Genomic DNA, 71,204 nt, shown 5'->3' on the forward strand with positions numbered 1-71,204 from the left:
GCTGATACCGAGTTAACTCGGGCGATACGTCTCGGTCTCGGACGAGTTTTAAAACCATGCATTTAAGTCATTTTGTAATAGTGGTATGTAACTGGAGCCCGTACTTGGCTATAATTGGGTCCCTGAGTCTGTTTATGGCCTTATGAGATCTTACCACGTGTATGGCTAGAATCGACTCAAATAAATTGCATGCGTTCCTCATACTTTATCTTAACGGCTCTCATCTCCTCCTCAATCTCTCTCTCTCTCTCTCTCACAGACAGAAATGGCTACTTCTCTCGTTTCTACGACTCTCTTCGTTAATTCCCAAAACCCCCTTAAAACCCTAGATTTTTTTCTCTGCAAAAGAATCTCTCTCTGCAATAACTTGAACCCTAAATTTATCTTCAACAAGGATTCTTCATCTCCGAGATCTCATCTTCTCTACAACAGATTCAGCCTTGTAAAGAGGTTCAACTCCGTCTCCTGCACAAGTCTCTCCACCGTCTCCGTAAACACAAAAAATTATGAGGTATTGTAGAAATTCTCTCTATACGGCCTTCTCTTTTTTATTATCTGTAAAAAAAAATTGTGTTTAATTTAGAAATTCATATTTGGGTATTGGTTTTCTGGACCGGCTATCCAGAATTGAAGTCTAGATGGTTGTGTCTCTTACATGGCAGTTTTAACTTTTAAGGGCTCTATGTTTTGCCACCTCAACCTCTCGCCTTGTGGAAGAATAATGGAGATAGGTTTTCTGGATCGACAATTCAGAACTCTTCACTGTATATGTGAAGTTTTGCTTTGCTTGTGGAGAGCTGATGTGGCATCGGGATTAAGGATTGTGCCTTAACCGGAACGGTTATGGGTTCTATTCGTATCCGTTTCATTGCTAAAAGCCTCAAACAGGTGGTCTGAATTCTAAAGCTGTCAATGGGGATCGAATCCAATCCAATAACTTTGGACCTGGGCCTAGGATCTTGGTTCCAATAAGGATCCGATTTTATAGTCTATTGGATCGGTTCTGGATCAGCCATGTTGCGATCCTTTAGGGCCTCTGATCCGACAATGTGAGAAATTATGAAGTTTATTTATATTTGTTATATCAAATATGGATTTGTTCCGATCCAATTGTTTTCGGATTGGATTCAGATCCTAATATTGATATCTCATAAGAAACACAATATAACATGGGACATTGGGACTGATCCAATTCTTATCGAATCCATTCCGGGTCAGCTCTGATCCTTTTCGGATTTGTCCCAAATCGATACCAATTCAATCCGGACCCGATCCATTGACAACCCATAAGGTGGTCCCAAAATCTGAGCCGATATAGCATTATTATATGGGTGGGATCTAAGTCCTATTGGCTCCAGTTTTGGTAAAGTACCAGTACCAGTATACCCAGATCCCAAGATGTGTGCTGGTTACGGGTCCAAATGGGTACACCGTGTGGGTACTAAACCATGGTAGTTCCAAAATCAGGATACCATGGACTCTTTTTTTTATATATATATTTTTTATGACGGGGTCCAGACCTTTAGGTCTGACTAGCAAGGGCAACACAACTGGTCTCTTAGAACACCATATCTCGCCCAAATCCCTGTCATACATGTATTACCCTACAAATCACATATAACAGTTAAGTTGGAAAAAATCTATGTGGGATTGGCGACGAGGGGGCTAGAACTCAAGACCTCTCCCTTTTTTGAGGGAGGTCCTGGTCACTATGCTGAACACTCGTTAGTTAGGATACCATAGACCTGATTTCAATTCTCACCTTCATTAAGTTATTGATCTCATTAAAAATAGGCTTACCCGATGGCAGCACACAAAAAAATTTATTGATAAAAAATGAAAAACCCATTCCTACAATATCCTTGAAAAGAGTTTTAATTGTAAAATGTGTGAGAAGAGGGGTTTGATGGACTAGTCCAGAGAAAGCTCGATCAAAGGAACGTTGAATTTTAACTTAACATCATGTATGAAATTTTAGCGTATGTTGATGCATAATGAAAATATCTGCAAAAAATAGATTATGTTAGTCGATGCAGACAACGTGTGTCTTGATACTCATGAAAAGCTCCCATACCAACCAAGATGTTTGTTGATTTTTCAGATTTGCATTGACAAGCTTCAAAATGTTTCCATTTGGACATCACAGAACTTGCCTTTAATAGCCAATGTCCTATTGTGATCCTATGTAGGACTTTTTTAGCCAACTTCCCCCTTTTAGCAACGAACATGCATTCACCTAAAAGTTGTTTGTTTCGATACTTTAGGATCCAATAAGGATGTGTACTAGCCAATTCAAAATAATTGTCTTTTGTTGTTCTATGTGACCATTGTTCTATCATCATCTGCTTTATGGGTTTGACAATATTTTATGTTGGTTATCAATCTAACGCAACCCCTCCTCTTCTATCTTGGCTTGGGACCGGCAATGCAGGTATAATTTGCTCAAGTTGCAATGCAACTGTTATCTGTCTTTTTCTAATAGGTTTGAAATTTAAGCATCCTGTTTTTGACAGGGTTTTGAAATTGATAGTATTTTGCCGATTTCATTCCTCAAGCTGTTTATCGTAGACTTGGGGATTTTGTTGTGAATTTAAAATGTGACGTTTTTATGCAGTTTTCTGATGGTGCTACTGAAGTAGAGTTGAGGCTACACCTAGGGGGCAGAGAAATTCAAAATTCTAGAGATATTTTGGTGGATGCAGATGATAGTTCCTTGACAATCAGAGTGCGGTCCTTGGGGTCCCTAATGACCCTAATAGAAACTAATAATCTGTATGACAAGATAAAGCCTGCTGAAACCATATGGTTCGTATCCCTCGACACTAGTAAAATATGCTCTGTTATCGAAATGGCATACATATTGATCAAAATTTTAAACCATAGATGTAGCTTAGCCATTAGAGATAATTACCACATGTTTAGCTTGATATTTTTTTTTCTCACCAGGTACATAGATGAGGATCAACTTGTAGTTAACTTGAAAAAACATGATCCAGACTTGAAGTGGCCTGACATAATGGAGTCCTGGGAATCCCTTACAGCAGGAGTTGTACAAATTTTAAAAGGAACGTCAATATACCTTATCGGTGACTCCACAGAAATTAATCAAAAAGTAGCCAAAGAAATTGCAGTCGGACTTGGGTACGTTACTATCTTCTCCATGATGATAAATAAAAAGTTGCTTGTCTGCTGTTCTATTTACTTGACAATTATGGGTGCCCTTTTTCCACTTTGTTACTGTTGCAAACAGATTATGTGTATCACATCGTTATAACTTGTCGAGTTATAAAATCCACCATGTCAGGTTTAGGTTCTTTTTCAATTGTTCACGAGTATTGAAAATTTATTTTCCAATATTATAAGTCGTTCTAAACTTGAGCATGAAAAAATTAAAGATCACAAACCACAAAATGCTTCTCTCTCTTTTAACTGTTCGAAGTTTTTCCGGGTTTTTTTTTTTTATCAGTAAGCTGGAGTTGAAAGGGCCCCTCCTTTTTATTAAAATTTGCCACAAGAATAATTACAAGACAAGTCATCATACATGATTCTCAATAACTCTCGAGGAATAGAAGAGGTATCCTCAATGATTGAAAAATGTTTCTCTAAAGCTCCTTTTTTTTTTCGGATATTGTTTGTTAGGTACACCCCACTAAGTACAAGTGACTTGCTGGAAGCACTTGCTAAACAAACCATTGAATCATGTGAGTATATTACACCAAGTTCTAGCTACCGATCATCAAAATTAGTGTTTTATCTGATGGGATAAATGAAAAGGTGTTCTAAACTGACTATCTTCAACATTGCACTTAACACTGCGCTGACGTGGAAGTGTGGAGGGAACCATAGATTTTTTTTCCTCGAGATTCCTGACAAAATCTATGGCTCTTTGCACACTGCCACATCAGCGCAGTGTTGAAGGAAGTTAGTTCAGCATTTTCCTTTAAGAAATTGTCATCCATTACTAGAACGAAATTCTAGCGGTTCTGACTGCTATATATATGTCCATTGCATCCAAAACTCAGTTTGTGTACCCATCTTGCAGTGCATTTAACAAGTGTAATCCCTTCCAGGGGTGATCGATGAGGGGTTGGATTCTGTAGCAGAAGCGGAAAGTGCTATGTTAGAAAGTCTTAGTAGGTATGGTCTATGGATTGATTTGTTCGTTAGTTCAATTCTGTTTCATTAGAGAAACATAGAACACTTTTTAGAGGATTTTGTTTTTTTTTTTTAATTTTATCCAGTCATGTTCGTGCTGTTGTTGCAACATTAGGCGGGAAGCAAGGAGCTGCTGGAAGGGCTAATAATTGGCGGCATCTTTATTCAGGTTTCACTATATGGTTGTCACAATCTGAGGCTACTGGTCAGTTTTCTTCTTTCTCATTTATTTTTTTCTTCTTTGTTTCAGTGGATTACTTAACTTCAATTAACAGGGCTTAGACCCATAGTTGGTTTGATACATTGCAAAGCAACTTTGAGGTCATGGGTTCAAGTCCAGCTTACCCATTCGAAAAAAAACTTCAAGTAATAGTTATGATCACATAGTGCTTAGTATCCACCTGATTAGTACCTTAGTTCCTTCATTTCTAGTTTAATGATTCTCAAATAACTTGTTGATGCAGATGAAGATTCGGCCAAGGAGGAGGCTCGGAAGCATGTCCAAGACGGGAATCAGGCTTATTCGAATGCAGAAGTGGTTGTCAAGCTTGGAGGTTGGGACCCCAATTTTGCTCAAACTATAGCTCAAGCTTGCCTTAGTGCCCTTAAAAGGTTGATCCTGTCGGATAAAAAGCTTCCAGGTACCCAACCATCTTTTTTTCTCAGGTACTCTAGCAATGCACATATCAGTTGTTTCAGTTCATTCATGTAGGTTGCAGTAAGCTGTCAAGAGGTAGGACATGTAATACGGAGTTCATCTTTGTTGCATGGATACTATTATGGGTGTCAGAGTTCACGGTAAGGAATGTCGGATTGGACAAAAAGAGTGGGAACCATGGAGTTGATATAATATTTCAAATAATTTAGAGAAATAGTACTTTTACATAACAATAATGATTAATGGATTATGCAAATACTATGATACATATCTTATACCTACAGACAAGAAAAAATATATTTAGTCTTATACTTGCTACAAAGAAAATTTCAATCTAAAAGGGTAGAGTTCATAATTTATAATAGATGCTAACCAACATTTAAAATTTTAAAAACAAACAAAACAAAACTACCTTCCATGGAGTTTTGGAACCCGACACATGTCCAATACCTGTGCTTCGCTCATTTGGAAGAGTCCATGCAACATTGGTTTGATCATAATATACAGTTTTTTTTTTTTTTTAACAATATTTTTCTTTTACAAGTACCCGTAAGGCCAACACTAGGCAACCGATGTATGGCACAAACAAGCACCATGTGGCATTCACATGGTCCCTGATTGGCTTAATGCGGACTACATTGCATGTTGATCTGTGAGTCCTATATCTATTTGACATGCAGAGTTTGCACCATTAACAACTACTTATCCAGACACTTGAAAGGCTCAGTTATAATCTAACTAGTATCTGTGTCACCTTTTTTTCCTGCTCTTAGCTTATGCTTTTGCTCTCTGTTTATGCTCTCTTTGAAGGAAAGAAGAGTCTTTACATCAGGTTAGGATGTCGGGGTGATTGGCCAAACATCAAACCTCCTGGTTGGGACCCATCAGCTGGAGCCAATGTGTCTCCCTGAGATATAGTGTCTCGATCTCAAGCCCAGATAATGGAGGTGGATGTCAGATTGTCAGGCCACGTTAAAACTACACCACCTTGTTTCCTAAAATGGAGAAGCTCTGCCTTGGGGATTACTTACAGGGTTTTGGCTTTAAAAAAAAAAAAATCCCTGCCCGTGCTTATTCCTCCTTTTGTGAACGAATTAGCAACTTGAGCTATGCTTTTTGTCTTGGAGTAAGAACAAAGAACTCACAATTTTGTACAATTCTACTGGAAAAATCTACTTATGAAGCTGTTACAACAAGCTAAGTCTATTTTAGCTATACATTCCCCTAATCAGAGTTAAATTGATTTGATGGAATCACACAAGCAACAACGACCACCTTGCTTTGCTTCAGTTTTCAATCAGTCTAATCTTGAAGCGCTTCTCAGGGAATATGCCTCACACACCTTTAAAAACACTCTTAGAGGTCCATGAATTGTGAAATCATCCAATACATTGGTGAATGGTCTGCATCATTTTTCTTGAGTGAATATGAAAATTTTGTGGTGGTTTAGCGTTGCACTACTGTTAAATTACCAAAAAAAAAAAATAGTAGCTTTAAATCACAGATGTAGCCAAAAAGTCCATTGGAAGAAAGTCTATAAATCAAAGGGCCATGATCATTCTGACAGGTTGAGAGATTGTACTCTTTTCAAAGTGTATGTAGAGAACAACTTGTAACAACATTTAATTATAGCCAGCGCAAGGGAAAGAGAATCATGGTTTGACTGCTTTTGTACCAACTAACGTCCTAAACTACACCTACAGAATACCCCGTAAAAGGGCGCAGATGACACAATTGATTTTAAAGGAGAGAGCCTTTAAAAACATTGAAAATTTATGGTTGATATTTTTTCTAAAAATACTTTAGAATTAATTATATATATATTAAAAAGTGGAAAGGTTTACCCTTCAATGAATCTATTGCATGGTGAGAAATGTCACGAGTGGGAGCATCAAATAATTGGGTTCGGCAATAAACTTAGGTCAGAACTGAACAATCAGTGTTCAGCTCTAATGCCTTACCTACATAGAATTTTCTGCAAAAGCATTTTTTTTTTTTTTTTTTTTAATGATGGAGAAATAGGTTTGATGTAATTCCACCGCATATCATACTTCTTTTTACCACAAATATTATTTATGAATCTAAGATGCTCCGTCACAAGTAACCCCCTTCCTTCCTTGGAAAAATAGGACTCCCGCTGATATTTGGATCATTAAAGAAGCTAAGATGGGTATCATCAAATCATTCTCCTGCACAAGTAAACTCCTTTCTTCCATGGAAAAATCGGACACGCATGATATGTGGGTCATTGAAGAAGCTAAGATGGGTATCATAAAATCATTCGAAATCGGTTGGTCACACTCTGAATACATTAGAAGCAAACAATAGGCACCCAATCATGCAGTAATTGTTGCTGATAAAAGAAATCAAGTAACCATCATCATCCTCAGCCTTAGCCCCACAGATTTGGGTCAACCAAATGGAACTATTAGTCCATTCCACTCTGTCCAAATTCACATCTTTTGTTTTGAATTTTTGTTCATGCATGTTTTTCACCATCCATTTTCTTTGGGGGGTCTTCTTCTCACTCTTTTAGAACACCTTCTATCTCCGTCAGCGTGCTTTCACCATAAAAGAGTTCAAGTTTGACCACCAAAGAATGTGCTCATGAATCAGAAACCCATACTTGAGCGACTAAAACTTCATGGAGGATTGACCAAGTTGATGAGCCAGTGCACTAATGTATGATCAACTCCATTCAACCAACAACTTCCGTGTATGCCAGACATACAATCAAAAGAAGAGTAAGCATTTCTGAAATAGTAGAAATAGATAAACTGATAGTTCTGAGCAGAAGATAATGTCACTTAATAACATATAAAAACTAATAGCAAATACCATCATCCTACAATCTGGCAGCTAAATGCAAGAGTACTGAACAATATTCACATCTTCATGTCGACGCATTACCTATAAGATAAGATCACACAAAAGCAGCAGCAAAAAAGACCGACAATAGTCATATAGTAGACAGACACACTACCATAAGCAAGGAGATTTGCTCTGCCAACATACAAACTAGTCCAAAGTTTCTTCCTCCTGTTTCAGCATTCCTGATTCACAGCTAGGTTTGGAAGGAATCTGCAAATACAAAGAAAGAAAGTCACAAGCTATGGGGCAAGTTTGGGGGCTCCTCTAATAAAAAGTTGTGAAATAAAGGAAAATTCAGTTTTGAGTCCTATAGACCCACTATCGAACTTTATAAAATAGCATAATTGCCACACAGTTTGGACCATAGATGATTCATTGGTACAGGCATTCGATGATTTATCAGTGTTCTGCTGGCATATCCCAAGATTAATCCATCTTTCAGAAGAAAAAACCACATGAATATTGTCACACACGAAACCATAAAGGGCATAAAGAATCTGACTGCAGGATGCGACCCTCACTACCTTATTTTCCACTCTAAGTCAAAACAGGGTAGCCGTACTGGAAGGTGCGGCTGGATCACCTCCTTTTCAGGGAGAGCTAATGCTTGTTGGGTATTTTGGTTTGACACTGCTTCACACCCAAAAAGAAGCGAGCTACGTCTGAGCTAAGCTTGGAGATGGAAGTCTTCTTTCGTTTCTCGATGGTGAAGTAAGACCAAGCTCATGAGCTTATTATCCTAGGTCGGAACAAGTTGATAGGATCCCCTTTTTTACGTCCCCAAGTCTGTGGGGTGACATGGGCATGCAAAAAGGAAGGAGAAAGATGGGGTTTCTCTCGCTTTTGGCGTAGTGGGCCCCCAGTGGGAGGCCAGCGTGACGGGCTATTAGCTCAGTGGTAGAGTGAGCCCCTGATAACCATGTCGTTGTGCCTTGGCTGTGAGGGCTTTCAGCCACATGGATAGTTCAATGTGCTCATCAGTGCCAGACCCGGAGATGGGGATCATCCAAGGCACATTAGCATGGCGTACTACTCCTGTTCGAACCGGAGTTTGACACCAAACTTCTCCTCGGGAGGATAGATGGGGGATCAGTTGATTATACAGTGATAAAATTTCTGCAATGATAGAACCCCACCTTCACACTTAAACCTATCAGGAAAAAAAGAAGAAAGAATTCACTTTAGATCTTACTGCAATTACAAATTGAAACCAATTTTTCACGAGTGGAAAACATCAGTCACTAAGGTTTCAGTAGGAGGTTTATGACCTGTGACCGGACACTTAGCCATACTGTAAAGTATCTTGAGTAGGCCGCAGCTCACTGTGCAAAAGCAGGGGGGAAGTCTTAAGGTTTGGACGGCACAAAGGAGTTAACCCACAGAAGTCATTGCTTTGTTTCGACCATATCAAAGGTGAGGCCTTGCCCAGATCACCATCAAAAGCAACAGAGATATTACTGATATCTGAAATCCTTCACACCGCCATCCGATGTCCAATTAGGCGATAAGTGCCAGCTAAGGAGAACGCCAACAGAAGGTTTCTTTGTTTTTTCCTAAACAAGGAAAAGGGCCATAACTTCCGACCCTTGAGGAGTCAAGAGATTTCCCTCTTCCTCCCAAACTCACTTGTACTTTTCTCCTCCCTTACCTCATCTTCAACCTTGGCATTTCTCCTCAACCTTTCACAGTTGGCACAACGGCACAACTAAGGCTATCTAGCTGGTTTAAGTGGGGAACCGGATCGGTCTCAACCACTACACAAGACGTATTCAGCCAATCCTTCCCTCACACGTCGCTGGCCTTCCCCATATGACCTCGTCCATTCACAAACATTTGGCAACTCCTCTAAGGAGGTGATGCATTGCAACAGAATGAGGAGAGTGAAATGATTACTTATGCCATGTTTTGCGCTTTTCCATGTCTGGCAATTACCACCTTAAAACCTTCAGTACTCAAGACTTGATTGAGCCTTTTTTCTCTAGTCAAAGCAGTGAAGGTGGATTTTGAACCCAGATGTGGCTAAAAATGCCATGTTTACACCAAAAGACATGTAAGCAAAAGATCTATAAATATAAGGAGCCCTTAGCCATTCATTGATAACCCCAAACCACTGAAGAAAGATAATCTACATAAAGTAGAATCACATGCAACTTACCCTGCCCTGAAGGCGGATTATCGTAGACCTCAAAAGATCATCCCCAATTATCCCTCTCAACTTTCGAACAAGATCATCCCGACTTATCTTTTTCCCCTGATTAAATATTCAAATAGAGAACATAACAAATATCAGACGATCCTAGAGCAATAGAGGATAGGTTTTCTGTGTGTGAGTGTGTGTGTGTGTGGTGGGGTGGGGGGGGGGGAGGGGGGCGGGGTAATTGCAGCTTTGTTGCAAAACGTACCCTAAATTGGTCATAATGAAGATGCACTAACTTCATATCGTTAGGAGGTACTTTATCAGCGATAGCAGCAAACAACATGGGAAAAGGCATCCAAGGTGATTTAGGAGGCTTTGGAGCACTTGTTGCATCAAGGGCCAAGTCCTTTCCCTGAGGTATCTTCACAGAAAGTCGAGCCGGATGATAATCTCCCACCTAAGAAACAGAAGGCCATATTTGTTAAATAATAATAAGAATTCCCGAAACAAAAACAATAAAATAAAAGAATCGCCTCTTTAAAATAGGTAAAGATACAGTGAAGGAAATATTTTACATGCAGGAATGAATACCCATGCCAAAAACACAAAATAATTTCCCTCCCTTAACAATGCCACAACCCAGCCAAACCATGTGGCGCCCACTTTTCCATGAATAGATGGTTTTCCTTAATTAGCAACACTCAAAGAACTCAAGAAAAACCCACACTCCCAATTTGTCATGAGTGATCCCAAGCATCCAATTTATTGACATGGACTCAAATTCAATGACCTACCACCCATACGATGCCATGTGGCACACTCTTCGGGTCCCAACAATGCTTGCCCCACCCTCTGGTGAACCTGCACCTTAGCCCATTGACCCCACGTGTGGAAAGTGTCACCAGTCAATGAGCCACATATATACATGGTAGGGTGAACCCACATCATATTCTCCAACCAAATCATGTGGGGTCTCCACCCTTCCGTATACAGAGGGTGCTCCCTGGCTTGCTGCACTCATACATTTGAGAAAACCCACTCGAAATTTGTCAAGAATGATGTCCACTCTCAGACATCCAATATATCGATCTGAGCCCCTGTTCCAAGTATCTGATCCCCAGCCGCCTTGCCGTCACCTTCAATGACCCCACCACCAAAAATGCCATGTGGCACACACATTTAGTGCTAGTTGACCCCACAAGGTTTGGCCCATCCTGGGGTGGGCCAATACCCCAGCCTTACCTATGGTTTTTTAGCCGTTGGATTTAAGCATTTTTCATCATGACTCAACCTAAAAATTTATCCACAGACCAGGCTAGAGAAGGAAAAATGCTCGAGTCCAACAGCTAGAAGTTACCTATCAAGTAGAATTATGGTGTGCAAGTCCAAGAGGATGGTCAATCTATGGGATCAGTAAGCCAAAACAGTGTCTTCCTTGTTTTAGGGCCTCTTTCTTTTTTAATAAAAGCTTTATACTTATTATTAAAAAAAAGTGTCACAAGGCAGTTTTGAGAGTGTGGAGTCATTAAACAATTCAATGATCTCAGGTTCGTGGCATTATCATCCTCCTGTTATCATATGGCCCATTCAAAAGAACACAATAGATTGACAGATCACAATTACGGAATAAGACCAACATTTGGCCAAAAACCTAGTGGGATTGACAGGACATCACATCTTAATATCCCAGAATGTGGACCTTTAATACCACACAAGATGGGGAGCCTCCGGTGTATCTGGATCGTCTAATCCCCTTTTACAAGAAAAAAAAAATCACTAATTCATTTTTATCAAGAAGAAACAACCAAAAAAAATATTTAGCCAGCTTTTTATTAATAGAGAGATTACTGATTCAACAGGAGAACAATCAGGAAGCAATTTTCCATGACAACAAGCAGAATGCGTAACCCCAGATACGTCAAATTTGTTCTCATTCCCAACCAGATACCCTGTAGGAACATTAACAAACATTAGTTCTACAAATCAAAATCTAAACATGAATGAATGAAATAGCATAATATTGAAACCAAACAAAGAGAACAGAAATGATAGTCCTACACCCTAAGCAGTAGACAAGGCCCACCAGCTAATTGACCAGGGCACACACTGAGTTAGTTCGGTTAACGGCTCCTACAAAGAATTATACATTCCATCATCAAACAAACAGTAAAACTGCAAAGACATCACCTTTGTCATTTGGAGGCATCCTGAAACTGACAACATATTCCGGATAGATGTGAGTGTTCATATTCCTATTCCATATTATATAATGCTTTGGATTTTGCAGATCATCTACCCCACTATCAAAGTTTTCGCTACTGGGATGAAACTGCTCAGATCCAGGATGAACCAGTTCCATGTTTCCCATTATAACACGGCACAACACCATATGTTGTACACCATTTTCGTCAACATCACAATTGCTCACACTGTAGAAGGAAAACAGAAAGTGAATACTTAGCCGAAATCATATTATCACCAAAAGAAAGCAACAAATAAGAATCACAATAAACAGGTCCCGCATCAACCCAACAAGATACCACTATCCATTGGCATCTCTTCAATGATGACATTTGATCTCCTATCAGAGAACTACAGAATGGAGGTCACCATCTGTTCTGTTATGCCATTATTAAATTCCATTGACATCTACTTGATGGAATTTAGAGTATTTTCTAATGGTATAATAACTACAAAGACCATCGCAATAGGGATATGGGTAACTTTCATAAGGTAGGATATTGTAAACTGCAAAAGAGAATGTGCACCTTATATGGGAGCAGTTAACTGATGTAAGATGAACACCAGTGCCATATAAAGGCCTAGTTTTGTGCAGTCCATCGAGCCCTAGCCCGTACATCAATATCCTAGATACTGCATCCTCAGAAGAAGCTAGCCAAGCATATCGAACGTTAGAGTTGCCATGATATCGTTTGGTAATCTCAACTTGCTTTTGGAAGAGCTCCAACCGAGCTTGTGCCAAATAACTAGAGCTGCAACTAATCTTGAGTATATTCTTTGCACAAAAGGATGAACCCATACCCATAAGAAATAAGTGTTGCACAGCATCGGAGTCCAATTTCCCATGCATAGGCTCAAATATAGGTTTTTGTGAAGGAGATATTGCAATCAGCTGCCCATTTTCTCCAACATCCTTGATTTCAACATCTGGCTTTAGAACACTACTGGCTTCTTGTTCCAGCTCGTAATGCTTGCCAGCAGATTTATTTTCAATTTTAAGCCGCTTACCATGAATATTCGACTCTTCACTACATTCTTCAAACTTTGAGGTATCATCCACGGTTATTTCAATTTCCATATGCAATTTAATTTCCTGAGACCCATTTAGTTCTGAATTTAAAAGTGCCCGATTTTTCCCCACCCCAGATTGAAAGCACTCATGTAATTCATCATCATTGGAGTACAATTGCGGAAAGAAACACTTACCAGATTCATCAATCCAAGCGATTGGTTGATGAAAACCTGTCTTCAGATCAATTTGAATCATGTCGAGTAAGTCCAGTAGTGAAAGGCGACCCATGACCTTCACTTCGATGGCTGCCTTCTTCATCCTAAAATCTTCTCTAACCAAATCAATGAAACCCTCTGGAAAATCAGTCCAATTTCCATCTTGATAAAACAACATACGTTGAGGCAACCCACTCTTCATAAAATTTGAATAGTTCCTTAGCAAAGATTTCTTGAAATGAGACCCGCGGCTGGTTTTGCATCCATCAGATCTCATCCGCTTGCAAATCTTTTTAGGCAGTGAGTTAAGCTCGGACCGTCTAGCAGCTCCAGAAAAATATGCCGCACATTGAGTTGCCCGCTTCCTCTTCAGATCAACCACAATTGTTCGGCCATTATCCAATACCTGTGCGCTCTTCACTTCCATTTTTATCTGCTAAATCAATTCCTACCACAAATTTGACTCCACAAAGTCTAAGTATTAGGCTTATATACAACTCCTATTTTAGATGTCTTACAGAAGTCATGCCAAGGAAGATAAATGCGCAAGCCCTCCTGAAAAAGTTAGCAGTCAAATAGGGTAACAAACACCATAAAAAAATAACATTTGAAACAATTTTCTAACATAGTAAAGTTAGTATCTGAGATAATGGCCAGAAACTACATTAAGACAATCAGGACAGATGCCACATGCAGGGGTTTGATGGATCTCACTAGAAGATATTCATCATACTTCATTCGCACAAACAACCCCAGTATTAAATTGACATATTTCAACAAAATATACCAAAATATTTCCATTTCCACAAGGCTCAACAGGAAATTTAACAGACAATTTCTTCTTGTATATATTTAGGTGAAAAGCATGACATTTCAGTGAAAAGTAAATTTTGACCGAAATAATCAAATTTTACTTTAAAAAAAGCAAGACTTCGGTGGAAATATTTCGATATAAATATAAGTGAACTATGATAGTTGGTTATCAATGCATCATTTTATTTTGATGCATCCTAAGCACATTCGCACGCACATTCAATAGTCATGCTATAATTAGCTGAATGCATTAGCAACACATTCATACATATTTAAATATACATAACGTTGGATGTAGTGCTTAATAGTTTGCTATTAAGAGCAAGTATTTTGCATAGTAATTCGCATGTAATTAATGTAACACTATTATTCTCAATTCCATGTACATGGTTGTTTTTGTTGTCGAACTGTGAGATTTATGTACAATGATCGAAATATTCATATTCCTAGTCTAACGAAATAGCTGAAACTGAAATTTAATACTATGCAGACAACTAAAATAAAACAGATGGTCATCATAAATAATGCTTATAATCCTCATAGGGTCTCTCTCCAAGAAATCAAGTTAGGGTATCTTAATAAGAGATTTATCGCAGACACTATTTAAAAAAAAACATCAAAGTTAAAGCTAGGACTTTTCTTCAGGTTATCGGTGGGACACATTTTAGTGATTTGTGACAAAAAGTGCATGAGGATTATCTTATACGGGCTTTTTTCGATTTGTGTTGAAGTGCAATTGTGTCAACAAGACTTTTGATTGGATCTCTAGCATTTATGGTCCACTTATAGGCAGAGAGAGATTGATTTTGGGTGGAGTTAGATGACATGGCCATATGGTGAGGCCTTCTCGTTTCATCTTTGAAGACAGAGGTGGAACTTAGTTAACCAAGAAAATGAAGGAATCTGGTTCCGTCGTGGATCATCATCTCTTGATGGATATCCCTATGAGAGGAAGTTCCTTCACAAGGTCCAACAATCCAGAGATAGCAACAATGTCTTGAAAATCCTTTCAACCCCAAGAAACTTGAAATTGAAGATATTTCTAATCTTCATCCAATTAGCTCGATTGAGACCACATGTAAGATAATCTTGAAGCCTTTGGTGATGAAGTTTAGAAGACAGAGCAAGGAGCTTTTCTTAAAAGGGAGACAAATCCTAAATGGAGTATCGATTGCCAACTAATGCATTCATTCCAGGACCTTAACCAGAAAACCAGATTTATTATGCAAAGTTGACTTGGAGAAAGCCCATGATCAAATGAGTTGAAACCTTCTGAAGTATGTGATGAGGATGGTTTTGATCTAGATGGATCCTTTGGATCATGAAGTAAATGTCATCTTTGTCCTTTTCTATCTTTGCGAATGGGAGCCTAACAAGATTTTTTTTAGCTCTAGAGAGGTCGTAAAAAGGAAGTTCCATTATCTCTATTTATGTCCCATAGGGTTGCAAAGGTCCTTGGTAGAATGACGAGGGTGGTGTACTCAAGTAACATTCCAGGTTTTGAGGTTCACTTTAGCCCGAAGGTGTCAGATCTTCACTTCGTTAATGATAACATTAATATTTTGAATGCTTCTCCACAGTCGAGGGAGTCAATGTCCCGAATCGGTTCCTAAGGTACCTAGAATAGGAACCATTATATTGTCTAAATTTCAATTATGATTCTTGTCCATTATGATTCTAAAATAAAGTGGACCAGGACCACCAAGAACTGACGATGTTGATTCTCAAGAACCGGATGAGAAAAAAAAGGACATTGAGTGATTGTAGAATTACATCTTCTTTACATGCAAGTCTTTACCATCACAAAACATAAGAAAATATCTTCTACGAATCATTGCAAAGCTTTTTCCCTTTCAAAAACAAAACACGTTATCTACAAAAGCATCAACAATATAATTACAATTTGTTATAGTAAAGATATGAGTTAATGTTTTTATAACAAAAATTCATCATCTTTACATGTGTATAAATTTATAGAAAAGATGTTGATAGAAGTTTGCACTTGCACTAACACAGGTTTCAAGTAGGGCTGTCAACAGATACTTATTGGTTCAGATATAGCAATATCCGAATCCGAAATGTTTATCTGATATCCGAATTCGAATTCGAATCCGATGGATGTTCTAAGACTCTATCCAAATTCGAATCCGATTATCCTATCGGATATCGGATAATATCCAATTAGAATTCGAATAATTTGTATATTAAAAAAAACATAATTCTTCCTTATCCAATTGATTTTTTATAATTTAAAAAACCCATCATATATTATATTATGTCTATAATAAATAAATCAAATAAAATAATATATATTATATTATTTATATAAAAAATAAATCAAATAAAAAAAATTATATTATATATTATTTCGAATCAGATATTATCAGATTCGAAAAATTAATATATGAATCCGTATCCGATAAGGATTCGAATATATAAAACTATCCGAATTCAAATCCGATATCCGAAAATTTTGGATAATATCCGATTTTTTGAATTTGAATTCGAATCGGATTTGAATTTTCGACTATTCTTTGATAACCCTAGTTTCAAGGACACCAACTAAGATGTATGGACGTGTAGAGGCACGTCACGAGTGTGCCAAGGGATCTAAGATCAATAAATGTGCATCCTGCGCCAATCTACTTCCTATGACGCCAACAAGGACTAACATGTGCCAACATGGCATCTCATCTATGAGCCAACTCCTCTAAGGTTGTTCCAGGCACTTCCTCTGAAGGGAAAATAGAGGGTCTTCCAAAGGGTCCCTCCGTGTTGGCGAAGGTGGTCAACAATCTGAGTTTGGTTAAGGTCAAGTAGAAAGGCTTTGGGGTGTGGAAGAGGAATTGCTTTATGAGTTTTCGTCAGCGACTATAGCCTGGTCTCCGGTGGAGAACTCTTTGAAGAAGATGGTATGCAAGGAGATTGTTCTTGATGTCAGATTCAAGGCAATTTGTCAATCTAGGCAACTACATATCAACAATTGTCATGACTTTCAAAGGTTGGTGTGCCTTGTCCAACTCAATGCTAAAGTGTAGGTTCAGTGGGTCCTCTTGAGTGGAGTTGTGCAGCTTACCAATTTTCCTTTGGGAAGAAAATGTGTTTTCAAGAGTTGGAGAGGCTCTAGGAGGTCTGCTGGAGATTGATGAAGCATCGTCGAGAAAAACTAATTTTTCAGTGGCTACCATTCATTTGATTGAAAAGACTGGTCTAGAGTTGTAGGCCCTTTCAAGCGAGGCCCAAAATAAACTTGGCACGAATTTCTTCTTCATATAGGGATTTTACGCTTGGGTCGCGTGGCTGCTAAGCACCAGACGAACAAGATGGTTTATAGGAAGATGTGGGTAAGAAAGGGCAGGCCCAGGGTAACTCGAACAAAGGCAGTTTCCTTTTAGTGGTCAACGATGCTGTGTAAAAGGCCATCACAGCGGGGGATGTTGTTCTGGGAGAGGCAATTCTAGTTATCAAGCCAGTGGCTTCACGTCGGAGAGTGGAATACTTGATTCTGATCGTGAGGGTAATGAGACGTCTAAGCTCTACTCTATGTACAAATTCTCCCAACCCTGACTACTCCCCAACAAGGGTGGCAAGGTAAGTATTCCTCGACTAGATGTTTTGGTTTCTTTGAGGTCAAGTCAACCCCCTCTTGCTTTTCTTTCATCTAATCTGGACTCTTTTGAAGTTCTTTAACCATAATCATTCTTGGTTAGTGAATTCCTTTTTCGGCTCTTTTTTTCCATTCTTTCGTCGAACTTGGTGCATGTGTTTTCCTGCTTGTGTTGTGATTAACAGGAAATAGGTTTGGTTGGTCTAGGTCCGACAACTCCTTGTTCGAATGTGATTAAACAATCGAGCTCCAATCAGATTCGGTACTTGGGCATGTAGGCCATTGGCTTTCTGATCGGGGGAATGAAGGCCTCCCTCGAGGTTCAAGCTTCGATTGGTTTCTGATCAGGGGAACGAAGGCCTGGGAAAGAGGTTTCATTGCCCGAACCCTTGGATGAAGTCATGCGAGTCAATCTAGAACAAGAGATGTTGGAGTGGTTACAAGATAGAATGTCGACATTAGCAATGTCTATGGGAGTTCATCCATACGAGAAGCAAAGAACACTCACCCTGATCCTAAATCTATCCATAAGAGAGATGACGGTCCAAATCAAGTTGTCTAAGCTTCTAAGAGTCCTGCAAAGTCAACCATGCTTGCAGGAAGGTGGGGCCTTGAGTTCAGGAGGGATAGGCCCTACCAGGGGATAAAGAGTAATTTGGGTTTGGACTCTTCGGTGCTGAAACATAGACCAAGACAGGAAAAAGAACAAACAATTTGGCTTAGAGTTTAAGTGAGCATGCTTTAAGGATTGAGGGCTCGAGTAGGAAATTAAGGTTAACAATAGTTCTCAATGATTAAGCTTCTCTCGTGGAATGTTTGTGGTTTGGGTAAGAAGAAGAAGAGGGCCGTTGTTAAGACAGCTATTAGAGGAAGCAGGGCTTATTTAGTCATTCTTCAAGAGTCGAAGTTGAATAAGTGTGATGATTCATTGGCTAAGGAGTTGTTGTCAGTCGATGATCGGTGTTTCTGGAGGAATTATTGCCTTGTGGAATAAGGATAAAATTCGGGTTGAAGATTCTTTGGTTTTTTTTTTTTTTTTTTTTGGTCTCTATGTTGTACCAAGGGGTTCTAGATGGATTTTGAATAGGTATTTACAGGGGTTTATGGGCCTAATAAAGAGGTTGACAGATGTCAATTATGGGATGAACTGAGGGATGTAGCTTGTTATTGGGATAAACCATGGTGTATTGGAGGTGATTTGAATGTGATCAGATTTTTACACGAGAGGAACGAGTATGGTTAGATGTCCAAGAGTATGAGGGTCTTCAGGTGATTCATTAATCAATATTCTTTAGAGAACCCTCCCTTGGAAGGCAGATCTTTTACCTAGTCGAAAAAGCAAGAAGTGCCCAAGCTGTCAAGATTGGTTAGGTGTTTATTGTCAGGTGAGTAGGGTGATCACTTTCCAGGTGCATCTCAGTTACTCTAAGATCATTGTCCAATAGTTCTTCAAACAGGATTTTCTTGTCCAACACCACGCCCATTTCGATTTGAAAACATGTGGTTACACCACGATGGGTTTAACGATTTGGTTGATGCTTGGTGGAATGAGTTCCAGTTTAGCGCAAGCCTGAGCTTTATCTTTAAAAGTAAGCTCAAAGCGTTGAAAGAGAATATCAAAGTATGGAATGTGGAAGTATTTGGCCGTGTGGAGGTGTTGAAGAAAACAACCCTCAATGAGTTGGGTTCGTTAGACTAGAAAAAAAAGGTGTGGGGCTTTTTAGATATTTTGGAATTGGGTACAATCTCACAAATCAGAGAGTAGTTAGCTTTGAAAAACAAGAGGTAGTTGAAGCACTCGCCACACTTAGCGGAGACAAAGCCCCAGGTCCAGATGGATTTACTATGGCATTTATAAACGCTGTTGGGGGACCTTGAAAGATGATTTCATGAACATGTTGAAGAATCTCGGTGAAAGAAACTACTTGGATTATGGTCTAAATAGCTCTTTTATTGCCTTGATTCTAAAAAAGTCGGGAAGCAGAGGATATTACAAATTTTAGACCTATTAGCCTTGTGGGCTCGATGTATAAAATTATAGCTAAGGTCCTGCCTAATCGGTTGAAAAGGTTAATTGAGTGTTTGATCGGGTCTGAGCAAGGGGCTTTTGTTCATGGGAGACAGATTCTAGATGGATTTCTAATAGCTAATAAATGCATTGATTCTAAGAAGAGATCAGGTAGGCCGGGTTTGATTTGCAATATCGATATGCACAAAACTTACTACCACGTGAATTGGGAGTTTTTGAGGTATCTGATGCAAAGATGGGGATTGGGGCCAATTAGATTGATTGGGTGATGAAAAGCGTGACTTTTGCCTCTTTTTTTATCCTGATCAATGGAGATCCACTATCTCCTTTGTTATTCATTTTAGTAGTAGACGTCTTGGGGCATTTTCTCAATAGCACGGCAAGTTTGGATTGGATTTCTGAATTCTCAATTGGGAGGGACTCCCCTAACATTTCATTTCTGTAATTTGTTGATGATACCCTAGTGTTTATGAATGCATTAGACGACTAAGTGAGATATTTCAGGGGGATTATGTGTTCTTTCAAAGCAATGTATAGGTTGAGCATCAACTTTAGGAAGAGGAAGTTGTTCGGTGTGGGGTGTGATACAAGGGTCGATAGGTGATTGAGTGCATGGAAATGAGACTTGAGTTCTTATAAAGCATAATATCTTTCGAGGGGTGGCAAATTAACTCTGATAAAGAACTCCTTAGCTAGCATCCCTGTCTACCACTTGTTGTTCTCATTTCCAAAAGGGGTTGAAATTAGATTGGAGAGATTAATTAGGGACTTCTTCTGGCACGACAAGGATGGTGGTAAGAAGATTCATCTTGTGAAGTGGAAGGTGGTTTGTGCTCCTAAAAAGAATGGCGGTTTGGGAATTAGAGGATTCAAAGTCACTACTAAAGCCCTTCTAGGAAAGTGGTTGTAGAGATTTAAGAATGAGAACTTAAGCTTGTGGAGGAGAGTCATTAAGGCCAAGTACAGAGAGAAGCTAAATTGGGGGGAGAGCAAGGAGGTGAACTCATCATATGGGTGTAGTGTTTGGAGGGGTATCATGAGCATTTTAACGGATTTCAAGAGGTGGGTGCAGTATAGAATTGGCAAGGGTGATGGGGTTAGATTCTAGGATGACAGATGGTGTGGGGGCATGGTTCTTTATAATCTCTTCCCCCATCTCTTCTACCTTTCGGCAAAGAAATATTTTCCTTGGACTGAATTTCTAAACCTTGAAGGAAACGAGCCCGCGTGGGATATGGGTTTCAGGAGAGGTTTCAATGATTGGGAAATCCAGGAGTTTGTTGATTTAATGACCAATCTTGAAGGAGCTTATTGGAATGTCATAGAAGAAGATAGCATGGAGTGGACCCGTACCAAAAGAGCAAACTTCACTATTAATTCATTCGCCCTGGCACTCAAGAAGCTCAATAACTTTCCTATCCAATTCCCTTCACAACTATTATTTGGGATTCAAAAGCCCGTTCTAAGGTTCGATTTTTCATCTGGCTTGCCACTTTGAATAAACTCCCCACGCTTGATCTTCTTATCTCTCGAGGATTTGTGACGCGTAATTGGTGTGCTCTTAGTCTAGCCAATGGTGAATCCGTCGATCATATTTTATTACACTGTGAGTTTTCATCCACTTTATGGAGGCACTTCTTTGGTCTATTTGGGATATCTTGGGTCCTACCAAACACTACCATCTCTCTCTCTCTCTCTCTCTCTCTCAATGTTGGGATTTGACGTGTTTCTCGAGGAGATCGAACATTTTGTGGAGGTTTCTTCATTTTGCCATTTGTTGGGGAATATAATGGGAAAGGAATAGGAGAATTTTTAAAGGGCTGATCTCAAACTTTCGTGAGATGACACTAAACATGTTGGGACTTTTTTTTTTTTAGCGTAAATTATACCATGATTTTAAGCGTGTCTTCTTTAAAGATTTTGTGTTCAGGTGGGAGACTTTAGTAGATTGATATGGGCTTTTGGGTTGGTCAACTCGACCACCTTGTAAGCCTCCTTTGTATTCTAATTCTTCATTAATAGATTTATACTTATAAATAAAAAATCCATGTGCCAACAGGCCATGGTACCTTCTCACTTTGCCACTAGAGCTAGCAATGGATTGGATCACTGCCACTCCAATATCAATCCAAATTTTTTTAAAGATGTACCTGATCCGAACGAATTAATGAATATGTGAATCGAATCCAATCCGTTTCATTTCATCCTCGATCTGAAATCGATATGATCTGAAAACATGCCTCATTATCAAATTATCAATGTTCATATAATTTAAAAAATATAAAATCATATAAAAATTTTAAAAATCTACTTTCTTACTACAATGTTTTATCTATATATATTTACATGAAATTAAGAATATAAAAAATTGCAATATGTTCGGATTTAGATTTTTTTTTATCGGATTGGGGTAAATCCGAATCTGATCCGAAATTATTTCAGATCTAAGATTTCAATCCAAATCCAAAAATTTGATTTTTTTCATGTTTTTCAGATCGATTTAGACCAATTCGAACATCGGATATATTTCGGATCGTTGCTAGCCCTATTTGCCACCATGTCAGAGAAGCGTCAACACCTTACCCGCATGGCACTAGCTTAGTTTCCCACGCCAACGACTTAGCCAACTCGTGATGTCTGCAGTACCAAAACCAAAGGAATGTACAACTTAGCTTGAACATAAAAAGGGGAGCACTACAAGACCAAGGATTAGTGGGCCCCTAAGTAAGAAATCTAAAGGTGGTGGTTGGACAGACACGTAAGACCTGAGCCTTTTACTTCATGCGACAGATGTGTCAATACTGCTGACAAACCTTTCTGGCAGACTCTCGGGTTGACTTAGTTGGTCTTCCTACTGAGAATAAATAGAAAGAGAGTCAGAGTGTCAGTCAGACTAGAACAGTGACTTGTTCTACTTACCCATCCGTCACCTCGGATAGCACAATTTGCCTTGGACAAAGAAGAGAGAGAGGTCCTTCCATACAAACTCAACCTTAGATAGGGGAACCATCATTAAACCGCACGAGAAAACCCTCTCTCTCTCTCTCTCTCTCTCTCCACCACCTGGTCACTCACCATTTGTTGTTTCAAGTCCCATCTTGTCTCCTCCTCAACCCAGTTGTGACCATACGGCCACATGGTTGGCTTAAGTAGACATCGGATCATAGGCCGCAAATCTATCCACGTATACAGCAAAATTTCTTTTTATTCCATAAACTAATAGAAACCAATTACAATTACTATACATATAGGCTATGTAGTCCTAATTATATAAAAAATTTGACTCTTTTGACCTTCAGAAGTCAATCATGTGTAAGATTGACATCTCATTAGTATTTTAACCAAAACTTTTTCAAAACTCATCGAAACAACAAAATCCTGGGCTCGTTGGATAAGTAACTAAATAACCTATCAAATGGCACAAAAATTGTCCCAATACGTTAAGTATTGACCACTCAAAATAAGACCTAAATAAAAATAATGTGAATAGTGCATGAACTAATATATGACCTCTAAAATAATTAAAAGACATCTAAAAATAAAATAATCTCGTCTAAAACTAACCCCAATAAATTAAAAGAAATAAGAAAATACTCTAGACCCAAACAAATTACAACCTAAATAATTCCAAAATTTCCATTGGAACCCATGACTGTTGGCTTGATTTGTGCCCCACATTAGCTGTCAAAAGACTTCTTCAAGTAGATATCAGCACAAAGATCGAAAAAGGGTGGAATTTAAATGTTCAAGTCAATATTAAAGGATTGGAAGTGCAATGTTGTTTACTTTCCCAAGGATCGGAAGCCAATCCTGGGAAAGTAGGGGTGATGTACGTGCATAGAAATATCTACCAATGAGAGCAATCCAAGTAGATCAACAGTTCCAAAAAAAGAAGATAATGATTGAAAGAGTCTGAAGCTAGTGCAAGCCATGGAGGAAGTTATTAACCGAAGGGGTAATTGTGAAAAGAGTGGGAAATAGGCTATGTAAATAGAAACAAATACCAAGAAGGTATGCATCAAGTCTCTTCACTAAAAAGAGACATACATAACTAATTTCTGACTTGAACGTCAAAGAGGTGTTTTGCAGGGACCAACGTCTCGACTCGGTCATTCTAACGAGTCCAACTTGAGTGGAACCGAAAGGACCATTCTCAAAGTTTATGTGGTTCAATCTGGACCTCACATATACTAGTGGTTGTTTTTAGTTTTTAGTTTCCCTACAAGCAGGTATTCTTGACCTCCTCTTCTTTTCAGATAATGTATTCTATGTTCACTAAACAAAATGAAAGAAGCATCAATCAACGGGATATCACCTAAATCAAGATAAGCATGTCTAGATTGTCATAACCAATAGAACTGGCTCATTCATGTGACTAGCCAAACAAAATGCTGAACATCCATGAGGACTACTGATTAGGGAGTGCCCTCACCCAGGTTGGCTTTTACCCCCAACAATAACCCAAGAGGTGCCTTTAAAAATGGTTGATCTCAAGCTCTTCATAAGTGCCAAAAACTATAAATTCATCCGTCATAAAATATGCATCTATTCTAAAGCAAATCAACCATTAGGGAACTGGCACAAAACAACACATAAATGTTGTGTGCTTGAGGCAAAGGTGTATCAAAATAATTGTAAAATGGAAATGAAAATTCAGCAAGCAATTGCTGAAAATTTTAACCCAAAAATGGCTTTAATAAAGAGCAAAGTCAATGCAGTAAATATTTAAAAATAAAAAGGAATTTGCTCCAAGGTCATGCGTCAAAACATAGCATTGGCCATATCAATTTCAACAATAAAAACTCTTCCAGATCCACATCAAAAATCAAAAATGACTTTTAGAACAACAAATATCCAGGTAATAAACTAAAATATCTTTGAATCAATATACAACAAAAAATTAAAATATTTGAGATGTATGAGGTCAATGCATTGGCCACTTCGAGATAGCGAACAGTATAAGGAGATTGGGTCAAGGGCCTGTACGATAAACAAAAGGCTAAAATTCTTGAAAATTGGAACCTCGAGAAAATCAATATTTGAGATGTATAAAGTCCACATTGCAGAAGCTCTTTCAAGTGCAAGGGTCAAGCTTTAATAGCACTAAATGATAATCAATATGTCGCATTACTCACACCTTAGTAGACTAAGTCAGCCTCTTACATCGTATCACAAAAGCTCACCATCCATACCAGATGTGTCTCAATATCTGCTCTAAACAAGTAAAGATTAATGCTCGGTATGAAGAGAATAGTTACCAATCACCCAAGTATCATGGCAAAAATCTTCATCTCAGCCCAAAAAAAGGTGATTAGAAATTAAATGTTTTATAATTGTATAGATTTCACATGGTGAATACATTCATAATTGAATTCATGTGGCGGGGGGGGGGAGGACTTTGGAAAAGCAATAATATTTAAGCCAAAAGCATTTGGTTTGGTCATTCCCAACAGGTCGGAAAGGGCATTAAACGGCACATTACATACTGTCCAATGCATCTTAATGCTTAAAATAGCAACTCACGCTGTGAAGGAACCCATTTCTATGCATGTTACATGTAAGTGCACATTGTTTCACATCTTAAAATTTTGAAACAACAGTTGTTTCTAGTCCATAACACAACGTTTAATGCAGAAGCCAAACACTACTCATAAAGCTATCACTGTCAAGCATATTTTGCCACAAAAGCTGCAAGCAGAAGAACGTACCAAACTTCGCAGTTGGTAGACATTTTGTACAAGTCTCTCTTCTTCCCTGACCCCAACACAAAACATCAAAGAGAACACTTTCTTTTTCAGTTTATAACTAGAAAATTCTTCACATACAAAACCCTAAGCAGAAAAGATGATTGAAGAAATAGTGAAAATTCGAATATGCTCTTGACATGAAATTCCATTGGAGTGTTACAAAAACAAGCCTTGATCATACAATAGGGTCTTCCCATCAAATAGAGCAGTAGCCCAAAACACTTGCCAACCATTTGATCATATTAAGTTCATTGAACATTGTTAAGAACCAAAACCAATACACCAACAGGCCTAGACCTGTTGGAATACGTCAAATTTAAGCTCTTATCCACTTAGGCACCTAACAAACCACCACACTCCGAAGCCGACATCCACGGAGGTTTCACTTTGGGTGGGGCACATCTCAGGGCTTTTCTTCTTCTAGCCTTCAGGCACTTCTTGGGTCTTTTCTCAAGGTTTTACCGTAGCCCGTGACCCTCCCAAGTAACCTTTCCGGTGATTCGAACCCAAGACATGGGATTTGCTCTAACACCAAATGTTAAGAGCCTAAATCAATATACCAAAAGGCCTATAACTGTTGGATTGCATCAAATTTAAGCTCTTATCCACTTAGGCACATAAAGAACATCAAAAATCAAAAATAAATAAATAAATAAATAATAGTGATGGCCCTTCAATGGATGGGTATGGGTAAGAGGCTCAAGAATTGAAGTTACGGCTCCATAGCAACTTTGCAGATTTTCAATCCGTTTAGGGGGAAAAAATCAACTTTTATGCAGATCCTTAAACCTAACAGAACAATTGACCTTCAGCCGATGCTTAAAATCCCAAATAGTTGACTTTCAACAATCAATCGATAGTTTATCAACCAGCGATCGACTGGTTGACTCTATGATTTATGCCTAATCTTTTTTTATCTGTTAAAAAACACATTTTTATGGAAAATCCCTAAACCTAACTGCAAGATCGACCTCCAGTGATCGATCATTCTTGCAGCCTACAACGAAAGATTAAAAAATCCAAAACATTTAAGTCTCAACAGTCAATCAATGATTTATTAAAAATTCATGAGCAAAATAAACAAGGAACAAAAAAGAAAATTCACTTTCTCGAAAAATCGGACAAAAATAAAACGCGATTAAACCAGATCTGATTTCCAAAACTCGCGAACAAGAACACAAGGATCTAAATCAACTCTGAATAACAGATTCAGAATAATAACATAAGAAACGGATCATGTTCAAGAAGATAAGAATAAGAAGAAGAAGAAATCGAAACCCTAAAATACAGAAACCAAACGCTAAAAGTGACATAAATCAAAACCGATAAGACCTATGAAAAAATTCCATAAAATAGAAAGATCAAGGAACAAGTGAGAAAATTCATCAAAATTTTACCTGAATTATAGTGAAAATTGAGAAAATTAGTTTTCGATTTTCATGTAAAGAAGATTTCTTCGATGGCCGAAGCTCTCTTTCGAAAAAAAATGAGTAACAGTGATTAGGTTGACGCCGTTAAAGGGAGAGGGCTAACGGCTGTAGCTGTAAGTCATCGATCGAAGATTCCGTTTCTTGCGAGAAAAGATTGAAAGGGACAGCCCCAGCCTCAACTACACCATTGAAAAATCCAACGGTACAGATCTGGCTTAAAAGCAAATTAAAGATGTACTAAATTTTGATATTGTACTTTGTGATGCTGAATAATTACATAACTTTTGCTCTCTAGACGCGACACCTTGCGTACTTACTTAGGTCAAGAGACCCTTGAAAATAAAGGGGAACCAGATTTTAAGTGATAGGAAAGAAATTTAGCTATTTGTATGAGAATTCATAAAGCGAGAATCAATAATTTTATTAATTTTGATGAAAAATGATGATACAATTTCAATATAGTTGTTCAACTAGAAATCTTGGGGGAGGTTCAATAAACATATAAGAAAACATATCAAAAAACAATGGATTTTGTCCGTTAGATTTGCATTGTTGGATGGACAGATCTTATTCTCACCTTGAAATTTACTCTACAATTGGATCGCACAATTAATTTACAACTTTCATCGTTGTTGCAAATATGTATATATAACTTTTTACTCTTGCGGTTCATGTTCTCGTGGATTTTATGGCTAGATCATAGATAAAATATAAGGTGTGAAGTGGGTCAAATTTTAACCGAAGTTGAGTGATTTGAATTTAGCGGGTTTGGGCCCTTGGAGTAGATCCGTAATGAAAAACGGGTTGGATATGGTTTGATGCCCCATTATCATAATCAAAAGCGGATCTATCCATATATTTATTTTTAACCAAATTATATATTGCTTTGAAAATTATGTTTTTAGGTTTTTCAAAATATCGTTTTTTTTTTTTTTTTTACTACTTTAATACGACATAATTTTTTTATAAAATAAAGTTATTATAATGGGAAAATAGAATAGTATAACAATTAACAAACAAGTATAAAAGAAAAAAATGTTGAATTACTTGGGATTATCTGACCTGGCCCAAATAGAGCAATTTGTTGCAATCTTTTTTCCATTTGTGAGAATCCCACTAGAACGCCTTATAGTTCTAATAACCCATGGACTAGACTTCTCATTCTCAACAAATCAATAAGAAGTTATCTAATTTTTTTCATCAGGTCTGGGTAGACGGCTCAAACTCAAATTAAGTGAAATCAAAATGGTTCTGATATGAATGTAGACACACTCAAATCCGTCCCAAATTAAGCTCTAATTAGGTATATAGTTTGATACCTCATATAAATCACTCGAAGTTATTTGAATGATAAATTATATGTAGGAAATCTAAATCTAGATCATAAGAGAATTATTTCCCTTCAATTGATCTAATTTGGATTTGTGGAATCACTTATATTTGTAAAGACATATTAATGATTAATGTTGTCCACGATAAGAATAAGACTTTCAAGTCCATTGGAAACAATAATTGAATCAGATGGTTATGAATCATCAAAAGAGGCTTCTTTCTATATTAGGATCAGCAATATGGTCGAATATTAAAAGGGGTGAACTATAGAAGTGTACAACTTGTAGGGAAGAGAATGCAAGAGCAATATAGTTATTCAACTTCGGCTACTACAAGATAAACCCTCTTATATCGAACTAGGGTTTTGGACTTCTAAATTCTAATTATGTCAGCAAAGAAAAATTGCTAGTACCAATTTATTAATGTGACGGAATCTCTGACGGTGTACGGTCTAGTGGATTCCCTTTTTAGTTGCCATATTCTCACTCTCACATGGTTTCCGAACCAGGTTTCCCATCTCGTCTCAGCAGCCACCGAATCCGAGCTGAGTCACTCAAATCATCTCGCTTCGTTGAATTAAAAATCGTGTCAGTGAGTCGGGTTTGGGACTTTGGGTAGGTGAATTCCTTGAGAAGTGGCCCCTCCATCTTTTGGATTGATAAGGATTTTTCGAAATTTTCTTTTATAAAATGCCTAAACCATCCTTTCAAATAACTTGGAAGAAACGGCAACTTCTTTGAGAAGTAACCCCTCCATCTTTTGGTTAGTATTTGAGATCTCCAATATCTATTTTGTTTTGTTGTTGTTTTTTTTTTAGATTAAAAGGGGGTTGGGCATACCTCCAATCAAAGAAAAAAGAACTACATCATGTCATATCTATACTCGGAGGCGTTCTCACATACAATGTCCCTAAAATGACTTGGGAGATCCCTATACTTAAGAAGAATTATGCCCGTAATGGGAAGGAAAGAGACTAAAAAACTTACTACTTTGTTGCACTCTCTAAAACAGAACCTGGACCTAATTTGATAGAAAGATGAAACTTTAGTTCTTATGGTTTTGACCAACCTCTGTTCCCTCCATGAAATAGCGTACTTCCCATTGATGCACCCGATTTCCACCTTAGAGTCTGAACTAACCTGCAGGTGCTGGATATTCTCTTCTATTGTTATAATCATGCCCTTTAGGATTGCTTGAAGTTCGTAGAATAAGACGGACTTTCCTTGCATATGCTCGTATAGGGCCCTGACTGTAATGCCATTGCTATATCTGATAATGGTTTTTTCTCCTCCAGTATCCCCTCTTAGAGATTCATTTGTATTCATTTGGAATTCCTCTGGGAGTTTATCCTATTTGCACCTCACAAATGTTCTAACCTCAAACTTCGACGAGAGACTCCTTAAAGTCAAACGTTCCTTGAGTGGGCATTATTTTTTACACTGGCTGACAAGCTTTGAAATCTAATATGGACATCTCTAACAATGAAGGACTCTAGTAGCTCTAGAGGGTTGTAGTTATTCTGGAAAGTCTTCTACATCTTTTAGCCCACAAGCAGTATATGAAGGTGTTGAAGGCAATCTTTTTCACGATGGTTATCATAGATTTACCTCTGAAGTTGATACTCGCCCATTTTACTTCTTTTCTCCAGTCTCTGTTCGAGTAACTAATACATGATCTCTTTAAGATTTTTTTGTCAGAGCTTAAAGGAGAACTTGCACCCCAAAAACAAAGGGTCTTCATTCTCTATTGAGTTTCTGCAAAAACAACAGCTTGATGCCTGGATGATGCCTTTCTCCTCAACCTATCTTGGTTGGGTCTTTAACCCATTGCCAAGACATAGTCAAGAGGTAGCACTATGCTGTTTAATGTTGTTTGGGAACCACACCAAACTATGCCACCGAACTTGAGGAGAGGGAGGTTTAATGCTTTTATAGGATAACTTCAAGGTGAACATAACTTTAGGGTCAGGGTCCGTAGAACCTTGTCCTTCTCGGTGTAATCCAATTCTAAGGCATTGATCTGTTGCCACATCCCCCCTAGAGAGGTCGCAAGGTGGTGAGGCAAGTGCCATCGCTGATTCAAGATCAAGCTACCAACCTTAGCTTTTTTGTGCAAGCTGTTATCACAAGGGTTGTGTTGTAGAGTGTTCTCCTATCCAACCATGGGTCCTACAAAACAAATGTATCGTTGTTGTCACCAAGTATGTGCACAATCCAATCTTGGATGACATTGTTCCCCTTTAATCGTGTTTTTCTTTATCCATTCCATCCAAATGCTTTTCTTGTTTAATGCGATATCTCATATCTACCTAGCTAAACCCGCCTTGTTTTAAATCTCCAACTCTACAAATTATTTGCATGATCTTTAACCTTGTTCTTTCATAATAAATCAATGAAAATGATTTAAATGACTAAAAAACTCTTTTTTGTTTTTGCAAAACTAACCATCTTTTACTCGCTAAGATGATGACGATGAAGGGAATTACAATAATGGTAGTGATCATGGTGATGATCATATTCATAATTATGATGAAAATGATCAGCACTGGTGATGTTGTGATCATGAGTATAATGATGGTGGTGATCATGACGATGATGATAATCATAATTATGGTGATTATGATGACAATGACATTAAATGATGATGATGGTGGTGGTGTTCGTGATGATAATGCATGATCACATCATCATCAACGGCATATGGGAGTTTAAGGAAATTCAAAATCAAGGATTTTCTAGTCATCTAAGGAATTCTTCATTAATCTATATGGGCAGAGCTTATCAGTTTTAAATCATAAGAATGTCTGAATATTTAAACTTGGGGAGGGGTATTTCTTAAAAAAATGCAAAAGTTACTTTGAAAGAGATGGTTTTCTGAATACGGATTTTTAAAGTGGAAAAATGATTTAATTTCATGTATTTTTAAATGATCCTTCAAAATGACCTTGACATAACGATTTTATATAAAGTATGGCCTTTATAGTCTGCACTCCTTGTGAGGGGACATTTTAGTAAATATTTTTAAAAAGCAAGTCTCCACCATCATTTTCTCAATAAAAACAGCCCTACAAGGCTACAAATACCTGATGCCATCTGATGCCATTTTATGGTTGACAATTTAAAATTCTAACTTGCTTTACAAAAAAATTGGTAGCAAAATTTGTTTTAGCGAACAAAAGTTTTTGAACTTTTCGTTAATTATGGGTCGTGGACTTCTCCATAACGGTATACTTATCAAAATTAAGGACACGTTTGAATGCGACTGAATGTAAACCTTGAATGTAATTACACGGGGAAATTACTTGAAGGAACCTCGTGGAAGGGCATATTTCTAAATAGTTCCTAAGTTTTCAAAAGTTGCTTGACATGACATTTAGTAAACTTTTTCTTTCTAAATAGTCCCTAGACCCCGTTTCCCACATTTCTCTTGATTGAATGCCCTAATCATTCAAACTCATTGTTTTAATCTAAAATTTGGATTTTTGACATCTCAATCGAGTTTCGGAGACTCCATCCTGTAAGAAACGGATTTAAGAAGAAAAAGAAATCATTTTCAAGGGTTTTTCAAATATTTTAAGGATGTATGTAAAAAAAAAAAAAAAACTGTGATTTTTCTTAGTTTTTTGATGAAAATCAATCAAAAAGGGTTCTTTTGGGTTGAAATCATCTAAAGAAGTTGTTGTCTTGAGTTTTTAGTCGATCTTTCCATGTATTTTAGTTGGAAAAACTCGAAAATTGAAAATGGATTGGGTTTTACTAGTGTCGACTTCACCACTTATTATTTAAGAAGTGGTGAACTCGACAATAATTAAAAAGCGTTGAGTTCAACAGTAAAATAAAAAAAGTGGTGAATTCGATAGTAAATTTTTTGAACTCGATAGTATGAGGGACCATTTAAAAAGAAAAAAAAATTAGTAAATGTCCTATTAAGCAACCAAGCAAAACTTGGGGACTATTTAGAAAGAAACCCTTCCGAAAGGTTCTTTTAAGTATACGATATGAAAATAAAGCTTTAATATAATACAATTGAATACATTTGAATAATTCTACAAGGCATGAAAATGTCTCTCATTAATTACTAATTGGACGATTAGACTTTTAAAATAAAACATTCTCAATTAAGTAAAATAAATAACCAAATACATTGCTTACATATTTACCCGATGGGTACTTGGAAAGTATCCTTTGGATGCCCAATTTTGAATGGATCCTTAAAATGATTACCTAGAACTGAACTGAAAAAAAAATATCGATTGAGTCCCTAACGGTTGATCCAAAATCAAGTGATCAATTCCAAATACATCGAGTAACTACGTACTCATTGATACCCTTAATTAAAACATAGTTGAAACACATTTTTATGATAAGTTTTACTAATAAATTATAGTTTGCCTATGCCTAGCAACATTGGCATCATCTTCTGAGATTAAGGGGTGAAAGATGAAAGACAGTAAAATAAAATTAGATAGGTATTATCAGAAAAACGAGGAGAAGAGGGAAGACAATGACACCGAGTTTAAAAAAAGGGAAAAAGACGAAATACAATATATAAAGTTGAAAGGGAATTTTTAGAAATGGGGAGTAGAAGAGGAAATAAGATAAGGTTGGAGGGGTACTATTAAAATGAGAGAAAATAAAGGGGATTAATGTTTAAAAAGTGGGAGATGGGATCCAAGCCCCTTTTTTGGGAGGAGGGGGGACAACGATACTATTTTATTATATAGATATTCATTCACAAAATTTTATTTTATATACATTGTAAAATGATTATAATCAAATAGTTTTTATATGAAAAATCATTACAGTGGCCTGACTCAATCTGGCTATCGTGGTTTTTGTATAGTTTAGACTTTCCCTTATAATTTACAAACAAATTTGAAAGTGGTGACATAGAATCCCCCACCCCCAAAGTTTATTTGTTGTTGATTAGTACAAGAAAGCATGAGATGGGTTGGATTAACCCATATCTCCAATCGATGGATGTTGTTTTATATCTCGCTTTTATCACATCCATTTTGTAGAAGAACATGAAATAATCAATTGATTCTTTTGATTATTGATCATATGGATCTAACGAGACGTGTACGGAAAAATAATATAAGCAAATCCAAACTAAAGATAGATTATTTATATCTTTAATGAATGAGTGACAGGCTTAAAAAAGTTTTGAAGTAACAAAAATACTATGTTTCTCACATATTTTAACTACTAACCTAAGTTTTTGAACATTTATTGGATTAATTCTAACAATCCATGATAGTGGATGGGAAATGGAGAATGGTATATTCTAATTTTGAAGATTTAACTTTTGATCTATTTCAGTGTTTTGTGACATGAATGGAGAATGACATATTCGTAGTTTTGAATATTTATCCATAAATTTTAATTCAAACATCCATTTTACTATTATTATATGTATTCTTGGCATTTCGTAAAGATTTATCAAATATTAAGCTCCATGCTTGACCTTAAAATATCAACAACTGCATAGCCATGAAGGGGCTAGGGGCAGTTGCCCGATTATTGCAACATCCTTGTATTTTTAAATTGATGAAAACTTTGACTGCCCCCCTCCCCCCTCTTTGATGATTTAAACACACCCTTGTAGGTTTTAGGGAAAGGTAGAGATGCCCAATGTTTTCAAAACTAATGATATGCAACTTTTACCTTGTTACCTTGTTGCCGCCTCCCCCCCCCTCTAATTTGTTGGATGTTTCAGAAATTCTTTATCAAAATAGTGAATAGTTGAGATAATCCTTTGTTTGTAAGCTGATGACATACCTCCTTTGAACTCAGTACTCTCTTCTAGACTAACATTTTTTTTCTCCCCCAATTTTAACTTCTAACTAAAACAACCTCGAGTTTTCTTCCTCAAACATTACATTTTCAAGCTCTTCAACATTTATAGTAAATTAATTTTAAATTTACTTGACCTCATCTTAAATCCATCATTTTGAACATTGTCTTAATCCCTTATGTCTATTAAAAAATTTCAGGGTCTACTTAAAAAATCCTATCTTGTTTTTAAGAGTTAAATGTTAAATTTGATTAAAGTTAAGATTGAAGACTAAGGGAAAAGCGTTTACCCAAGAGGTAGAAGATGACAAGTTTTAAGAAGATAACTAAAAAACTTTTTTATTTGAAGTTAAAGATAATGAGGTCATTTTGCATTGATCTATTAGAGAACACGAAAGTCAAGGGCATGACTTTGATGAATATTTAAGATACCTTATTTTTCTAAATGATGATGTTATCCCCTTAACTTGGTCTTCGAGTACTTCAACATTACCATTAACTAAAGTTTGATCCCCTCAAGAAAATTTCGATTCCACCCTCGAATATCTACAAGTGTTGAACTTACTGCTCAATGCATATATGATAATAGTGAAATAGACACTCGGATTAAAAGTTGCACTTTGAATACAATTGTCATTTTCAAGTGTTTCATGAAGACCTAGCTGGTGGCAAGATCGATGCTTGAAAAACCAGTAAGTTTTGAGCTCGACGCTTAAAGCATCGATCTTGAACTTAAAAAACAAAAAAAAAAAAACATTGAGTTATTGAACACTTGAACTCATCATTGGATAAACCTCCACAAAATACTCCAAATGCATGTATAGGTTGGAATGGGATCACGTGACAATCCTTTTTGACAACCATTCGTTCTATATGGGTTAGAAGTTTCAGGATGATCGTGAGGATGATTTCTATATTAAAGAGATCATCATCACAAAAAAATCAGTACTTTTAGTGGGGCTAAAAGTTTTGAATGAGTTAAATTTTTTGTGAGGATGATCTCCTCGTCGTAGAGAACATCTTCACACAAAACCAGCCCATTTAGGAACTTCTAACCCATATAAGATAATGTTTGTCAATCAGATTGTCAAATAAGGGTTCACTTGATATTGACCTTATATCTATACAATAAAACACAACAATGGACCCAATTCCTTTGTCTTAAGATTTATAACCCCAAAATAACGTTTCTCGAGGATAATTGGTCCTACTTCTTTGTCTGTTATTTTCTTCCCTTTCATGAGAATATCCCTAACTCATTGTCTTTTCTCTTTTACCCATTTTTCCAGAAACACCATCCCACAAAAATTATGTGTTGATTATGTTGAGAGCCCAATCTTAATCGACAAGTAACCTTTAATCCAAAGAATTTGGGTATTTTATGAAAACCTATCTAATGATAAAAGATCTCAATGTTTTAAAAATTAGTTGTGTCGAGATTGATGATTGAATTACGTCTAAATCGTCAAAATTAAGAGTATGTCATTTGTCATCACAAATTGTCAAAACAGATCAAAAGTAGTGTCTAAACATTTCGAACTATACTGTAATGTTGTTATTTGTTCACCATTCTTTGACAATCATCATCAAAATAACTTAGAAAAAAAGAGGTGATAAAGAAGTTTTTTTTATTTTTATTTATCTTTATTTATTATGGTGACATGTCAGTTAGAAAGAAAAAAAAAAATTGTCCTATCATCTACCTAAATGTTAGTGGTATTTAGAAAGAGTTCGGATCATATGTGTTGAGGTGTAGGAGGAGGGTTTCAATCCTCCACTTTAGGTGCATACGACCATGATTCATTTAGAAATGAGTGGTGATAAATGGACTTAAAGAAAGAAACTCAAAATTCGCTCATATGATGTGGCATGTGCATAGAATCATAAATTTTTCATCGGGATACACAAGAAAAATATCTATGGTTTGCGTGATTTTGAGTGTATGTTTTAAGTCTTATCATTATTCTTTGGAAATATCAAATGAATCACGCTGGAGTAACATTGAAATTGACATCGTTTCTCACATTGGTGGGCAGAAAATCATAGATGATTTAACTCGCATCTCGAGGAAATGATGTCAATTTCAAGTATTACTTCGGCATTTTTCATATAAAATGTAAGTCCTTTCATTGGGCCCAATAAGTAAAGGGTCTTGTTTAAGACACGTTGAAGTGCAATAACTACCTTTGGAAATTGGATTTTATACTGAAAATGCCCTTTCTAAAAAAAAGGTGTATTTATTGCACTTCAACATCTGCCTTTAGGGCACACGTAACAAAAACCCATAAGTAAATTATTCGTTCCCATTATTGTGAAGTGAGAAGGGGTTAGCTTCACACTAGTGTTGAGTTGGGATTGATTTAGGTTAAATCTGCGTTCACGGAAAGCGGGAAAATTTTCGAAAACTCCATTACAGACTATGGAGAAAGAAAATGAACTCTGGGACGATTCTGCTCTCATCAACGCATTTGATAACGCCATCACCAAATACAAGGTCTCTCTCTCCCTGAATCGCTCGTCACAAATAGTAAATTATCGTGAAATCGATGGTTCGGATATATATTTTTTGACAATTTGTTGCGGAAACAATAAGATATTTATTTTTTTGGGGGGTATTTTGTTGGGTTGGGACTATTTATTTATTTTTGTTTAAATGTAGCCAGAATTTATTGGGTTCATATTCTATTTCTATCACAGGATAAAAAAAGAACCAAAAGCCCTAAATCATTGATTCCCTCGAAGTGGTCTGAGAAGTTATTTAGTTCGAAGTTCTGTTAGTGAGTCAATGGAGGTAAGGGTTGTGGGGGTAAGAATTGGAGTATAAATGTTTATTAGTAGGATGTTTGTTCGATCGAGGGTGAGAATTATTAGGAGCGTTGGCCTTGTTAGTTGAGTCTTTGAATGAAATGAACCCCAGAAGACTCGAGTCACAACAGAAAGTCCTCGATGAGCTAGTGAAACAATTGAGTATCCTGGCTTCCAGCAATGATGCTCTCGACCATAATGAACAAAGAGAAAGAAGAGGTTCATCATTGCTTTTAGTTATGATGCTCTCACTCATAGTCAACAACAAGAGATGAGAGTAATCCACAGGTCACTTAGTGTAACGCCCAACCCTTGACCAGGTAACAATGTTGTCCACTTTGAGTTTCCCCTCATGATTTTAAAATGCGTTGTTACAAGGTAAGGGAGTTAGACTACTTATAGCCCAGATCTCGAATGTTTCCTGCTTGATGTGACACTAACTTCACCCCCTCCTGTTATTCCACCCCACAACAACGAGCCCAACCACACATGTGTCCGATCGACCACAGGTCCAGACGTAGCGTATTGGTGAGGGTGTTACACTTAGTCGATCAACAATTTGATAATCCCCACACTGGCATCGTGGAAATTCAAACTTGAGCAATTCAGTTTGATTTTCATAAGTTTGACGGGAACAATCCCTTCGGTTGGCTTTACAGGGCCCAACAATTGTTCACTTTTCATCAGTCACCCCCCTAACATCGATTGATGATTGAATCCTTTCACATGGAAGCTTTTCTCTGCTATGAATACAATTGGTTGGAGAACTCAAGAAATTTGATCAGTTGGGATTATTTTGCAGAGGCAATTGAAGAAAATTACCAAACATGATTGAGACACTTTCGAATCATATCAAAGGGTTAAAAAAAATCTTTCATGGTTAATTGCTTCCTACATGGTCTCAAGGACGACATTTGTCTTAGTGTAAAAATGTTCAAACCTTTCACCTTGTTTGTGGGCTTTGGGTTTGCTCAAATCCAATAAGAGAAAGTTATCTTCATATGGAGACCCACTCGAATTGATGGGAGTCAAATCACTACTCTTCTTGGACCAGGACTAAGAACATCGAATAAGTCCACTTGCACGAAGGTGCCACTTAGCTAAGTGGTAAAGGCTTGGGGAGAGTCGATCCCATGACCTAGGTTCAAATCCTGTTGAGCCCATCCTCACCTCCTTCAATGATAAACCCTCATTAAAGTTGAATCCTAGGTGACACTTGAAATGTCGCTACATGCAATCGTAGTTACTGTTCGACTCCTTAGGCCATGCAACTGCTAGGTGACCTGATTCTTCGTGAGAACAAACTCAAGAGAACTATCAAAACTGACATATGAGGTGTTTTGCTACAACTTTTGGCATGGTTGGAGTTTAGCCTCAACTCGAAATAGATCACAAATATAGAGGTTGTCGACTGATTTTCATGATATGTTCGATGAACAACATGAGTTGCCTCCACCTCAGTCCCAAGACCATCAAATTCCTCTTGTTGAAGGAACTTGACCCATCTATGAGGCCGTACCGTTACTCACACAATCAAAAGGGTCAAACAGAAAAACTCGTGTGAGAAATGCTCCAAGTTGAAATTATACGGACAAGTAAAATCCCCTTTTCATTACCAGTTTTGTTGGTACGAAAGTTTGATGGGGTTGGACGTATGTGTGAAGATCGCATGCATATAAGTTCAATTCATAGCCAACTGTTTGAATCATCTCTTTGATTTATGTATATTTGTTTGTTTCATCTCCCACTAACTTTGACTGTTAGATTTATGAGTGTATAACTTTATGTTTCAGATAATGCATAGGAAAGAATATTGTGACAATTCAACTAAGGGTGAAAAATCCATAAGCAACAACATTGAAAACGCGCCTACACTTAGTGATGAAAACCCTGAGACCACAAGGTGAGTAAGTAACTTGGCATGGTCCGATCCTTGTCTAATCTAAGTGCCTCGTTTTTCTTTTTCATTATTATAGATGTCTATGATGTTGAATCAGACAAGATTTTTCAATCACTACCGAGCTGAAAATATGGGCATTTTAATTAAATGTCATTTTGAAAAATTTCCATTTCAGTAACTAGGTTACAAGTTCAAGAAACATTGATTCCTGATAAATTTTGGATAAATGCATATAAATCAAAATATTTGTAGACTAAATATGATGATTAGGAGACCATCTGTTTAACAAGATTTTACAAGAAATTATGAATGACTAATATGGGAACAAGAATTCATTAAAGTGTTTTCAATGGTTGAAAGTCAAGCATCAATAAATTGAATCTAATTGTGTGGGTCAATATATGGATACCAGCAGCACTCAACAGCTTCAAAGCTTTGAAAAGGCAGTTATTTCTGAGGCATGATTTTAAAAGTTGGATTTTGGGAATCACTGGCCCAAATCGGATTGGCCGAACACTGGAGTTCATTCTGGAGTTGCCGCCAACTCTCAATACTCCAACACAAACCCTGTTAACTCCACCTTCTAAGAAGACGCTTAAATGCCTATTTATAGAGTAGTTGAGGTTCTATACATCGAATTGATGATATAGTCAAAGTTAACTAGCATTAGCTGCATACGTGACATCTAAAACAATGGAAAACATAGACTAAAATATAAACCTCTTTATACAGTCTTTGCATTCTAATTAATCAGTCAGCTGGCTATCAAGTACCTATTTGTCTATTTCCAAAGTCAACTATCTATGTTTTCATATTATGATATTATGAGCTAACTCTTGTTCATCTTGTTCTTTACAAGGACACACGGAGGCTGTTGGTTGCAGTAAAGTTGTATTTGACATCAAATTAACAACGTAGTCAAAATTAACTAGCATTAGCTCAATACATGACAACCAAAATAATGGAAAGAATAATGCTGAAGTGACCTCAGTCTGAACTTCATATCGCACTTCTTGACGTGAAAGTGTATGAGAACCATAGATGATTTTCATCGAGATACGAGTCAAAAAGCATCTATGGTTCCTATCCACTTTCATGTCAAGAAGTGCGATATGAGGTTCCAGCTTGAGGTCACTCCAGCACGACTCTAAAGGAAAATATAGACTAAAAATTCTAGCAACTTTTATACAGTATTTTGCGTTCTAATTAACCAATCAGCTGGCCATATAGTAAATATTCATCTATTTCCCACATCAATTCTCTTCATCATGAAATTATTCTAATCTAAGCTTAACTCTTGTGGGTATCTTGTTCTTTGACAAAGCCACACAGACGCCGTTGATCAAAATAATGTGGACGCAGGAGAAGCTAATGATGTTCCACCTTCTCAAGAAGCTCATGTAGGCTTTTGTACATCAGAACCCTACACACATACCTTAAATGGTCCCCACATGCAAGAAGCCCTCAAGGGCTATACTAATTCACAAGAGGTAGTAGACTACACCCAATTACTTAACCAGTATAATGAGCTTGAGGAGCAGAGGCAAAAGGTTCTACACCAACTTCATCAAGCGGGTTTTTGGAATTATGAGTGTTCTGGTGAAGGATCGAGTCCTTATGTACAGTGGGGTACTTGTTCTACTCAAGAGCATCAAAATCCTGAACACCAAGTCTCCCATCCAACGGTAGTCTCTTCATGTTGCCCATATGTTTGCCCTTGCTTTGTGACTCCAACTCCTTCGATGCCGGCTTGTGTGTTTGGTGGAGCTTCTGTATGTAAAGAGAATACCGATTCTACTGCTAATGCATTTACAGTGGGTCCTAGAAAGTTATCTTGTTGTGAAAATGACAGTGTTGTCAAAACAGCAATGGAGGCTGCAGAAAGAGCAATATCGTCCATGGGAACGAAAACTTCTAGTAATTCTAATGTGCATGAAGGTTCGTAATGATTTCTTTAACAAATAACACTTTTCTTGATTGAGCCCTGCCTGTTTTTTTTTTTATCACCAAAAATAATCATATTATATCAATTTATAAAAGGCAATGTGGATGAAATCATATGTTACCTTAGTTTAGTGTAGTGAGGTTTACCCAATGATCTTGAAATGCTTAAATTAATGTTCATAAGCTTAGAACTTGGTAGAGTTGTCTAAGTTTTATGGGCTTGAATTGACTTTGTTAGCACAAACAAAAATCTCTTTGTCACTGCCAACAAGTGATTGTGGTTGAGACTTGTCGCATACGAGACTCTTATTGTACTGGGTGATTACTGGTACAACTAGGACGAATCATCAAAAAACACGTGTTTGAAGTTTTAGAACAAAAAGACTGGTAGTAAAGGTGAGATGAAAAACCTGATCATTGCTGAGGTAAACCTTGTTAAGAGCTCTTGCTAGGGGTTTAGAGGAGAACCTAAAAGCCCTTCATACTTTATGAATAAAAATCCTTGAGGCAAGCCTCATTCAGTAACTTAATAACCTTGTAAGGCTTTTGTAACAAATATTTATTTGATAATTAAACCCCAAAAGCTAACTTCATTACTGACCATAAATGACCAACAAAGCTAAAGGAAAACCAAAAAGTACCATTACCATTATAACTTGAAAATAAATGCAATCTCTTGACAAAGAGTTTTAAGGGGAGATAAGGGCCGGGATTTATGTCTTTACTTCTTGGACATAAAACTAATAGGCTCAATCACGTAAGTTAATCCCCCCGCTCCCCCCCCAAAAAAAAAAAAAAATCCACCTCACCTGCCTATATTCATTTTAGTTTGGAATAGGCCTGTAATTGGGCTATTTTTACAATTTGATGCAGATGTGGTTGAATCACATTGAATGAGGTATTTGATTAAGAAGAACAAATGTTTGCATCCCATGGTTACTCTGTTAATGGTTAATAATTGATAATTTTATTGTTCCTGACTTAATATATGTGGCTCTTTTATAGTTATCTTAAAGATGGAATTGTAGCTAATGGTAATGTCATTGAATATTATTTTGGTATATAGTGATGTACTTTTAAAATTCTCTCTGGCTGATATAAATTCTTTCCTAAATGTATCACCATCTCTTTTCCATGGAAAACAGAGGTAGAAAAGGGGAAAAAAGAATGCTTAGGTTTATCAGAAGGCGAAATGACACGAAGTATTAATTCTGAGACGGATCTTACTGTGGTTTTGAATGCTTGGTATTCAGCAGGCTTCTATACGGGCAAGTAAGAATTTTCTCTCTCTTTCTCTGAATAAAATCCTGTTCATTGGATTTCTACAAATTATAGTCAATACATGTAATTCACCTGCTTGATCTCTTTTCGTCTGTTTTGGGGGGGATTTTCTTTTTTGAGCACATTTGAGGGGGAAGGGGGGGGGGGGGGGGGTTCACATGTGATGCTCAAGTGTGGGTTCTGCTTAAGGTACTTCTATAAATAAATTCTCAAGTAATTGAAAAAAATGCTAAACAGCTGTTGATAGAAGAAAAATTGTAGAAATGCTGGATGGTTTAGTTTAAACGACTATAATAGTTTTCTCAACTATGGTGGTAGTAATAATAAATCAAGTTATTCAAGATAGTATAAGAATTTTAAATAAAAATTAAGGTTTAATGAGAATTAAGGTCATTTTGTGGGCCTCTCATCCCTAAGGCTTGCTTGCTTGGTATGGAGTGCCCCGTGGTTCCTTCAGTGCCAGCCGCAGAGAGGACTACTATCAACCAGGGCGCTATTGGTCACCAAATAGTCTCCCTCGACTGCTCGGGCTTTGCATTTGAAGTTCGTTTTCCTAATTGTCATCTCATCTACTCCATCATTATAGGAGGGTCAATAGTGTCCGGATGGTAAATATCATCCAATTGAGATTAATTTACTATTCAGGAGGTGGTCCTAATTTCTAACTGGACTCATTGAATCAGATGTTCTGGATCATAAATGCTATGATGGATTCCTATGAAGAAACCTTACCACCAGTCTATGGGCATCGAAACTATTCCAATTTTTCTCCTTACCACCTCCCCTCCCCCCTTGTTTCTAGTACCATTCCAATGATAAATGGTTTTTACAGTGCCCATTGACTTGAACGGATTCAATTGTTTGGTGCTTAAACAAAAAAATTAAAAATTAAAAATTGTATCAAGCAGTGTTGCACGGCTTTGAATGCGGAAGTCAGAAATCAGATTCTGGTAATGTGTCCACTCAGATACTTCACTCAATTTAGAGAAGTCGCAGTAACGCTGTTAAAAAGGTTCCCTAATCTGGCAATGGTGACAGCTCTGTACTTATTGTATCTTTCATCATGCAGGTATCTTTCGGAGCAATCCATTTCTAAGGGGCGACATGGGTAAGCGATCTCCATCAATTTCAAATTGATACACATGGTGAGACTTATGAGCTTGGTGAATTGATAGAAGTGGAAAAAAAATCTGATTACCTTGATCACACAGAGTTCCGAGAAACTGAAACCGTGGGCATTGTAAACAGCACAATGGGTATTGAACTTTTTGGTCTGTATACCATTTTTTAGTTTTACGAACTGCTGGAACACTGAAGTTCCTCTCTTGAAACTGGCTTTTACACTTTAGTAGAATTTAAAATAGGGTTCTTCTCTTATCAGCTGAGGTTGGTTTTTTTGTTGTTGTTGCAACAATCGTTATAGAATGTAGAATCTTTGTGATAAACTGTTTGGTTGCTTACATAAACATGATAAGAACAATATCAACTGCATGATCGAGTTTCTGAATGCAAGTGATACCAATCATTTAACTGACCCCACATCTTCATGTAAGTTTTGGACATTTTCCCTATCTATGCCAGGATTTAAAATTTGGAAATCATGTTCTCTTCGTTTTAGATTTTCCATGTTCTGTTTTTTTTTCACATTGACATAACTTGCACGGGGGCAGCTTTTCCTCAATTCTTTGTTTTTAATTTACTTATCTTGTTGATGTACGCATATAACATGTCTTCTTGAATTGGAGATGGGTTTGCTCCCTCACCGTGTGTTCAAAATTGTGTGGTCTCTTGACTTTCTCTATTGCACTTTGAGGAATTTCGTGGGGTCGGAGCTTGCAACCTTAGGGACTTGTATATTTTATAGGAACCCAATAATTAATTTATGTGGTTTGAGAGCAGCTTTGGGCATAGTGTTGCTCCTAGCCTTTGGTCATTTTCACTGTGTGCCATATATATAATAACGAGTTCTTGAGAGGACGTCATAGTTAATCCTTACGTACTTTCCATTGTAATGGGATTCCATTGTAATGTCTAATTAGGATTCATGTCATGAATTGGTGTAATTTTATATCGGACAATTTGACACAACCATCCTTTATGTTTGGGACCAGGAAAGTAAATTGATGACTGCACCAATGGTGTCTGATCTTCCGCTATTTGAGATTTCTATGCACACCGATGGCAAAGGCTGAAAACAATGGGGTCCAATTTCCTACTATTTTAGATTCTAAACACGCATGGGAAGGCAATAGGTTGAAAACGTAGCTTAGAATTGATGAAATACAGGAGTTTGACATCCCAATGATTCAAATATCGACCAATGGGCATGGATGTGACTTGGGGTTTCACTTATTTTTGAACTGGGATGATCATATCAGATGTGTTCTCAGATTTTTTAAAATATTGCCTAGAATTTGTACATAATGAATGGCCATCTAATATACCAATTTCCAACATTTAAAATAAAAACATATTCCACATTCAATAATTTGATCATTTTTCAAACCGAAACTTTATTATCTTTCATGATATTACTATATTTAAAATTAATTTTGTAATTTTACAAAGTCATTGTCATTGTGATCGTCATAAAAGCATAATCTTAAAAAAAAAACAATCAGCTAGACGAAACTTCTTACCCATTCAATTATGTCTAAATCTGTCTTTTGTTAATTCAAACGTGTTCATATCAGCTCTTATCAACTCAATTCATGTTCTTTTTGATCTTCCTCTCGCTCTTTCAAAACTTTCACCTTTAAACATTTCTTCTCGCTAAAATTGTAGCCTTCATTGCAAATTGTAAAATCATCCTAAATAAATTTCCCACAAAACAAGGAAAAAAATATAAAAAGCAAAAAATCATTTTACACCCAAATGGAACATAATATTTTTGCTAAAAATGTATCCAACTATAACCAAATTTGGGCCAAGTAAGATAGATCAAGGAAAAAACAATAAAATCAATTGTAACATCTTTCACCAAATCAATTTGCATGAACTTTATTGAGAGACCGAAGAACTGTTTCTGCTATGGTTGTTCAGATTCGAAAGTATTCTATCTATGTTTAATTTCTATCTAAATGTATCTATTTCACACCCTCACTTTAGCAGCAGCTTCCTTGATTTGCTCAATTGTAAAAACACCAAAGAAATCGTCATCTATTACCCCATTTATTACTGCAAGTGCAACATCATCAACACTAATAGGTGGGGCCAAGAGTATATCGGATGCTGGAAGCGAACTAAGAGGTTTGGTGAAGTTGTCGGTTGCAATCAAAAACTCTCCAATGGTTCTCCTATCAAATCAAGCGGGATCTCAAAGCCATCGACCTTCCGTTTCCCGTATATGAAACCAGGTCTTAATACAACACCTAAAAATGAATATAAGAAAACATTGAGCTCCAAACCAAAAAGGAAAAATAGAGGTAATTTTGAGGTACCTCTCTGGGATTTGGTGAAAATTAGAGATACCCATGGTTTTCAAACAGATGACATACCACCTTAACAGCAGTCTTCCAAGGAAGGCTAACAAAAATATGCGCTTGTTTTAAACCTTTTTCCAAAAATCCCTTAATTTTTCCCCCCGAAAACCGATGGTCTCAAACTTCTAGGGTAAAGTTTTTCTTAACCTATTCAAATCCTTGGTCTTTTTTTTTTTTCCCTGACAACCCATTGCTTTCACCCTCTCCCTCCAAAACACACGTGTGCACACACACACACCCACCAAAAAAACTATTGTATATACATATATGTATATATCTTGGTCTTCTGGTTTACAGGTTGAAGGAGAATATAATATTGAGGTTGAAGGTGAAAGAAGAAACCCATTCCCTAGAGGTTTAAAAATGGGTTTTTTGGGAAGAAGAGCAAAGGTTTTTGGCAAGAGCTTGAAGATGAGTGCATTTCAGTTATTTTTGTTCTTCCCTAATGGAAGATGGAAGTCCAAGGCCATGTCATCAGGTTGAAAACCCTGTTTCGACACTGGGGGGGGGGGGGGGGGGGTATCTCTGGTTTTCACCAAAACTTGGATGGATACCTCAAAATCACCAAAACGAAAAAAACAAAAAACAAAAAAACAGGAAATGTCAAATTTCTGTTAGGTAGAATGAACAATCACTGTCAATAGCATATATAGGGGGAGGGGATTGGAAGCTGCATGCAAGGGTTCTCACCTACGACATCTCAACCAAAATTTAACCTGATTGTATGCCGACTTCATTCAGGATAATTTGCCTTTCACCCATCCAAGCAAAAGCAATTGATTGACGATTATGACCATCTGTCAGGTTAGTGAGACTTCTTTCATCGGTAGGAGCCATTAATTAAATTGTGGCTCTTACACTATGTAAGCCATTACCACTGTCCTTGTGGTTAACCATTAGGTAAAGAGTCTGACTAGCCTTACTAAGGTCCTTGGGCAGACTTGTGGCATCCAAAAACATCATCCGATGCTTCAGGGTTGTAGAGCAAAGTTCTATGAACTTTGAAAAAAAAAATCCAAAAAAACAATTTATTTTTCACAGTTGAATTTCAATTTTAAGTTAGAGCGTTATGTGGAAGTTCAGTAGCCATCTATTTTCAAAACCTTGGATCAAGCTCAAAAGAAATTGTTTTTTGAAACTTCTTTTTTTTGGGATCTGAGTTTTTCGATGAAACTTAAAGGGCAGTGGCGTTGGATTGCTGATGTGGTAATCCATTTGAGTAAAACGACCCTTAGTTAAGGAAAATGTTTCTCTTAGGTAAACTAGCTTTGATCAAGAGTCAAAGGTTTGAGAAGAAGAGTTGTAAATTACCAGAGTTTGGGTATTTGGAGAGAACCTCTGATTCAGCTTTCCTCTTTCCGGTGAAGTAGCCAGAGGAAAGTAGAAATGATGGTAGATTGTAATCATGCACGGAAATCAAGATAAACTTGGGAATCCCTACAAGGAAAGGAGAAAGTATAACAGATGTATTCTTGACATGCAACTTGAAAGAAATATAAGGGAAGTTCACTGTTGAAAGCAATTTAAAAAATAGCAAGAATCTTATACCATTTAACATCTAAATTTACTAAAACATGACACCAGGTTTGAAAGGCATTTTATCGGGAGTATAATTTCTAAGACTTTTTGCCTTAGAAAATCTCTTTGCAACTGTAAGAATCGTTTTAGCTTCTTGATGGAAATCAGTACAGTAGTAGGTATATGCAGATATTGGGAAGTTACAAACAATGGGAACTAGTGAAAAGTGGAGAAATAAAATAAAAAATTGCAGTAACAGAAGCCAACATTAAGAAGCGATGTTTTTACTAAAAAACCTGTACAAAAACAGCAAGTATATGCTATAGAAGGTACAAAGGCATCATTAATACAAGGAAGATATGATATGTTTGCTTTCTCTACAGCAAAACAAACTTACAAATGACTCTAAAACCGAAAACTGATCCGAATAGAATAAGGGAAAGTAAACTCTTTTTTTCTTCCTTACTTTTCTTATTTTTGTTTGTGTGTTTTTGTGTTTTTGTGGGTAGGCAGATGGTTGGAGGAAGAGGAAATGTAAATGCAAGTTGACAAGTATAGGTGTCAACAAGTACTGTAACAGTTGGAAATTGTGGGTGTGAAGTTCTATGAACTACAGCAAAGATATGGCACCTTCTGAGATTTTTCCATGCTGCCATGTTCCAACACATTTTAACACGTAATGCAATGTCACCCATTATTTTAAATATTACTTGGTCTGTTCCATTCGTTGATCATCATACTTCATTAAGTCATTAAACATGACCGTAGATGGTTGATAGTCTTTTCTATATTTGTTCAGTTATTGGGTAGTCCAATGGTGTGTGGAAATGTTTTCCAACTTTTTTTTTAGGTTACTTTTCATATGCTTCTTTCCTTACTCTTACATAAAAAATCTCCTCACAAATGCGTGTGCGCACACACACACACACAAAAATCTTCTGACATGCATGCACGATACACACACATTGGGTTTGTTATATGTGTCATGGCAGACCACCTGGTATCTGTGTTGGACAACAAGTACCACGTCATTATTACATAGGTGTAATCTATGTAACAAGTACATTCCATTTTGCCTAGAACTTTTCATGTTAGACACCATTTCGTATTCACGTGTCAGACACATGCTGACATACATTTTGACAAATATTAATTTATTCAAATACTTTGCTTTCAACTATTAAGCATATACAGGACATACCATTTCAATGTACAAATAACTCATTTATATACTTAACATGAACAAAAACATTTTAAAGAAATCACTTGATGATTCATACCACTGGACATCGACACACGTATCCATGTCTTTGTTACATAGGGCACAAGCATGATTTATCATGACCATCTCACATTTTGTTAGGGATTCAAACAACTGAAATGAACCCAATTTTTTGGGGCAAGGCTTTGATGAAAATGAAGATGATGAGGTAGAAGATTCACCTAAAATACAAACTACTTTTTTAAATGAATACAACTTCCACCACCACGTTCTTTACATGAATCAGTATCTTCAATGTACTCCACACATAATTTATAGATTTAAACCATCTTATATCTCTGGGACTCAGAAAATACAAGTACTATTTTATGAAAAGGAAAGAAATATCTATAATAGCTAAAAGGATAGTGCAACATGGATGATTCCTTACCAAAATCCTTTGCCGCACCTACTGCCAAAACATTGGCCTCACCATTTATCTTCTTCATTTGCTCCTCACTACCAAAACCTCCGATAGTTGAAACAACTGCAGTAGCCCCAACCAGTACCTCATCCCAATTTGCGTAGAAAACGTCCCCTTTATAAATTGAACACAAGGTTCAGATATACACATCCATAGAAGCACAATGTTTCAGAGAGGTAGGCTAAGAACGAGGTCCATACTAACATATCATCACCATCGAAGTCAGGATACACACAAAAAAAGAAACATAGAATCAAAAGTGGGAGAATAGCATTTTGATAGAAGACAAAACAACTACTCAATCCAACAACAGTAGAAGCCAACACTGAAAGAGAGGAGCATGCCTGTTACCCATGTGACCTGGTCAACCCATGAATCTGAGTAAGAAGGTCGCCCTGACCTACAATCATTTTTGCAATTTTCAGACTTCGAAAATTTTCTTGCATAACAGGGAGATAATAAAGTACAATCAAGATGATAAAAAATTTCACAAACCTAAGTCAATTGCAAACAAAAGTGAGTGCATTTCAATGCAATACAAGCTCGTGCACAGGTAAAGCATGTGTAATTGAGAAAGACACATAAGATACACAATAAGATACAACATTTCCATGTCAGATAATAATGTTGTATCAAATGATTGAAACATGTCAACACTGATTTTCAGGAAAAAAAAAATCAAATATTCTATTTTCATTGGGACTAGTCAAAGGTAAGCCGGATATGCTATCAATAGCGATACTCCAGCCGTACCTACTGTTACTAATGCCCCCTCCAGGGGAACCCACTACTATGACCATTCCATCCCGGTGCTTCAATCCCAGACTGGTCAGCCTGCTCTCTCACTCAAATATATCTATTATTATATTTTTTATGAAATGATTTATATAACCACAACAACAACAACATCTCGCTCTCCCACTCAATATATCTATTATTTTTGAATTATTTATAATATAATGACAAAAACAGAAAAGTCTTATACCAAAGATCTTGAGATAAATTACGTGTGATATAGTTGTCCAACATGAACTAAATTATTTGTGTATCTATAGATCTATTGCTATTATAATGACATCCCCATTCCTATTTGGACTTACTTTCATTTTCCCTCAAAAACTTATGCCTTACGGGAGGCGCATACCTTTTTGACACCTTATGGGGATGTGTTACATTTTTCCCTATTCTATTTCTTTGTCGATTCCAAACTTATTCTTTTGGGTGGTTGTAATACTGTAGTGTTGTTTTTATTTTGAGGGATAGAAACTTGGAAAGTTTGAGAAGCTATGCATGTGGTTCAATTTTATTTTGAGCTTGTAGTTTTCATTTTATATTTAATTTTCAAATGTAAAATTGTGAGTTCTCATACTGCTCTTTTTCTTCTTCTTCCTTCCTTTCTTTTTTTTTTTCTCAATTTTTTTTTTTTTTTGAGATTTCCCCCAGGTCTCTCTTTATTATAATATTTTCCTATATACTTATCCATCTAACTAATAATTTATCGATTAAAATGTATGGTCAGGAGATTCCGCGTCACACCTTAGCATTTGAAAAAACTGGTGTAATGTGTAAAGTGCATGCCTTCCAATAGTATATAGAGGATTAACAGTACGAATGTGATAAGAGTTGTGAGGTGGTGAGTGTGTGTATAACACCGTGTGAAAGTGGATATGCTATAAAGCACAAAAACAATCTATGAATCCAATAGCATATACACCTGCTTAGGCTCACAGCCTCTAAGCCCTTGGAGACTGCAGCCCTGCATATTGCAGAACCAACAAAACCACTGCCTCCCAAGACTACAACCTACAAAAGAAAACATCAGTGAGATTTATCATTGTTAGGATAACTGTGGTGCAGTATATTGATGATTCGAGGATAAGAAAAGATATAAGTTGAAAATTCCAAGTCGGACCCGTTCAGTCTTCACATCGGCGACAACATCTATTGGAGCAGATGTGAAGTCCTCTATGTTTGCGTCAACATAACTGCAGCTCACTCTAGACCTATATGAGCAACAATAAAAAAGAGAGAAAATGTCAAGAAGAAAGCGCCTAGCCTAGGATATGTATAAAAGAACAACAACACTAGATCAAACAGCAATCAACAGTTCCCTTCATTCCATGATTAATCCAAAAATTAATTGAGATCCTGCATAATTTCAGCCCAGTTGGTAACTACTCATCTGAATTATCTCAATCATAGTTAGAGAATCTCTTTCAAAACACACCTTTTGAAAGAAAAAAAAAGTCATTTTTAAGAAATAAGGTTGAATGGTGTTGTTTTCCAAAACACCGCCATAAAACACAACCATTCACTGATTCAAAACAACCCTGTAAATTTAGAAATTTAAAAAAAAAAACTCATGATTAGAACTTACATTTTTTTTAAATATAACACAATTAAAACTCACATCCATTTTAAAGAAAACCCTTGTTTACAATTGACTATATCTGTTTTGTAGCTTTAAATATATTTTTCAAAAAGAAAATGATTTTACTTTTTTCTAGAATTCTGAAAAGGAGAAACATGTTCTGGAAACTATTAGAATTGCTTAAGCTACTAGACCATCATCATACTTACATTACCACATATTCTGTATTATACAATGAGTGTATGGTATGTATATATGTGCATGTATGCTTACAAGTAATTTTTTTAACAAAAATATGATTAAACATGATTCCTTCACCATCTAACTTTTCACGATCTCATCTCTTTGTAGCTTTTTAACCATGCTTTTCTGAACCCAAATCTCATTGAACATGCACATTTTTTAGTACCCGGAGTTTTGTAGTTTCATGTAACAGTGATCTCATTGTCAAGTGGCTAAATCATATTAAGTTGACATTAACTCAGCTAAGTAGGAACTCAGTCAAATCAACTTCATGAAGTGGTGTAAACAGGCAGCTACCAGTACACGAGATCTGACTCAAATATTTGCAAGGTCTAAAAGATGGAACAAGGCCCTTCTAACTCAATCAGGTATATTGGGTAATTAGGACTTTGGCTCCGTATAATAAACAGCATGATTGGATCCAAAAGGATAGACACTAAACCAATCTGGTTGTAGTTTATCAGGTAACCAGGCGTCCATTGAGACACCTAGTCTCACTCCTTCCAAAAATATTCCTCCAACTTTATTGTTTTTCCCCTTCTCCCCTTTTTTCAATAGTAACACTCCAATTTTATTGCCTTTCCCCTTCCACCCCTTTAGCCCCAAAGTGGATGCCAATGCCTAAACTTTAGTAATAATAATTGTTATAAAATTTATGCATTCAAATTCAACATGACTTTCATTGTTCCAATAAAATCTAATCAACGCATATCTCAAACATACCATTCACATTAAATTAAAACAAGGCTATAGTTACTTACCTTCTGCCATCACAAAATTGTTGATTCAATGTGTTGGAGGTGTGTACTTCAATCCACGTTCCTTGTACCCTTCGAAACCCCAATCGAATTGATCTTTTATTGTTAGACTCACATTCCCCTTCTCTCTATGTGGATTGGTTGGATTGTGATTGATGGATATCACTTCTTTAATTATTCTCTTATTTTGTGCATTCTTCACAAATTGTTCTCTCTTCAACACTTTCAATATGGGATTGCCGATCCTTTTTATAGACGAAAGTTGATCCTTTTTATAGACGAAAGTTGAAGGCCTAGAATCATTCTTTTTGTAGGTTTCCTATCCATCAAGGTTTCCTACTAAATCTTAAAGAATATAGAGTTTTAATTATATTGGATTTCCAATAATATTAATATACTAATTATATTATAGAATCCTTGTGTGATTTGGAAATCAAAACCGTGAAGGTCAATTTGACTAAGGTTAATGAGGCCACACGTTACATAGGTTTCTAATATTTTCCTACTTGGCTCATTATACCGATTGTGTTAATAGTGAATTTCAAAAAATATTTTGAAAAATGATTCAACTTTAGGATTCTATAATCAAAAACATTTTATACGTGATCACGACTTTTAAAATTATCAATATCCCAAATATATAATTAGATTCCTTAATGTCATATTTCGATCAAATATTAATGTGAGTCATGGCGGTTGTATGTCATCTATATCATACTTCCTTCCATGCACCATGCTATCAATACCTTCTCTTATATAGCCTTTAATCGTACCCCTTTAATTTATTTTGTCAAGACATTTCCTGTATCAATTAAATCCTAACAAAATATGTATAATATAATTGAAAACATGAAATAAATAGAAACAAACTGTATTTAGTACTAATATAAATGTCAATTATACAACCACTTTAAAATAATCTATTCCATATACAGTTTATGCAATCTTGTTCTAATGGTGATATGCTTATCGGGAAAGGAGACAAGTTCAACTTGATTCAATGACCACAAAATGATTTCTTTTGCAGGATTCCATCCAAATCCGCCACTCGTTGGTTGGTGTTCAATTCTGTTCTTTGAGACTATGCCTTCAATTCCATTCTTCGTCTCCCTAGTCGCAGTCTTATTGCTGGCCTCAACCCAACATGCATTTTAGAGTGCCGTACCGGGGCGATAGGCGCGCCGCAGTCACGCATTCGAACAAGAGCCTTTGCCTTTCTTCGCTATGTAAATAGAGGGCCGGAATAAGTGCCAGACCCTCAACAAAATAATGGATTAAGGTGATATAATGTTATCATTTAGAAAGGGAGCAGACAAAGGATATTTCACACACTTCAGCTATTGGGAGTTTGATATATGCTCGGACTTGTACCAGATTGGATATCAGTTTGCAGTTAGAATGTTTGGAAGATATCAAAATACCTCTAGAATAAATCATTAGAAAACTGCAAAGAAGGTTATGAGGTATCTATAAGGGACGAAGGACTATATACTCACAGGAGATCGGATCATCTTGAGGTGATCGGGTACCCAGATTTAGATTTTTCCAAATGCTCTGATAGTAGAAAGTCTACATCAAGTTTCGTATTTTTGCTATCAGGAGGAGCTATCTCGTGAAGAAGCGAGAAACAAAGCATTACTGCTTCTTCTACCATGGAGGCTGAATTCGTAGTATGTTTTGAGGCCACGAGTCATGCTCTTTGGTTGCGAAATTTTATCTCAGGACTTGGGGTTGTCGATTTTATAACTAGGCCGCTGAAGATATATTGTAATAATACTGCAGTTGTGTTTTTTTTCTAAGAATAGAAAGTACTCAAACAATGTGAAACACGTGGAAGTCAGGTACTTGGTAGTTAGAGAAAGAATCAAAAAATAATTAGTGTCAATAGAAAATATTAGTACCACTCAAATGATAGCTGATCCATTGACAAAAGGGTTATCACTAAAAGTTTACAGAGAACATGTTATTAGGATGGGTCTTTTGGGAAAATCTTTTATGTATATGAAATAGATTACCTTGAAGTGATTATGTAATTGATATTAACATTAATACTAAATAAAGTTTGTTTCTGTTTATTTCATGTTTCCAATTATATCATGCATATTTTGTTTGGATTTAAGTGATACAGGAAATGTCTTGACAAGACAAATTCAAGGAGCACAATTAAAGGCTATATCAGAGAAGGTATTGATAGCGTGGTACATGGAAGGAAGTATGGCATAGATGACATACAACCGCCATGACTCACATTAATATTTAATCGAAATATGGCATTAAGAAATCTAACTATATATTGAGAATATTGATGATTTTAAAATTTATGATCACGTATACAAGGTTTTAATTATAGAATCCTAAAGTTAAGTCATTTTTCAAAATATTTTTTTGAAATTCACTATTAGCACAATCGGTCTAATGGGACAAGTGGGAGAATGTCAGAAACCACATGTAACGTGTGGCCTCATTAACCTCGGATCAAATTGACCTCCACGATTTTGTTTCCAAATCACACAAGGATTCTATAATATAATAGAATATCAATATTATTGGAAATCCAATATAATTAGAACTCTATATTCTTTAAAGATTAGTAGGAAACCTACTAAAAGAATGCTTCTAGGCCCTCAACCTTTGTTTATAAAAGGGATCGGTTACCCATATTGAAAACGTTGAATAGATAACGTATTGTGGAGAACACCAAAAATAAAAAAACATAAAAGAAGTGATATCCATCAATCACAATCTAGTCGATCCATATAGAAAGAAGGGGAAGGTGCGTCTAGCAATAAAATGATCAATTTCATCAGGGTTTCGAAGGTTGCAAGGAACGTGGATTGAATAACACACCTCCAACACATTGAATCAAAACTATTGTGATGGCACAAGGTAAGTAACCATAACTCTGTTTTAATTCAACGTGAATGGTATGTTTGAGATATGTGTTGATTAGATTCTATTGGGACAATAATCAATCCTTTATCCCAAGTATTTGGGTTAGCAGAGTGAATCCTATTTCGACTTTTGGCTCTATAACAATAAATCTACTATAATAAAGATAATATAACAATAATGAAAACGATGATCATGATGAATGTCTGGAAATTTGGAACCTAAGCACTCAGACTATATCTGCAAACTCTTAAACATGACATGTCGACATGTGACTGCCATGTAGAGAATTGGAACCCAACAAGACCAAAAATCATTATGAACTTTCTTTAGAAAATGGGAAGAAAAAAAAAACCCTCATAGAAGTAATACTACTGTTGCCACTGCAAATAATAGTAATAACAATCTTTAGTCTTATACGAAACATTGGTGTCCGCAATACAAATCCTATTTCACCATTCTACTATATCTTGAGTAGTTTCTTCAATCAGGGCATGCATCTTCGTATCTTTTCTTACTAATTACATATTATGTCATCTTTGCCTTCCCTCTTGTCCTATAAGTTCCCTTAGCTTACACCAAAGTCCTTATTGATAGTTTTACCACTCATTCATCTCAACATTCTCGTCTTTGCTATGCTCGTTATATGGATATGTTGTTTCTTGACTGCCCAACATTCAGCTTTTAACATGGTTGATCTAATTTTTTATTTTTATTTTTAGTTTAATTGTTACAACTCAATCGCAAAATGAATGACATCACCATGGATAATTGAAAAAACCGGTATGTTTGATTGCACATGGAAAATAGGGTGGAAAATCAATTTCCATGGAAAATGACATTTTTCAAGTGTTTGATTGCACATGGAAATGGAATTTCATTTTCCACCCCATTCAAAAGTCCACTAAATCATGGATTTCAATTTCCCACCCATATGGGTGGGAAAATGAAATCCACCCATATTTTTCATCCTCAATTCTTCCCTACCACCACCACTACTACCACCACCACCACCACCACCCACCACCATTACACTAACCTCGCCGTTGTCGTCATTGCCGTCGTCACCATCGCCGTCGCCGTCGGCTCCGTCTCCGACCACCTTCTCTCTCTCTCTCTCTTCTTCTTTTTCTTCTTCTCCTTCTTCTCCATCCCTCACGTCCTCCGCCACCACCACCACCACGTTCTCCCCCCATCTTCCTCACTTACCTCCGTCCCCGCCATCATCCCTTTCGCCACCGTCGCCGTCACCGCCACCACCTTCGTTGCCACCGTCTCCACATCCTCCCTCTCCCTCTTCCTCGTCATCTTCTTCTTCCTGTCCCCCTCCTCTCATCTTCTTCCTCCTTCTCCTCTTCTTCTTTTCTCTCATATTTTATCAAAGTGAAATCAAACAATGGAATTTGATTTTCCAATCCTACCTATTTTCCACAACTAATTTTCCATGGATTTCAAATTCCATGGAAAGTGACTTTCCATGCAATCAAACATACCTTTAGTTTTTTTATAAAATCTCTCCATACCTCTAGTTTCGAATTCACTCCATTTTTTTTTTCTTCTTTTGATGGGTAAGCTGTTTTTCAATGTGTCAAACCAACTGAGCTATGGGTCTAAGCCCTCCATTAATTCATCCATAACTACTACAATAAAAATAAAAATAAACAGATATGGGACCTCTTTTTTCCTAAAATCCGCCATATTAACTCCAAGTAAGAAAATAACTTGATCCATAGTTAACCCCATATGTACAGTTGTGATCAAGACAACAAATAAAGTCCTTTTTTTTTTTTACAAATCTTTTCAATCGGATGGTTGGGATTGATGATCATGCATTGCCCAAGCAAAGGGTGGTCCGACATTTGGACGGTCAGGATTGATGCTTCAAGTGTATCAATTGTTATAAATTATGTAGAAGCAGATAACAAAGCCTCTTAAAATTACAGAAATTCAAGCAAAATTTTGAAGATAATCCGTTTTGTGGGGAAGATGAGAGTACAATTAGAACAAAAAAAATACTGACCGATTCAGAGAAGGAAATCGATGAAACGAACTCGGCCGAATTGGAATCGCCGCTGGTCTCTTGAGAGAGGATGGTGGAGTGAAAATGGCGGGTGAACACATGAGAGAAGACATTTTGTACTGAGAGCAGCTCTCGAGCGAAATAGGGTCAACCAGAGATGGTTACGAGAGGAGAAGAATCCGGTTTTTGTAAAATTACCAAAATAACCTCACTTTTGTGATAGGTTCGGTTCACGATCAACACGTGGCGAAAGTTGACAAATGCCACGTAGAGCACTTCGTTGGGTCCACAGATGGTTCGACAACTTACCATAAAAGTTGGGGAGTTTTATTAAAGAACAGGTTTTGTTAACCTGTGCCGTAAGGGCTCATGCTAAAGTCCAATAACTACACTTTGGAAATTGGAATCTATATTTTGGTAAAAAAAATCATTTTTTTAATAGTATTTTCAATACAAAATCCAATTTTCAAAGTGTACTTATTGCACTTTAATGTGTGTCCTAAGAGCACGCATTAACAAGACCCTTGGTAAATATCAAGTTGTCATAACAATGAAGAGAAGAGAAGAGAAAAGAAAAAATGTGAATTTTCTTTCTCTTCAAAATGCTAAGTTTTGGAGAAAAATCATTTTTAACAAAAATTATAATTTCAACTTTGCCTTTAGATATCTTTTAAGTTATTTAAAAATTTTAAAACTATCTCAACTTCTCTCCTATCAACCCAAAGATGGTGGAGAGAAACTGAGTTTTTCTTCTCTTCTCTTCTCTCAGTGAGTTTCTTTTCTCTCCACTTCTCTCGATCCAAATATAGTGTTCGTAATTGATTTGGGCATCCCCTATTTTATGGGGGAAGCCAAGTTAAATCATAGTAAGCTAAAATAGAACAATAATAAACCATAGCCGACGATCTTGAAATTTGTAGTGTGTGTGTTTTTAACAGAATAGGAAAAAAGTCACCGTTGGAAGAGTCAAGTAGATTGAATTCAAATTATTTCGACAACAGCAAACGAGAGCTAATATTACATTGACTTTTCCTTGAGGAAAGAAAGAGAAAAGCCCTTCGGAGGAAAAGAGAAAGAAAGCCAAGTCTGTGGATGGATATGGATTGGATTCTCAAAGCAAGCGAGCTTGGGCATTTATAGAATGGCTTCACGAATAATGTGGATGTCAACATATTTTACCATATTATCCACTTTTGATGGGTTTAGAAGTTTCAAAAATCAGTTGATGATGTCCATGGTGAGGAGACCATCCTCTCCATTTTTTAAAGAATAGTGATTTTCTGACTCCCCCTCTCACAGACCTTCTATGATGTCATCACAAAATTGTAGATCATACGCATAATCACAAATAATTTCTTGTGTATCCCGAGGCAAATGATTTATGATTCTATGATGGGGGCATACTTCAAAGGGGGGGCATCATATTATCACAACTCTTTTTTAAATCAATATCCTTACAACAACAAAAATTAGCCCCGTTAATTAATATCCCTAAATTTGTTCAAACACTTGTCTACCAAATTGTGTAAAATATCCCAACCCATAAATAATATGGGAAATTATTTGAATGTTTTCTACATTTAAATATCTTATCCTTAGATTGGCATTTGTTGCCCCTCGGCCTTTTCAAAACGCATCCCATGAGAGAAAATGAAACCTCTCAGCAACATGTCACTGATTTGTCTTGAATGGGTTCGGTAGGATGTCTCATAATGGACTCATTCGGTTTTTTTTTTTCTTCACATGAGGTGTGTTTTGCGAACATGTGGAACGACAACAAGTGTAAATAAAAAAGTGGTTTAGAATTGTTGATTGTCATTTTTTATTGCTAATTTGTAAATTAATCTTGATGGAGTTAGAATTTTTAACCTAGGCTGATTTTTTGTGAGGATGATCTCATCATTATAGACATCATTCTCACAAAAAACAGTCCAATCCAAAACTTTTAAGTCATATAAGACACATTTTGTCTTTTTACGTTGTCTGTCGAATACTGCACACACACACACACACACACATATGTATATATATATACTATGGATTCAATCACAATAGTTTTTCCTTGTATTTTTAATTTAATTTTTTTTAAGAGGGGGGGGGGGGCGTTGGATTGAAAAAAAAAAAAAAATACTAGTGTTTGATTGCAATTGGGAAAATGTCAAAAAGAGAGTTGGTTTTTCAGTTTCGGGGTGGAGTTATTGTGAGATCATAGAAAAATCATTTATAGGGGGAATGGTGTTAAAAATTATTTTCCTTTAAGTCAAAAATAATTTCGTTGTACATTCACAACTTGCATTTTTTTTTTTAATTCTAAAAAATCTGTTTTTTTTTATTTATTTATTTAAAAAATATATATTTTCTTGTTGTTGAGTGCATATTTTCCTCCACCCTCGAATGTTTCATACCCCAATTAAGCCTTGTGATCCTTTTATATTCATAATTCTTCCCCTCTCCAATAGAATGTTTTTTTTTAGTAGTTGGTTGGTTAACACTTGTAGATTTTTCTATTCCATCATACAAACTCCTATAAAAAGCTGCTTGAGATGTTTTGTTAATGTTTGATGAAGATAAAAAAATTGTTTAAATTCAACGAGTTGAAGGTAATAAAAGAGAGTGAGAAGGGACTATTAAAGGGATGTTGATTGGGATTATCAGATTAGATATTATCAAATTTGAGACGAGATCAAGATGACTCCTCTAAGTTATCTCATTCTAACAAGTTAAATCGTTTAAAATGATTTAAAAATATTTTAAACATTATTATTTTGCTATTAGAAGAAATATTGAGGGATGATCAAACACATAATATATGTATAATAAAACACAATGGTGGACCCCACTCTAGCTAAAATATTGTGAGGTACAAATGTCCTAATATAACTATAATGGAGTGTGGTCTACACTATCCCACTTTATTGTCTTTCCTCTCCACCCTTTAATTTTATTGTCTTTTCTCTCCTTCTCCCTCCATTATCAATAATCTCATCAATTTTATTATCTTTATTTTTTATCTTTTTTTCAATAATACCCCTTTAACTTTACTATCTTCCCTTTTTTATCCCTTTAACCCCAAAGAAGATGCTCGTGTTATAGGCACGAACAATCTCTAGTCTATATAATAAAACAGAACGATGGATTCCACCTAGCTACAATTTTGTGAGAGATAAACCTTCCACTTAGCTATAATTTTATGGGGTCCATACTATCCAATTTTACTGTCTTTCCTCTTCACCTCTTTCAACTTTATTATTTTTTCTTTCTTCCCCATTTTTCAGTAATATCCCTCCAATTTTATTATCTTTCCTCTTTCCTCATTTTTTTTAATTATACTTTATAAGTTTACTATCTTTCCTTTTTTACCCCTTTAACCCCAAGGAGGATGGCACAAACAAACTATACATTAGAGAGATTCTATTGCCACACCAACTTTTGCTAACCAACACCCAATTCATATGTAAATTGTTGCATAATTAACCCAAGATTTAGGATGCAATTAGCAAAAGTTGGTGTGGCAATAAAAGCTTTCTTAAATGATTAGAAATCAATTATCTTATAAAAAAAAGGGTAAATTATCATTTCATGATCTAAATATGATGAAATTGCAAGTCCTATAATTTTAATTCTCAAAAAGTGTTTTTACGACACTTTTTTATTAGCAAGACAATCACTTTTACCAGTGAAATTCCCAATGAATTTGCTTGAAAAACTTGTTTTGGAAATTAAAATGAACAATGTATTGGAATTGGAATTTTTGCAAAAGTTGCACACGTTTTTGGAAAAATCTTTACAAAAATAATAAAAAAAAGAAGAAAAAAAAATCATCGACTTAAACGAGTTTAGTAAAACTCAACCAAGTTTTAAAATCAATTTTTTTTTTTACTATTATACCCTAGATGTTTACCAGAATTTCCAACTTCAATCATTTAGATATTATAATAAGGGTAGCAATGGGTGTGTCCCAATTATTACAAGTGACAATTTACACCACAACAATTTTTTTTTGTGTCTTATATCAGTCAAAAGTTTTGGAATGAGCTGATTTTTGATGAGGAAATCATCCTCACGAAAAATCAGCTCATCCTAAAACTTCTAATCCCATCAAAAGTAATTTACAAAAAAATGGACAATTTACGATTCTTCAACTTGTTTTGATGGGGTTAGAAGTTCACGAATGCACCAAATCATTCTCACTAAAAATCAGTTCATTTCAAAACTTTTAATTCATATAAGACAAAAAAAAAAAAAATTATATATATATATATATAAAAAAAGAAAAACTTGTCATTGGTGTGGGTTGCCCCTGGTAATAATTGGGGTGCCTATAACAGCACCCTTATAAGTTATAACAAAACCCTTTCTCATCAACAAGTGGGATCTCTGGCTAATTAATTTGTCTTTAACTCAGAAGACTTGGGGAAGATGGCGAGGTCGACGACCACCACCACCACGGATGCTCAAGCCCTTATTCATTCTCTACGGTCGGCTTACGCCGCCACGCCAACAAATCTCAAGGTCTCTCTCTCATCTTCAACAAAGAAATCAAGTGTAAATCGAAACCCTAACCCAACCTAACTTAATCAGATCTATCTTTGTTGTTTGACATTGTTACAGATCATAGATCTCTATGTGATTTTCGCGATCTTCACCGCTCTCATTCAGGTACTTTATTCCACCAATCTCTTGGATCAATAGATTTGTAATTACATGAGATGATTTCCCCCCCTTTTTCTGCTAGACCTTTTTCTTTCAAATTCACTGTAGTCTTGAATTTGAAAGATTAATTTATATTAATTAATATTCTGGATTGACTATACTCGAAAATTTATGCAGGAAATAAAAAATTGAAGTGTTAATTTGGTCAGTATTTAGGGCGTACGTAATAATTGGGAAAAATTAAGTTGGGCAAAAAGATCTAACAAAGAAACCCATCAGGAAAAATAAAATAAAGAACATTGAAGTTGTGTAGAATTCTATATGGTCTTAGTTGACTCAAAGACTACAATACTTGGGGTGTTAATTTTGTGGGTTTTAATTTATTAAAAATGATTTATGTTAGCAAAAATGGAGCCATTTGGGGTTATTTTGTCATCAACAAGGACTTGTATGACGGAGCTATAACAAATGCGTGGTTCCTAATTACAGTGGGGACCCAAGTTTATATCTTTTGTGCTAGTTATGGATGAATTGACTGCCAATATTCATGAGATGCTAGTTAAGACTGATGGGTACAAAATAGCCCAAAGTGATATCTATTCATTTTATAGGTTTATCAATCCCTTGGAATCGTCACATGGTCTTTATTGACTCAAAGTCAAAAGAAACTGTATTTTAGAGTTCTTAGATAATTGATTTGGTAGATGTTAATTTTCACAACAAAATGGCGTGCATTAAGGAAAATGGAGTTTTAAGAGGATATTTTCACATCATTGAGGGGAGAGAGTGTTTTCTTTGTGTAAGGAGAGTGAGGAGATTGTTTTCTACCTGCTCATCCATTGTGGTTCCTCTCACTATCCCTCTTCAATCTACATTGGTCCTTTCTATATTCTATGTCAGTATTGTTCCAATCATTGTAGGCCCCTCATTTAATGTAAAGAGAGGATTCTTGGGGCCTAATTCTTATTGTGTGTTGGGCTATCTTGAGGGAGATGAATAATTTTGTTTTTGAAAGAAATGAGCACTGAGCAAGGTTGTTAGAAGCGCTAGGTGGGGCCTAAGCGACAAAAAAATTCTAATGTTTAAAATTTTATATATAGTAAAGGTCATACAAAAAAAGAGCAAAAAATAATGTAAATGTCATTACCAAGATAACAATAAGTTATCTACTATTAAACAAACTTGTAACCTGTAAGTCAACACAACTAATATGTAAGAAAAATGAAAAAAATTTAACCGCAAATTATGAAGTAATTTTATGCCCTTCACAAATCTTTACTATTCTAATAAGATAAAGCTGAATAAGTGTATGTTGACACCAACTTTTGGAATACCAAAAGTGCCCCCACCTTTTCATCTTACTTTTATTATCAAGGTCATCCTTGTTAAAATGAATAAAATTACAATCCCACGACCCCTACAAGTCTATAATCATGTTAGTTAATTTTTAGTTCCCTAAAATAACATAAATATCTTTTTATTATGTTATCTTCGATAAAGCCTTAGTTAATATTTTAAATTACAAAAAGACCTTTACAATTTATTAAATGATAAAAAATGAAAATATAAGATTATCTATTTAAAAATTAGTTTTTTGGAAGTAATTTTAGTCGTCCATGAATCACCTACCAGTTTTTTTAATATTAGACTCACTTCACAAGTTTAGCTAAATATTTGAGAAATCCCTTATGTTCTAAAACTGATTAAATACCCTTTAAAACACTATTTATACAAAATTATTTTATAAAAGTGTCATTTTAAAATCAGTTAAACCCCACTTAAAGCGGGTAAGGCCTAGGCCCTTGGATGGTCTAGGCGGGAAAAGCGGGGCTCTGTGGTGTCTAAGTGGGGCGTTTGACAATAGAGGCACTTAGTCTAGGAGGACCATATTTATATTGGGATTTATATTTTTCTGGTATATTTAAGGAGTTTTAATGGTTTCTCATTGAGGATTTCATGTTTAGCTGGTATGTTGTTTGTGAGGAAGCTGAATATGGGCCTTGTCTATTTCTTTTGCTTTTGGTTGGCTTTTTCTACCCTTGTAAGTTGGTTTTGCCTCCATCCTCTTCTTTCTTATACTATTAATCGGCATGTGTGTTGCTCGTGGATAAATAATTGTCTTCTCGCTTTTTTGGTTGTTAAAACAAATTAAAAATTTCAATATAAAAATTCTAAATTTGTCTCGTGCTTGTTAAATTGCTTATTTTTGCCATCTACCATATTTTAAAAGTATTTAATTTTTTTTATTTTAATCAATTTAAATATTTGTAAAACTGATTTATCAATCTTCTTCAACTTCTAGTCATGTCTGCTTATTATTATTATTATTATTATTATTATTATTTTCTGGAAAATTCATAGAAATGAAAGTATCCATCCATAGAGAGGACAAACGAAATCCAAAATAATTACTGTGACCTAAAATATCCAATATACTTTTTCATTAAAATAATTATGTCTTCTTGTTTTTTTTATTATTAAAAATAAAGACCTCAGTTCCTTATGAAAGTTTTACTTATTTAATATTCATGTGTCTTTAATCGATTGAATGTTGATAGCTTAAGATCCATGCTAGTCAGGTATAGAAACCCACCTTGTCCTAATAGGGAATTAATGAAGGAAAGTTGATTGAGATAGTTTGGGCATGTACAACAAAGATTAAGAGTGGAACCAGTGAGTGGATGTGCTTCGATGCAAGTTAAATGCTTTAAGGTGGTAAGAGGAGGGTTGGAAATAAAATGAATTGAGTCAACCGGAAAATATATTGATGTTTTTTGCCAATGGACGGGTAGTTTACATGGCATAATAAGGGGGTATCTTTTATCCATTGGAGATATACAGCAGATATTAACCATTTTAATTTTAATAACTTTTTACTTCTTTTTCTCTTATTATCTCCAAATCATTGACCGATGTAAATTTTAGCAGAGAAGTACACATTGTCCATGTATTTTAGTTTAAGATTTTTTAATCATTTAAAAACATTTAATTACTATTATTATTATTTTTTTTTGGTGAAAAATATTTTGACATTTTGAACTATATTGGATCTCTTTGCATTCTCTTTCATTGAGGTACACTTGGTCAACCTACCGATATATTATCTGCTTTTGACAATTCTTCATATTCATTCTGTAATGAGCAGGTGGTTTACATGGCAATTGTTGGATCGTTCCCATTCAACTCCTTCCTCTCGGGAGTGCTTTCTTGTGTAGGGACGGCCGTCCTTGCTGGTAAGGCAGCGTTTCTCGATTCTTTGTATGGAAAATATGCTTCTTCAATTTTAGTGGGGCTGATTTGGTGGTCTTCTTTGTTGCAGTTTGTCTCCGCATTCAGGTTAACAAGGAGAACAAAGAATTCAAGGTAACCATTCTCTTATAAGTAGGACCGTAACTTGTAAACCCATGTTATTGTGGATTTATAGTTGACATTGCTCCCACCCAATTACAGGATTTACCACCAGAGCGGGCTTTTGCAGATTTCGTGCTATGCAATTTGGTGCTTCATTTGGTGATTATGAATTTCCTAGGATAGATTGGATTATTATGAGGTGTTTCTTCAATTTGAAAGTAATGAGTCTGCTTATAATATTCAGTTTTTTTTCTTAGAGATCGTTCTTCATATCCATTGGAAACTCAGGAGTTGTGGTTATGTTCTGACCATGAATTTTCCCGAAAACTATATAGAAAAAGCTTGGCTATTGGTTTTGGAATTATTATTCTTATTCTTATTTTTTTTTTAAGCATGAAGCTTGGCATGCACATGTGAAACATAAATTCATGAATTGTGCATGGTGGTGCACATGTGCTCACAAATTCTAATCTTCGAAAAATTCTTTTTGAGGGCTTAAACTTTTGGAGGCATCAAGGTGGGCATTCAGGCCAAAATCGGGACCACACAAAGTGGAGTCATGATTTTTTGGAGAATATCTTGAAGGGTTCAAAGTGATGTATGCACCCCCTTCACCTTGGTATTCAATGATCGAGTAATGTAAAATGACTTCCACTGTGTTTGGATAGAGCTCTTGGCGTAAGTTCCAAAAATTTACTCTTGTGCGGAGAGGTGTATCCACACAGGGAATGCTTTCATCTTCAGCCTGTAGCCAAAAAAACACTTTTTCTCTTCAAACCAGTCATCTTCAACGATTTCGTTATATTTTTTTATCCTCGTTGTCAACCTTTAGGAACCTACGTACAAACCTTAATTATGAGATAAAATTTTAGTGGGAAAAAAAAATCAGAGTTTTTGTACAATAGATTTAGAGGGCTGTTATTGGCACCCCAACTTATATTTATTACACTTTAATTTATTAAATTATTGGGAAAATTACTTAAAGGATCTTGGCTGAGGGATTTATTTTTAAATGGTCCCTAAGTTTTGTACGGTAGCTTGATAGGACATTTAGTAAACTTTTTATTTCTTAATGGTCACTCGTTATTGAAGAATTTACTATTTTTTTATTTACTGTTGAGTTCACTTTTTTTAACTCGACACTGGTAAAATCCACCCATTTTCAATTTTCAAGTTTTTTTCAACTAAAATAAATGGAAAGGTTGACTAAAAATTTGAGATAACTAACGACTTGTTTATATAATTTCAACTCAAAAGAACTATTCTTGATTGATTGTTGTTAAAGAACTTAGAAAAAAAAAAAAGTCAAAAAAATCATAATTTTTTTTTTATACATTTTGAAAATGTTTGAAAAATTTCTTGACTTTTTCCTTCTTAAATCCTTCCTAAGGGAATGGAGTCTCTGAAACTTAATTAAGATGTCAAAATCCAATTTTTTTGGGTAAGAAAACGATGAGTTTAAAAGGTTAAGGCATTTAATCGTGAGAAATGTGAGAGATGAGGTCTAGGGACTGTTAAGAAAAGAAAAATTTATTAAATGAATTATTAATAGATCGTTCAAAACTTAGGGACCATTTAGAAAAAATGGTAATGCTGAAAGTAACACTAAAATGCATATCTAAATGGGCTCTTAGAAAAAAAGTCCCTCCACTGGGGTCTTTTAAATAATTTTTCCTAAATTATTTGCCACACCTCAATTAAAGATTAAAATACATTCGCTTAACACTACAAAGGTTTTTTTGGCAAATTATAATCCCAGTATTACAAAACATTATAACACTTATTTAAACAATTTCAGTTGTTGTTTATAATTATAATTAGGTTCATATAAAATCCTCTATCAAAAAACAAGAAATCTAACATAAAAAATCAATAGAGTTACTTTTAGCACCCCAATTTTTTATTTATTTTTGACCATTCACTTTTTTTTTTTTTTTTTTAAATTGAGATTTAATAAGTAAAAGTTGGGGTCCCAACAAGAGTTCTCTCGACTTAAAAGACAATTAAAAATGATTAATTGAAGATTAGGTTGAATGGATACAAAATAATAAAATAAAAATCGTGATAACCTGACTACCTCACGTGGTAAACTCAATCGATTATCTTGATATGAAAATCTCAAAATCATAGATCTGTGCTCCTCGATATACATAAGTGCATTTCCCCATAAAAAATGTATTCCATCGTGTATATCGAAGAACACAGATCAACGATTTCCAAACTTGTCACATTAGGTGGTCGATTGAGTTTGCCACGTGGGGTAGTCCGATTATCACAACTGACTCTAAAAGATAAAAGGTTAAGCTTCCAAAGAAGATGAACGTCAGTCAATCGATATCATTCGTCAAATCATAAAGGTTTGACTTAAAAGGTTATTATCACGATGACTTGTTATGTACAAATGGCAGTCTCCCGTTGGTTTAAAAGCTCCAACGACACCTTAAAGAAGGGGTGGCTGTATAGGGATGGCGTCTGGAAGGTTAGTTGATACATTTTTTTTGTTTTTTAAACATAATAAGTATGTTTTACATGCAACACTGACTAAATATATAAGATTTTATTAGTCTTTATCAAGCGCCCACATTAAACTAAAAAAGATGAAAAATATTTACTTTCCTCCTTGGTTGACCACATCCAATCCTTCAAGGTTCAAAGTGTTTTATTTTCTTTCTTTTTCAACAAATGATGAGTGTTGGTATGCAACTTACGTGATAAGGGCATAGAATCGTAGATCTTTTTCCTATGTATCATAAGGAAAAAGATCTATGACTTTGTGCCCTTGCCACATCTGTATATCAAAAACTTCGTGCATTCATCATGATTCTTTTTGTACTTTCGTAAAACACTCTTAGATGTTAAAATTAAAAAAAAGACAGAATTGAGTGATGGTAAAAATAAATTCACATTGATCATCTCTCAACAAGTTGTCTCTTTATTTTATGGGTTGACATTTATTGACTCATGAAAAAAATTACAAAATCCCAACCACTAAATTATGAAATGCAACGGTCGAGATTTATTTTAGTGAAATACAATATTATTCTCAAGATATATATTTTATTCCAACAATTGGATTTGTGATTTAAATATTGAGATTTTGTGCTTTTTCATCAAGTCATCGTAATGAAATATATATATATATATAGGGTCCCGTTCGGCACCCTAAGTTTTACCACACACTTTAACAAACGCGTTTTGTCTTACATGGGTTAGAAGTTTCGGAATGAGCTGATTTTTGGTGAGGATGATCTCTATGGTGAGGAGATCATCCTCACCAAAAATCAGCTCATTCCAAAACTTCTAACCCCATCAAAATTGATTTACAAAAAATGGACGGTTCACGATTTTTCAACGTGTAAACATGGGGCTAAACATTTCGGATTGGGCTGATTTTTGGGGAGGATGATCTTCTAATCATAGAGATCATCCTCACCAAAAATCAGCTCATTCCAAAACTTCTAACCCATGTAAGACAAAAAACGTTTGTTAAAGTGTGTGGTAAAACTTAGGGTGCTGAACATTTCCCATATATATATATATGGGTCAGGTTCAAGGGCCATATGAGAAAACATATGTAAAAACTTTCGTTTTTAATAAAATTTTAAAATATGGGTTAGAGATTTTGGATTTAGTTGATTTTTTGTGAGGATGATCTCTATGATGGGAAGATCATCCAAAAAAAAAAAAAAAAAATAGCTCAATCTGAAACTTTTAACCCATTAAAAGTGATTTAGAATGTGGACCGTCGATTTTTTACCAATTTTTATCACTAATTTGTAAATCACTTTTGATGGATTTAGAAATTTCTGATTGAGCTGATTTTTTGTGAGGATGATCTTTTCATCATAGTGACCATCCTTGCAAAAAATCAGCTCAATCCAAACCTCTAACTCTTATTTGAAAAACGAAAGTTTTTTCATATGGCCCTTGAACCGCCTCCTATATATATATATATAGGGTCAGGTTCAAGGGCCATATGAGAAAACATATGTAAAAACTTTCGTTTTTAATAAAATTTTAAAATATGGGTTAGAAATTTTGGATTGAGCTGATTTTTTGGGAGGATGATCTCTATGATGGGAAGATCATCCAAAAAAAAAAAAAATCAACCCAATCTGAAACTTCTAACCCCATTAAAAGTGATTTAGAATGTGGACCGTCGATTTTTTACCAATTTTTATCACTAATTTGTAAATCACTTTTGATGGATTTAGAAGTTTCTGATTGAGCTGATTTTTTGTGAGGATGATCTTTTCATCATAGTGACCATCCTTGCAAAAAATCAGCTCAATCCAAAACTTCTACCTCTTATTTTGAAAAATGAAAGTTTTTTCATATGTTTTCTCATATGGCCCTTGAATCGCCCCCATATATATATATATATAAGGGTCCCTTTCAGCAACAAACATTTTGACAAACATTTTGGCAAAACATTTTTCAAAACATGGGTTAGAGGTTTTGGAATGGGCTGATTTTTGGTGAGGATGATCTCTACGGTGAGGAGATCATCCTCATCAAAAATCAGCCCATTCCAAAACTTCTAACCCCATGTTAACAGGTTGAAAAATTGTGAACCGTCCATTTTTTGTAAACCATTTTTGATGGGTTAGAAGTTTTGGAATGGGCTGATTTTTGGTGATGATGATCTATTCCCTGTAGAGATCATCCTCACCAAAAATCAGCCCATTCCAAAACCTGCAACCCATATTTTCAAAAATGTTTTGCCAAAATGTTTGTCAAAATGTTTGTTGCTGAACATTTCCCTATATATAATTAAGAGAGATTCAATTGGCACACCAAACTTTACTTACAACACACAATCCTTTTGAAATTAAACTGTTTTTTTCTTTGGGAGGTTAAAAAAAAAAGCAGTTTTAAGTAAATTGTTGTTTGCATATAGATTGATGTGTTAAGAGTAAAAGTTGTTGCCGTAATGAAAGGTCTCACAAATTTTTAATTGGTGTGTTAATTTTAGAGAGTTGCTATTAACACCCCAAATTTTCTATTTATTACACTCCAATTTCTTTAAAAAAATGACAGATTAAAAACACTCTTCAAACATTATAAAGATTTGGCTCAAATTATAATCTCAACATTACAACACTCATTCAAACAATTTTAGTAGTTACTTACAATTATTATTAGGTTCATAAAAAATTCTAAACTCGAAAAATAGAAATTTAGAAGAAAAAACGGAAACAAAAAACAAAAGAAAGCTTCTATTGGCAGTCCAAAGTTTTACTTATTCTTCACTTATTCTCAATTGGGGTGTAATAAGTAAAAGTTGGGGTACAAATAGCAGTTATATAAATTTTATAAGTAACATTGGTTTGACAATAGAAGGTTTTTTATTTTTATTTTTTTAACGTTTATTTATATTTTATTCATTTTTCTCTTTTAAACTGGCGGTTTAAGTTACCCGTCCCCTAAGGTCCACGCGTCATAAAATAATAGGGTGGTGTGACGCAAGGGGAAGCATGACAATTAGGTTTCATCTTCTTCGGTCGTGAAATTGCGTCAGCGATCAGTTGCGGTTAGGTTCTCTCTCTACCTTCAACTTCAACAACAAGAACAACGTCCTCGACCAGATCATCCTCTAATCTCATACAAACCCTAGATCAAATCTCTGAGTTAAGCATCTCTTTCACAAAACCCCTAAATTCAACTTTGTCGATTTGTTTTGACGGTACAGATTCATATGAATTCGTATTGATTTTATTGCATTTGTTCTATTTTGAATCTATACCCTAACAAACAACGTTTTATTCATTAATCTTCCGTTACAAAAATTTCTGATTGTGATATATAGATTTTATTTGTCTTACAACGATGTCGTTTGAAAGCCTAATTAGTTTCTTTTTTTGATCATTGTTATCCAATTTACCCCTTTTAGGAGCCTCAATCAGATTGAATTTGTAAATCTATATTTTTCAAAATTTTAATTTATTTATGGTCTAGTTTTCATGTTTGATGTTCATGATGACAATCTTCGCAAATTAAAACATTAGAAATTGCTACAGGGACGGTTTTCCAAGGATCTTCATTTTATGGTATTTGAGGTTTGCGATGATAGGGTTCTCAAGTCTCAAGTCTTTTTGCTTTTGATCGTCGAACCATTGTCAGAGAGATTACCCCAATTTCTAATATTTTAGTTCTGTCTTCTGGGCCCATCAGAATTCAAAACCATTAATCAGGTAAGATTTCCTTCTGATTTAAAACGAGATTGTTGTTAAAGGCATGTTAACTGCAGTACTTCTCTATG

General features: G+C 35.8%; 6 protein-coding genes across 14 annotated transcripts in view; 4 read left to right on the forward strand and 2 right to left on the reverse strand.

Moving 5' to 3' along the window:
- The first annotated feature begins 232 nt into the window (after window positions 1–232).
- On the forward strand, window positions 233–6,009 carry SKL2 (shikimate kinase like 2). Its single transcript, XM_086437267.1, has 8 exons — window positions 233–511; window positions 2,615–2,805; window positions 2,947–3,141; window positions 3,640–3,701; window positions 4,071–4,137; window positions 4,242–4,360; window positions 4,620–4,796; window positions 5,624–6,009. Exons 1-8 carry the CDS (start codon window positions 266–268, stop codon window positions 5,722–5,724), a joined length of 1,158 nt encoding a protein of 385 aa, XP_086293393.1. The 5' UTR covers window positions 233–265; the 3' UTR covers window positions 5,725–6,009.
- Window positions 6,010–7,597: 1,588 nt separating this feature from the next.
- LOC147408318 (inactive poly [ADP-ribose] polymerase RCD1-like) lies at window positions 7,598–27,089 on the reverse strand. 5 transcript variants are annotated; one of them, XR_015177056.1, is made up of 11 exons: window positions 26,883–27,089; window positions 25,447–25,492; window positions 21,889–21,966; window positions 12,590–13,844; window positions 12,009–12,250; window positions 11,670–11,770; window positions 10,087–10,278; window positions 9,840–9,935; window positions 8,953–9,703; window positions 8,209–8,834; window positions 7,598–7,894 (listed from the first exon to the last, which is right to left on the reverse strand). XR_015177056.1 is itself a non-coding variant. In XM_086437266.1 (8 exons), the coding sequence occupies exons 3-8, from the start codon at window positions 13,714–13,716 to the stop codon at window positions 7,832–7,834; spliced, it is 1,821 nt and encodes a 606-aa protein (XP_086293392.1). In that variant the 5' UTR covers window positions 13,717–13,844; window positions 25,447–25,492; window positions 26,883–27,087; the 3' UTR covers window positions 7,598–7,831. The 5 variants fall into 5 exon arrangements, 1 of the variants encoding a protein (XP_086293392.1); XR_015177055.1 differs by lacking the exon at window positions 21,889–21,966; XR_015177057.1 differs by lacking the exons at window positions 21,889–21,966; window positions 25,447–25,492.
- A 9,221-nt stretch (window positions 27,090–36,310) lies between these two features.
- On the forward strand, window positions 36,311–43,506 carry LOC147408319 (uncharacterized). Of its 3 annotated transcripts, none has more exons than XM_086437268.1 (5): window positions 36,311–36,536; window positions 38,641–38,750; window positions 40,072–40,685; window positions 41,837–41,963; window positions 43,042–43,506. In XM_086437268.1, exons 1-5 carry the CDS (start codon window positions 36,462–36,464, stop codon window positions 43,082–43,084), a joined length of 969 nt encoding a protein of 322 aa, XP_086293394.1. In that variant the 5' UTR covers window positions 36,311–36,461; the 3' UTR covers window positions 43,085–43,506. The 3 variants fall into 3 exon arrangements, with proteins under 3 accessions (XP_086293394.1, XP_086293396.1, XP_086293395.1); XM_086437269.1 differs by lacking the exon at window positions 36,311–36,536 and adding an exon at window positions 36,711–37,167; XM_086437270.1 differs by lacking the exon at window positions 38,641–38,750 and having other exon boundaries at window positions 36,320–36,536.
- Window positions 43,507–44,874: 1,368 nt separating this feature from the next.
- LOC147408320 (NAD(P)-binding Rossmann-fold superfamily protein) lies at window positions 44,875–57,122 on the reverse strand. The gene is given in 8 exon segments (XM_086437272.1): window positions 44,875–45,254; window positions 45,257–45,343; window positions 46,766–46,891; window positions 48,625–48,771; window positions 49,002–49,057; window positions 50,372–50,460; window positions 50,570–50,660; window positions 56,939–57,122. Coding segments are annotated over 8 exon segments (900 nt in total). The 5' UTR covers window positions 57,052–57,122; the 3' UTR covers window positions 44,875–45,063.
- A 4,167-nt stretch (window positions 57,123–61,289) lies between these two features.
- On the forward strand, window positions 61,290–65,303 carry LOC147408321 (dolichyl-diphosphooligosaccharide--protein glycosyltransferase subunit DAD1). Its single transcript, XM_086437273.1, has 5 exons — window positions 61,290–61,450; window positions 61,550–61,597; window positions 64,737–64,824; window positions 64,911–64,954; window positions 65,042–65,303. Exons 1-5 carry the CDS (start codon window positions 61,358–61,360, stop codon window positions 65,123–65,125), a joined length of 357 nt encoding a protein of 118 aa, XP_086293399.1. The 5' UTR covers window positions 61,290–61,357; the 3' UTR covers window positions 65,126–65,303.
- Window positions 65,304–70,396: 5,093 nt separating this feature from the next.
- Window positions 70,397–71,204, forward strand: part of LOC147408322 (putative cyclic nucleotide-gated ion channel 5) — a 12,241-nt gene continuing 11,433 nt past the window's right edge. Inside the window, exons 1-2 of one of the 3 annotated variants that reach the window (XM_086437275.1) lie at window positions 70,397–70,628; window positions 70,963–71,136. The gene's annotated coding sequence lies outside the window, so the exon portion shown is untranslated. The remainder of the gene's footprint in view (window positions 70,629–70,962; window positions 71,137–71,204) is intronic. The other 2 variants (XM_086437274.1, XM_086437276.1) reach the window with 2 other exon arrangements.

This window comes from Akebia trifoliata, chromosome 3, assembly GCF_017979445.1.
Source record: "Akebia trifoliata isolate Shusen 1 chromosome 3, ASM1797944v1, whole genome shotgun sequence".
NCBI classification, from domain to species: domain Eukaryota; kingdom Viridiplantae; phylum Streptophyta; class Magnoliopsida; order Ranunculales; family Lardizabalaceae; genus Akebia; species Akebia trifoliata.

What these genes read in the sequence shown, in the direction of transcription:
- SKL2 (XM_086437267.1), top strand. Translation starts at nt 266, where the DNA reads ATGGCTACTTCTCTCGTTTCTACGACTCTCTTCGTTAATTCCCAAAAC. An exon ending in TAAACACAAAAAATTATGAG is followed by an intron (nt 512 to 2,614) that starts GTATTGTAGAAA and finishes GTTTTTATGCAG; the next exon opens with TTTTCTGATGGTGCTACTGA. An exon ending in AAGCCTGCTGAAACCATATG is followed by an intron (nt 2,806 to 2,946) that starts GTTCGTATCCCT and finishes TTTTCTCACCAG; the next exon opens with GTACATAGATGAGGATCAAC.
- LOC147408318 (XM_086437266.1), bottom strand. Translation starts at nt 13,716, where the DNA reads ATGGAAGTGAAGAGCGCACAGGTATTGGATAATGGCCGAACAATTGTG. An exon ending in ATTGTTCTCCTGTTGAATCA is followed by an intron (nt 10,279 to 11,669) that starts GTAATCTCTCTA and finishes TCTGTTTCTTAG; the next exon opens with GTGGGAGATTATCATCCGGC. An exon ending in TAATCCGCCTTCAGGGCAGG is followed by an intron (nt 7,895 to 9,839) that starts GTAAGTTGCATG and finishes TTGTATTTGCAG; the next exon opens with ATTCCTTCCAAACCTAGCTG.
- LOC147408319 (XM_086437268.1), top strand. Translation starts at nt 36,462, where the DNA reads ATGGAGAAAGAAAATGAACTCTGGGACGATTCTGCTCTCATCAACGCA. An exon ending in GAAAACCCTGAGACCACAAG is followed by an intron (nt 38,751 to 40,071) that starts GTGAGTAAGTAA and finishes TCTTTGACAAAG; the next exon opens with CCACACAGACGCCGTTGATC. An exon ending in GCAGGCTTCTATACGGGCAA is followed by an intron (nt 41,964 to 43,041) that starts GTAAGAATTTTC and finishes TTCATCATGCAG; the next exon opens with GTATCTTTCGGAGCAATCCA.
- LOC147408321 (XM_086437273.1), top strand. Translation starts at nt 61,358, where the DNA reads ATGGCGAGGTCGACGACCACCACCACCACGGATGCTCAAGCCCTTATT. An exon ending in CCACGCCAACAAATCTCAAG is followed by an intron (nt 61,451 to 61,549) that starts GTCTCTCTCTCA and finishes ACATTGTTACAG; the next exon opens with ATCATAGATCTCTATGTGAT. An exon ending in AGGGACGGCCGTCCTTGCTG is followed by an intron (nt 64,825 to 64,910) that starts GTAAGGCAGCGT and finishes TCTTTGTTGCAG; the next exon opens with TTTGTCTCCGCATTCAGGTT.